Source organism: Cherax quadricarinatus, chromosome 76 (genome assembly GCF_038502225.1).
Source record: "Cherax quadricarinatus isolate ZL_2023a chromosome 76, ASM3850222v1, whole genome shotgun sequence".
In the NCBI taxonomy this organism is placed as follows: Eukaryota; Metazoa; Arthropoda; class Malacostraca; order Decapoda; family Parastacidae; genus Cherax; species Cherax quadricarinatus.
In genome coordinates this window covers 12,604,792-12,676,880 of record NC_091367.1, presented here as the reverse complement: position 1 = coordinate 12,676,880, position 72,089 = coordinate 12,604,792, and the positions used below count along the sequence as shown (strand labels likewise).

Genomic DNA, 72,089 nt, shown 5'->3' with positions numbered 1-72,089 from the left:
TTACCAACAGACCCCTGGCAGTCTTCAAGCTGGCACTGGACAAGCACCTAAAGTCGGTTCCTGACCAGCCAGGCTGTGGCTCGTACGTTGGTTTGCGTGCAGCCAGCAGCAACAGCCTGGTTGATCAGGCTCTGATCCACCAGGAGGCCTGGTCACAGACCGGGCCGCGGGGGCGTTGACCCCCGGAACTCTCTCCAGGTAAACTCCATGTAACTACCGATCCTCTGATGCAGTTGTGTTCTCATTGTTAATCATTATCTTGGACTGTGTTAATATTGTGCCTAAGTAAATTGCTATTGACGTTGTTACTGGCCGGTGTTTATATAGTACAACCGTGTACTGCAGGTTAGTACTAGAAATATCAAAGTTTGTGAAGCCAGTAATACAGCTACACTAACACCGGAATAATAATACCAGTACAGTAATACCAGAATAATTATACCAGTACAGTAATACCCGCACAGTAAATAACACCCCGGTAATACAAGCACACTAATACCGGAACAGTATCAGCACAGTAATACGATAAAAATAACACCAGACTAATGATACCAGCAAGAAAGCAATACCAGATAATAGCAAGAAAGTAATACCAGATAATAGCAAGAAAGTAATACCAGAGCGAGGTACCAATCAGAGCCCTTCATCCCAGTACCCACATCACCAGCATCACCCTCTGCTGTAATGCTGAGGAACTCTACCTTACCCTGCCCCAGCACCCCGCGGGACTGCTGAGGAGTTAAGGGCTGGTAAGGGTTAATAAAGGCTGTTGAGGGTTAATAAAGACTGCTGGTAGATGGCGAAAAGAGATAAAGAAGAGGATATATAGACTGACAGTAAAATATATCACATGTAAGAAGCCCACTAAACTTGTTCTGCCTGGTGTTATCACCTCTGGAAAAGCAGATTCTTTAACAAAAGTGTCCCATGTGACACACTCGAGGACTCGTCAGATCACAGGCACCAGTCTCATTATCCTTCTGCAGCAGAACTATACTGAGTACTGAGGGACTCGTCAGATCACAGGCAGCAGTCTCTGTGTCCTTTTGCAGCAGAACTGCTGAGCACTGAGGGACTCGTCAGATCGCAGGTAGTAGTCTCAGTATACTTCTGCAGCAGACCTATACTGAATACTGCAAAGACTTAGAAGACAGCAGCACAGATATCATATTGGTGTAAGAAAGAAGAAGCGAGATATGGAAGAAAGAAACGAGATATGTCCCAAGTTCCGAGTCTGGTATATCATTCCGGGGTTAGAACTAATCCTAATGATCCATGTGAGAGTGATATAAGAATGATACCTCCAGCTTTATGTGGAGGCCTTGACCAAGATAGTGCCTTGGTTGTTTGCCTTGAAACACACACGGATTTCTGGTAACTTGCGTGATATACTAGTTTCACTGGAAGATTGTCATCCTAACCTCGATGAAGAATTCATAAAAGACAACTTTGCTGTGAAAAACATCACAACATGCATTCTCTGCCATGGTTGTTGACCAGGCACATGAACTGAATGTTGCACGATGAATGCTGATGATGGAGGCTGTAGGGCTGACAGTAAACAGAGTAGCTCAATAGTGCTGGATGGTATGTGGTCCTCAGATGCAGCGTTTAAGTCAAGGATTATAGAATTCAATTGACAATAGATGAGACATGGATGGGCGTCACTATGAACAAACACAGTACATATAGAAGACATTTACAAAACATGTAAATTCACTGCAGTGATGTTATTATCCTGGGCAGTATCAACTGTGTAAAAAAATATTCAACGTTAGGTAGGATTTGTCAGGAAACAGGACAAGTGTTTCCTGACGTGAGTCTTAGTCATATGATGACCCACAGATGGAGCTTTTGGTCATCTGACCGAAGTCTTCCACTGGCTTACCCGTCCACCCATTTAAAAATTATGGGTATAATTATTACTATTTCATATATTTTTATTTTGGTTGTGTCTATATTAACTAGCGGAGTAGGCTCCCAGAGGTACTTGTAGCCTAACCGAAGCCGGGGAGTACTGACAGCCAGGAGTCTGACGATTTTGTTGGATATGACACAGATACGTGGCAACTCTTGCATGATAGAATGATGGTAGATGGACTGATTGGTGTTAATTTCCCTCAGTGTAAGTTAAACAAGTTCATTTGGCGTCTTCTTGCAATATTGTCCTCAACCTACTGACTAAAAAAATAAAGTTGTAACATACTCCTGCCTTACAGTGTACGGCTCTCTCAATTCATCAGTTCTGTCATGCATTTGGAGACAAATGTTGAGAGGGAATCCACAATTCTTATGTTCTGATTCAGCTTACAGTTCCAGCATACTTGTGCCTGGCTACGTACACACCACCACCTGGCTACATACACACCACCACCTCGCTACATACACACCACCACCTGGCTACATACACACCACCACCTCGCTACATACACACCACTACCTGGCTACATACACACCACTACCTGGCTACATACACACCACTACCTGGCTACATACACACCACTACCTGGCTACATACACACCACTACCTGGCTTCATACCACCACCTGGCTACATACACACCACCACCTGGCTACATACACACCATCACCTGGCTACATACACACCACCACCTCGCTACATACACACCACTACCTGGCTACATACACACCACTACCTGGCTACATACACACCACTACCTGGCTACATACACACCACTACCTGGCTACATACACACCACTACCTGGCTACATACACACCACTACCTGGCTACATACACACCACTACCTGGCTACATACACACCACCACCTCGCTACGTACACACCACCACCTGGCTACATACACACCACCACCTGGCTACATACACACCACCACCTCGCTACATACACACCACTACCTGGCTACATACACACCACTACCTGGCTACATACACACCACTACCTGGCTACATACACACCACTACCTGGCTACATACACACCACCACCTCGCTACGTACACACCACCACCTGGCTACATACACACCACCACCTGTCTACATACACACCACCACCTCGCTACATACACACCACTACCTGGCTTCATACACACCACTACCTGACTTCATATCACCACCTGGCTACATACACACCACCTGGCTACATACACACCACCACCTCGCTACATACACACCACTACCTGGCTACATACACACCACTACCTGGCTACATACACACCACTACCTGGCTACATACACACCACCACCTCGCTACGTACACACCACCACCTGGCTACATACACACCACCACCTGGCTACATACACACCACCACCTCGCTACATACACACCACTACCTGGCTTCATACACACCACTACCTGGCTTCATATCACCACCTGGCTACATACACACCACCTGGCTACATACACACCACCACCTCGCTACATACACACCACTACCTGGCTACATACACCACCACCTCGCTACATACACACCACTACCTCGCTACATACACACCACTACCTGGCTACATACACACCACTACCTGGCTTCATACCACCACCTGGCTACATACACACCTGGCTACATACACACCACCTGGCTACATACACACCACCACCTGGCTACATACACACCATCACCTGGTTACATACACACCACCACCTGGCTACATACACACTACCACCTGGTTACATACACATGACTACCTGGCTACATACACACCACCACCTGGCTACATACACACCACCTGGCTACATACACACCACCACCTGGCTACATACACACCATCACCTGGTTACATACACACCACCACCTGGCTACATACACACCACCACCTGGCTACATACTACCACCTGGTTACATACACATGACTACCTGGCTATATACACACCACAACCTGGCTACATGCCACCACCTGTCTACATACCACTACCTGGCTACGTACACACTACCACCTGGCTACATACCACTACCTGGCTACGTACACACCACCACCTGGCTACATACACACTACCACCTGGTTACATAAACACTGCAACAAGCAGAGCCCTCCTGACCCTCGCTACGAATATGGCATGAATTCCTTACGTAGTCACCTGCCTACATCCAGGTGTGTAGTCTACCCTGTGAGGCACCAGCCTGCCTACCCCACCCGGTAGTATTATATACCGCTGGACTTGAATACCAAGTCACAACAAGGCGGTTTGTCGTGGTTACGCAGTGTTAATGCGGGGGTCAGTCCCTCCTCACTCCATCCACCTCTGCCATAGTGTCTTAAACAGCATGGGGGAAGCGCTAAAACCGTAAGGGAAGCCATGCAGCTCCTGGGGAATGGGAGGTAATCGGGTTTGATCCAAAGATGAGAGAAGCTCCAGTTTATCAGATCAAGAGACCTTGAGAGAACTGATTTCTGCACAATCTTTGTTTACGTCCTCGAAATATTTTCTCGGATTGGCCCATACTAGCATTGCGTATTTGTTCATAATGCAAGGTAACCTTAAAAAAAATGCCATGCAAGGTGGCTTATTTCTACTGGAGTCCTTAGGTCCTCCTTGACCACAGCCTGGTTGACCAAGAAAGCACCAGACGAGCCTGACCCATGGCCGGTTCCGGGAGTAGAAAAACTCGGAACTCCTCAAAGGTAAAGATATATGCAACCAACATTAAACCGCCTATGTATGAATTAACTACTAGATAAACAAGGGCAGCATGTGTTAGAACAGGAATAGCTGGTGCTAGGTGAAAAGGGACAGCAGGTCTTAGGTGAACAGGAACAGCAGGTCTTAGGTGAACAGGAACAGCAGGTCTTAGGTGAATACGGACAGCAGGTCTTAGGTGAACACGGACAGCAGGTCTTAGGTGAACACGGAAAGCAGGTCTTAGGTGAACGGAGACAGAAGGTCTTAAGTGAAGAGGGACAGCAGGTCTTAGGTGAACACGGACAGCAGGTCTTAGGTGAACGGAGACAGCAGGTCTAAGTGAAGAGAGACAGAAGGTCTTAGGTGAAAAGGGACAGAAGGTCTTATGTGAACAGGAAGAGCAGGTCTTAGGTGAACAGGGACAGCAGGTCTTAGGTGAAAAGGAACAGTAGGTCTTAGGTGAACGGAGACAGCAGGTCTTAAGTGAAGAGGGACAGCAGGTCTTAAGGTTCATATCCTTGATGCTCATCTTGACAATTTCAAGGAGAATACGGGAACATACTCAGAGGAGCAAGGGGAACACTTCTACTGAGATATAATGGACTTTGAACACAGATATCAGAGATCTTATAATGAAAACATGATGGGAGACAACATTTGGGGGCTTAAGTGAGCAGACAGCAGGTCTTAGGTGAACAGGGACAGCAGGTGCTAGGAAACATGCCCATACGTCTCACACCTGCCCGAAGGTTAGACACTAGTTTTTTCAGTTGTAAGCCCAATGAACTAACACTACGCTACGGGGAAATATTTGTATTCACCAGTGACCAGAGTGATTACACATACTTCTCAGCATTAGTTAGTCTAGGTATAATGTACATTAACAATGTGACAGATCATAGCCAGTTCTGTTTAATCTAGCAATTTCACGAAAGATAAACTATAAAACATATACCAATAAATCTATATACTTATTTCATAATTTAAACGCACACACAATTATCGTAATAACTGTAATCTGCCTTGCAAAACAATCTAACCTCTTCTATTTTTTTTTCTAGCTACTGCACACATTATAGAACAAGAGAGGGCTAGTATTTCTGACCAGTGGTCATCACCAGCCTAGCGGCCTTAGATAAGTTTCACACGCTATATATATATATATATATATATATATATATATATATATATATATATATATACACCTGATGTATGTCTCAGTGTATATACGCTGAGAGTTCACTTTAATCCCCAGTTTAGCGATTAAAGTATTCTTTACTGCTAGTGACCGGTGGTATGCATGCAGCCCTTCGCAGGTAACAGGCTTTAAAAGCAATTAACCAACCTGGCCACAAATATCAAGGGCCAGCACTCTCGTCCATGAAAAATTATAAGTGCTCAAATAATAACCCACAATGAGACAGAAACTCAGAAGATTAATTGATATGGTTATTTCGAGCCCCCTGTTGGGATTATCTTCAGCAGATGAAGAGGATCCCAGAAGGGGGTCGAAATATACAGATCAGTTAATCGGTGCTACTTTAGCCAGCGGTGTACCAGCTCATTTACACTAACCTAACCTAACCTAGATTAGGTTAGGCTAGGTTAGGTTAGCTTAGGTTAGGCTAGGCTAGGTTACGTTAGGTTACGTTACGTTAGGCTAAATTAGGTTAGGTTAGGTTAGGTTAGCTTAGGTTAGGCTAGGCTAGGTTACGTTACGTTACGTTACGTTAGGCTAAATTAGGTTAGGTTAGGTTAGTGCAAATGTGCTGATAGACCACACGCTAAAATAGCACCAATTATCGTTCTGAGTTTCTGTTTCTATGCGGGTTATTACTGAGCATTAACAAGTGTTCAATACACTTTCATTATTCGTTATAATAAGTGTTTAACAAGGTCAAACACATCATACTTCAAGTGATATTAGATGAGCATTCTGTAAAACCACAAATAAAAAAAAAGTAAATAAAATGATCTTCACCTGAAGGCCACAGTAAAGTCAATATAGGAAAATAAACACATAAACTAAGTAAGAAACAAGGTCACACATGATCTGATACTTACAGTTGTCAGGTAAGAGAGGGAAGGCGAAGGTTGCTTGGTTAATTGTGCTTTATACTTGTTACACAAGGCTGCATGTTCACCACCAGTCAAGAATACCTTAATCATCAAAAATAAGAACTGAAGTAAACTCGCAGTATTTATGCACTGATAGACATAAACTTCTTGACGTATATATATCCTAGTGTTGTTGTTGGGGGTTTATAGGGCCACTGACAGCGATATATCCTCGTGGAAGTGAAGTGACCAACCACCTGGACCAGAGGTAAACAGAGATCTAAAATATAAAGAAACGCCTCATAATTACCGCGGTGTGTTGTACCTGCAGGAAGACCAGCTGGTCTACAGGTGGAAGTGACACGCACTCACCCTGGTAGGAACAGGGAACACCAACAAATATACAAAAATAATATATGTGTAATAGTTGTTTATAATTCTAACCATAATTTTTAAAGGGATGGACCGGTAAGTCAGCGGAAGGCCTCGGTCGGCAGACCAAATGCTCCAGCTGTGGGTCATCACATGACTATGACCAGCGGAAGGAAACACTTGTCCTGTTTCCTGACGAATCTTACCTTACCTAACCAAACAAACCTATCTGAAATCATTTGGTGCTTATGTTAAAAGTATCAAGCGTCGTACTGCTATGACCGCGCAAAATACGCTCCATATTATTAGGACATAACCAAATAAAAATACTTTTCTTAAATTGTAAAAAAAAAAAAAATCTTAAACTCCTAGACACTGTACAGTAATAGGCCTGATAGAATTCCTTGGTGGGCTGTATTACGCCTACCATCTATCATGAAAGCACTAATCAGTTAAAAAAAATCGACAAAAATAACCTAAACAGTTAAGGACCAGACTGCGATTAGCAGACGGAGGCTAGAGCCTCCACTACTTGTGTTAAATGACCTGCTCAGGTCACCACATACATAAAAAATGTAATAGAAGGTGGTCAGTTACACAAATATATCCACACGGAGATACAACTAAAAATAGTTTTTGTACAATGTATTTTGCTCACACTGAAGCCTAATTCAGTTGACTAGAAACGTATACATAAGGTAGGTATAAATTAAATATTTCTATCTCTCTCTTCTATATATATATATATATATATATATATATATATATATATATATATATATATATATATATATATATATATATATATATATATATATAAACCCCGTAGGGTCTTATTAGACCAGCATCATTACTGGTCCAGCATCCAGACCACTGGCTGGACCAGCACCATTTCTTGGTGGCAGCATTCAGACCACTGAACCAGCATCACTGCCTGAGGGTAACAACAAGACCGCTGAACCAGTACGTTTTTATCACCAGTTGTGTCGACCAGTCACACACGGTTAATCTCTTATACCGGAAGTCCACAAAAAAGCAGGTTCTAACTGAATACATCGTTCATCTCAGTCATAACTGTGCACGACACACTTGCATCGTGCATTTGAGCCTTAACTGTTCCCAAGACACATACGTCATTCCTCTCAGCCTTAACTGTGCCCTAGACACACGTACATCGTTCCTCTCAGCCTTAACTGTTCCCAAGACACACGTACGTCATTCCTCTCAGTCTTAACTGTGCCCAAGACACGTATATCGTTCCTCTCAGCCTTAAGTCTGCCAGAAAAACATTTCATAACAATGGGCCTTCTCACCTATGACAAAACCAGTAGTATTCAATCTTCTATACAGTGTACCATCTTGAAAAACAAACTCGTTTGTTTCGTTTGCTTAAATCACCTCGAGTTTATCCTCCCACAGTGACGGAGTTGCAATAATTTCAGCGGGAAATAATTCGTCACTATGTGACAGAAATAACTCATATACATATACACGTCTCTTACCACTACTCTATCCTATCTCAATCCTTACCATACATATGGTTAATCAAAAAAATCATGAGCACTTCATATCTGTGGATAACCGGTTCATGTTTCTGTGGTTATCGCCACCGTGGTCCGATCTCAAATTAGGCCTACTAAACTGGAAACTGAGACTTTCTGGAATGTGAACTGCTGTATGGAAGGAGAAATGTGTAGGATTTATGTTATCTTAAATATTCATGAAACAGAAAGAAAAGACTAGCAATCCTACTAGTGTAAAATATTTAACAGGCTTCCGTTTCACACTCGTAAGATTGGTTGGTAGTACCTCCCTGGGTGGTTCCTGTATACCAACTTACCTCTGTTTCACCTTCACATGACAGGTTAGTACCTCCCTGGATGGTCGTTGTTACCAACCTACTACTTCTGTTTCACCCTCGTATGACAGTTAGTACCTCCCTGGGTAGTTGCTGTATACAAGCCTACAACCTGTTTCACTTTTATATGACACGAAGGTAGTACCTCCCTGGATGGTTGCTATCTACCAGCTTACTTTCGTGTGCAGGAGTTCGGTCGGTGCCTTGTATCTGCATCAGCTAAAAGCAAGGTCGTCAGGGTTTTATAGCTAAGTTTATGTTGGTATATTGTGAATGAGGCTGTAGGGACCTGAAGCTCTGGCCTCAACCACACACACACAAGTTTATTTGATCCTATATCAAACCCAGAGTTTTAATGGGTCTATAAAAGAGGATATATTACGTATTTAAGTGTACATCAGTGGGATTTATATGCCTGGGCCCAAGATGGAATGCTACTCTAGGTTTGAATTATCATTTATCATTGCCTATCACACTCTACTGTGTATCTTTGTTACATTATAAACAGTATAATCTTAACTATATATATATATATATATATATATATATATATATATATATATATATATATATATATATATATATATATATATATATATTTATATATTTATTTATTTAACAAGTCGGCCGTCTCCCACCGAGACAGGGTGACTCAAAAAGAAAATCCCCAAAAAGAAAATACTTTCATCATCATTCAACACTTTCACCTCACTCACACATAATCACTGTTTTTGCAGAGGTGCTCAGAACACAACAGTTTACAAGCATATACATATAAAGATACACAACATATCCCTCCAAACTGCTAGTATCCCAAAACCCCTCCTTTAGAGTGCGGGTATTGTACTTCCCATTTCCAGGACTCAAGTCCGGCTATATAAAAATAACCGGTTTCCCTGAATCCCTTCACTAAATATTACCATGCTCACACTCCAACAGATCGTCAGGTCCCAAATACCATTCGTCTCCATTCACTCCTATCCAACACGCTCATGCACGCCTGCTGGAAGTCCAAGCCCCTCGCCCACAAAACCTCCCTTACCCCTTCCTTCCAACCTTTTCGAGGACGACCCCTACCCCGCCTTCCTTCTCCTACAGATTTAAATGCTCTCCATGTCATTCTACTTTGATCCATTCTCTCTAAATGACCAAACCACCTCAACAACCCCTCTTCAGCACTCTGACAAATACTTTTATTATCTCCACACCTTCTCCTAATTTCCACACTCCGAATTTTCTACATAATATTTACACCACACATTGCCCTTAGACAGGACATCTCCACTGCCTCCAACCGTCTCCTCGCTGCTGCATTTACCACCCAAGCTTCACACCCATATAAGAGTGTTGGTACTACTATACTTTCATACTTTCCCTTCTTTGCCTCCATAGATAATATTTTTTGACTCCACATATACCTCAACGCACTACTCACCTTTTTTCCCTCATCAGTTCTATGATTAACCTCATCCTTCATAAATCCATCCATCATATATATATATATATATATATATATATATATATATATATATATATATATATATATATATATATATATATATATATATATATATATATATTTAAGAACACACTGAACCTGTCACTAGAGGATCAGCAATGGGATCAGGCAACCCTCCCAGTGCGACTGGGAGGTATAGGGGTGCGTAAAGCAACGCATGTTGCTTTACCTGCTTTTCTGTCTTCGTATTTGGCTTCCAGTGCATTAGTCAAGAAGATAGTTCCCGAACGCTTGAGAGACGTGGTAGGAGCTCAAGACCCCTGGTTTACTGAAGCAGCGATTCGGTGGGACACCCTTACAGACTCCTTCAGTAGACCAGCTCCTCCCAAACAGCACAAACAGTCCCACTGGGACAAAACGATCATGGAAAAAATCGCCAACACAATGCTCTCCAATGCTTCAGGAAAGGACAAAGCTCGTCTCCTGGCAGTGAAGGCACCACACTCAGGAGATTTCCTGTTAGCTGTTCCCAATTCCTCCCTGGGCACCCGTCTCGACCCACAGGCCATTCGGATTGGTGTTGCTCTTCGCCTAGCTGCCCCCATCCTCACCGAGCATAGGTGTATTTGCGGCAGGGCGACAGCTGATCAATTCGGACTTCATGGTCTTGTGTGTCACACAGCAGAAGGGAAGTATGCCAGACATGAGGAGGTCAATGACAAGCCTCGCCAAAGCCCGTTGCCCAGCTCAACGGGAACCCCAAGTACAGAGGTCTGATGGAAGTCAAAAGCGTCCTGATGGAGCCACTATGCTACCCTGGAAGGATGGAAAGCAGATTGCCTGGGACTACACCTGTGCTGCCACATTGGAAGACACCTACTTGCTATACTCCTAGTGGAAGGGGGTGGAGCTGCCAGCCACAGGGAGACCAAGAAGATGCGAAAATATGAAGACCTTCCCCCTTGCTATAACTTCATTCCAATAGGGTCGGAGACCCTTGGAGCATGGGGCAAGTGTGCTCTGAAGTTCCTCAAAGAGCTGGGTGAAAAGCTCATCATAGAAACCAAGGACCACAGGGCGACCAGCTTTCTCTTTCAGAGACTCAGTGTTGCGATCCAGAGAGGAAATGCCTGCAGCATTATGGGCACGCAGCCCACCGCAGGGGAGCTGGACGAAGTATTCGAGATGTTGCTCTGAGTTACCTATGTTTTACTTTCTGTTGTATTTTTGTGAATGTTTGGCCAATGTATTTTTGTCTTTATATATATATATATATATATATATATATATATATATATATATCTATATCTATATATATATATATATATATATATATATATTATAATAATAACAATAATAATTTTATAGAATCAAGAGTATGAATCCCCGTCCATGTAAAGCTATGAGTTGATTAAATATTTCATTTCTTAAGCTGAGGTTAATCACTTAGGCTTCTCTAAGTTTCTCTTTAAATTAAAAGTATAATTAAAACTCTGGGAGTAGCAAGCGAAATAAAGTACTTCAGAGAGGCTAAGTAAGAAGCAGCTTAATGGGAGCTACGTAGTACAGGAGATATATGAGCACCATTATATAAGATGGGATGGTTAGATCATGATAATAAATTCTATGCTACACACTAGTGTTGTCTACTTTCAGCAAACTTCATTATTATAATAAAAAATGAAGCACTAAACCTGCAAGGGTCATACAGCTCACCAAACTTCAACACTCACTGTTTACTGTCTAGGAATAATAACATAAAAACTTGCTAAGTTTTAAACCAAAAAAAAAAAAAATTTGACGCAATCTTCCATAGGCTTCGTTATTTATAGCTACCAAATAGTAATTCATTTTAAATTAAATCCGTCGCGCCATTTTCAGAGCACAAGCAATATACTGTAACCCAAGAAGATCTTAGGTTTGTTATTACCTTAAGTTATTCTGTCACAGACCTTCACACTGTGTCTCCGAGAACTTCAAACATGTTAATGAGCAACAGAAAAACTGGTCCTAGTGCTTATAATTATTTCAGTAAAGTCTGCGGGAAAACCCCGCCATATTATGTCCCCCTAAACCTCTTGAGTAAGTCTATTCAGGTATACACACAGTTACACTGATTATCATACATCGCAGCATATGTGTAGAGAACCTGGGATAATTCAAGAAAGTCAGAGTGACTTATTTCCATTGGGGTCCACCAGGGTCCCTGGTATATAATGGCCCAGTAACCCTCTTGACCAGGGTCCCTGGTATATAATGGCCCAGTAACCCTCTTGACCAGGGTCCCTGGTATATAATGGCCCAGTAACCCTCTTGACCAGGGTCCCTGGTATATAATGGCCCAGTAACCCTCTTGACCAGGGTCCCTGGTATATAATGGCCCAGTAACCCTCTTGACCAGGGTCCCTGGTATATAATGGCCCAGTAACCCTCTTGACCAGGGTCCCTGGTATATAATGGCCCAGTACCCCTCTTGACCAGGGTCCCTGGTATATAATGGCCCCTAGGACATATTTTTTAGAAATATTTTCGATCCTTGGACCTTGATCACTTCTAAAATACAGAGGTTAGATTAGGTTAGGTTTATCAGGAAACATGACAAGTGTTTCCTGACGCGGGTCTTAGTCATATGATGACCCGCCGTTGGTGCTTTCGGTCATCTGACCGAGGCCCTCGACTGGCTTACCGGTCCACCCTTTAAAAATATGGTCATAGTTATAACAATTTCTTTTCTTATCTACAGAGGTTAAAAAGACAGTATATTTTAGGCGGAGAGTGAGGTGTGAGTGACGCAGTGACCTGAAGAATGACAGTACGGGCAGGGGCGAATCTACTATGAAACTAAGTAGAGCTTAAGCTTCAGGGCCCCTGATCCCGGAGGGGCCCAGAAGCATTTTAGGGCACATTGCTTAAAAATTTTGGGTCTACTGTATGAGAAGGGCTTACGAAGGGGCCCCCATAACAGTTCAAGCTTCAGGGCCCCAAAAGTGTAGGTCTGCCACTGCCTCTAAATTTATATATACTAAGAGATATCTGGATATATATACCCTGTACGGCCTTATCTTAAATTTTCTCAGCATATTAATATTTTGCACCATTTGTCACCCAGGAAAAAAAATTAATTTATTGAACTGAGGCAATCTGAACTTTTTTGAGTACAGTTACTGTTTCAAAGTACGAAGACAATCTTAGTATAAGAAACATCTGAGGTAGTGAACATTTTTCCAGCCACTTGAAGACCCCCACAGCAAATATTATATATTTTATTATTATCACACTGGCCGATTCCCACCAAGGCAGGGTGGCCCGAAAAAGAAAAACTTTCACCATCATTCACTCCATCACTGTCTTGCCAGAAGGGTGCTTTACACTACAGTTTTTAAACTGCAACATTAACACCCCTCCTTCAGAGTGCAGGCACTGTACTTCCCATCTCCAGGACTCAAGTCCGGCCTGCCGGTTTCCCTGAATCCCTTCATAAATGTTACTTTGCTCACACTCCAACAGCACGTCAAGTATTAAAAACCATTTGTCTCCATTCACTCCTATCAAACACGCTCACGCATGCCTGCTGGAAGTCCAAGCCCCTCGCACACAAAACCTCCTTTACCCCCTCCCTCCAACCCTTCCTAGGCCGACCCCTACCCCGCCTTCCTTCCACTACAGACTGATACACTCTTGAAGTTATTCTGTTTCGCTCCATTCTCTCTACATGTCCGAACCACCTCAACAACCCTTCCTCAGCCCTCTGGACAACAGTTTTGGTAATCCCGCACCTCCTCCTAACTTCCAAACTACGAATTCTCTGCATTATATTCACACCACACATTGCCCTTAGACATGACATCTCCACTGCCTCCAGCCTTCTCCTCGCTGCAACATTCATCACCCATGCTTCACACCCATATAAGAGCGTTGGTAAAACTATACTCTCATACATTCCCCTCTTTGCCTCCAAGGACAAAGTTCTCTGTCTCCACAGACTCCTAAGTGCACCACTCACTCTTTTTCCCTCATCAATTCTATGATTCACCTCATCTTTCATAGACCCATCCGCTGACACGTCCACTCCCAAATATCTGAATACGTTCACCTCCTCCATACTCTCTCCCTCCAATCTGATATTCAATCTTTCATCACCTAATCTTTTTGTTATCCTCATAACCTTACTCTTTCCTGTATTCACCTTTAATTTTCTTCTTTTGCACACCCTACCAAATTCATCCACCAATCTCTGCAGCTTCTCTTCTTTTTGGGTATTTTCTTTATTTTTGGGTTACCCTGCCTCGGTGGGAGACGACCGACTTGTTACATATATATATATATATATATATATATATATATATATATATATATATATATATATATATATATATATATATATATATATATATATATATATATATATATATAATATACATTTTAATACTACATCTTGGTCTATTTTTTTTAATAAAAACACATATGAAAATGAAAAATAATATATAACTAAAAAAATCGCGATTGGGAGGATTTTAAATTCCATAATTTATGGGATAAATTTAAACAGAAAGCAAAAGATGTATATACACCGTGAGGTATATACCTCTCAGTGTATATACTCTGGTCTCTGTTTTCAGTATTAAAGTATTCTTGTCTGGTTGTGAACAGGTGATATGAAGCCTTAATGACCCTTATGCAGTTCATAGGTATTAAACCTACTTAGTGAACAGAGCTGTGATCAAATATAATTTTAGAATATCCTTACCTCCAATAAGTCTTCAGATCGTAGACGGAATTTCCAGTCACTGCAGCACAGACGACAATTATTATTACTATTATTAATATTCAGTCTGTTATCATAACAAACTATTAAAAAAATTCTAACAGTATTTGTGTAGGCTTATGCAGTACAGTCCATCACAGGCACCAGTGTTAAGATGGTACCATACTTTGCGGTACTAGATGGTGTTAACAATGGTACTATCCATTATTGGTGCCATACAGTGTTACGGTGGTGCTTTCCATCACTAGTACAATAGTTACAGCTGTGCGATGCTCACTGTAGTACCACTATTCTCGAAGACTGCACCACAGTAACGATACCAGACATTTGTTGGTACTACAATACGTGGTACCACTGTTTACAAAGGCGACTGTTCAACGCGGTACCATCTCAAAAAAAAAATAGTGGTGACGATACTGTTAGGTACTCCATGGGAACCAGAGACAACGAGAGAGAAACATATAGAGCGAGAGACAGAGAGAGCAGTAGCATTAATGAAGGATCAAGAAATACTCTTAACAGTGCTGGTTAAGTAACACTGAGAGCAGGGAACAGTATCAGAGGATAAAAGAAGCCTAAATACGGGAAAAGCTACTTAACACTGTATATTAGTCCACACGGAACACTGGCAAAGAAACACTACGTAACACGGTATAGCTGTCATAAACACGGACAACGATAATCAACGCTAGCGAAACAGCAATGGTTCCATAGTGTGCTCTACGGAACACGGGGTAGACGTAGGTATACTATCCTCTCCACGGAACACTAATACGGAGCAGGACACGTCCCCCTCAAACACATATCGGTGACTACACACACACACACACACACACACACACACACACACACACACACACACACACACACACACACACACACACACACACACACACACATATATATATATATATATATATATATATATATATATATATATATATATATATATATACACTCAAGCACATGCAAACACGAAAGCTTGCATGGAAGCACTAACACATGGATGCATGCTTGCAAGCACGAAAGTATGCACGCGCACACGACCATACACAGATACAGACAGACACAGACACACAGACACAGACACACACACACACACACACACACACACACACACACACACACACACACACACACATACACACCAGAGCAAGCGTGTGTAGGTCGCTCACAACTGCCCGAGACTGGTGGCTGGAGCAGGTGTACCAGCCCCTCACCTGGACGACACCCCCTCCACGACCCCTTTCCCCTCCCTCACTCCCTTCCCCTCCACAACCCCCTCACCTCTCAACCTCCATGATGCCATCTCCCCTCTCTCCACAACTACCTCTCCTCTTAGAGATATGCATGCAATACAGACGATCAAAGCAATGATTACATAATCCACAGGTACACCAAAGGCACCTCATGAACTGAAGAAACGACCAGCTAGTCTTTGCTGAACCTCAACTAAGACATCGGTACTTAGAAACCTCTCTTGTCACAGTTTCTAACATTAATCATAAGACAGATAGTTACAGCATCTCCACACCTACGTTGCAACATAGCTGTCGGGTGACCTCGCTTCACGAAGCTTAAACTTGACCTGAACTCTAAAAAGGCAAAAATTGCAGATGTTTGAGGCAGAACACAAATGTCTTGCATAGGTCACACTCCCATCCAGCCTAGGGGGCTGGTCAAGTGGGAGGGCTGGTCAAGTGGAAGGATGGGTGAGTGGGAAGGATGGAAGAGTGGAAGGGCTGGGCGACTCAGAGGGCTGGTCTAGTAGGAGGGCTGGTCGAGAGGGAGGGATGGTCGAGAGGGAGGGATGGTCGAGAGGGAGGGATGGTCGAGAGGGAGGGATGGTCTAGTGGGAGGGCTGGTCGAGTGTGAGGGCCGGTCTAGTGGGAGGGCTGGTCTAATGGGAGGGCTGGTCTAGTGGGAGGGCTGGTCTAGTGGGAGGGCTGGTCGAGTGGGAGGGCTGGTCGAGTGGGAGGGCTGGTCAAGTGAGAGGACTAGTCGAGTAGTAGGGCTGGTCAAGCGGGAAGGATGGGTGAGTGGGAAGGATGGTAGAGCAGAAGGGCTGGTCGAGTGGGAGGGCTGGTCTAGTAGGAGGGCTGGTTGAGAGGGAGGGCTGGTCAAGAGGGAGGGCTGGTCTAGTGGGAGGGCTGGTCAAGAGGGAGGGCTGGTCAAGAGGGAGGGCTGGTCTAATGGGAGGGCTGGTCGAGAGGGAGGGCTGGTATAGTGGGAGGGCTTGTCGAGAGGGAGGGCTGGTCAAGAGGGAGGGCTGGTCTAATGGGAGGGCTGGTCGAGAGGGAGGGCTGGTCTAGTGGGAGGGCTGGTCTAATGGGAGGGCTGGTCTAATGGGAGGGCTGGTCTAATGGAAGGGCTGGTTGAGCGGGAAGGCTTGTTGAGTAACAACACATCACTAGACTGGGAACACTCCTAAGACTAGCTCGTCCAACTCTTCAGGATCAGTGGCTTGATGCCATAGTAAATAAAAAACATACATCATAAACTGGAGTAAAGGTAAACAAATAACATGGCAGATTGGAGTAAGTAGTAGACAGGTAACAATGAAGATGTAGTCATTGGTATACAAATAACATCATGGAATGTGAAAGTGGTAGATTTACCAGGCAGCATCACAATTTTTTTTTTTTATATATTCCCAAAGGGGTACCTCTAGGTGGTTACCTAAATCTTTTTCCTCCTCCAAACTTTAGTTCATAACTTGAGAAGACCATCTTATCAGCTTCAAAGTTTCAATGCTGGTTTACTACAACTACTGGCATTTGCAGATGCCCTCTAGTCAAGGATTTTTGGAATGGGTCTGATAACTTTAAAAAAATTCTTCTACTTGGCTTGAAACAATCAACAGTGATGAACAATATTGTGCAAATTAATTTGAACAGGAGTAGATTTTGTGATTATCTCATATCTTACTCCCCAGCTTTAATATAGCTTGGGTTATTTTCTTTTCATAAGAGTTTCCTACTGACTTCTGGCATCCATCCAGTGTTACCCTGTGACTCTCGTCAGTACTACAACAACTATTCTTCTACAAGGCTATTCCTGCCAGCGTGCTCTGTGAGTGAATGTGGTTTTGCCAAATTCTCCCCTTCATTTCATGATTACTGCTGAAATTCATGATGGATGTTACACGTAGGAAGCATGCAAGTATTGTAGCTCTTAGAAAACATGTTGATTTGTGTATCAGACAAATCACTGAAAATTTGAACCTAGCAAAGTCAACTGTTGGTTGGATTCTGAATAGAGTTGCCAACACCGGTGATTGTGGAGCACTACGTCAAGGAAGATGTGGAAGAAAACGCATGACAACATCATGATGAGAAGGTTATCATAAGAAATTGTGTGAAGGATCTCAAGAAAACCAGCAAAGATATAAAGAGAGATTCGGCTTCAGTCGGCGTAAATGTTGATTCTTCAACTGTTCGACGAAGATGCATTGAAGTTGGCAGAATTGCCAGAAAGCCAGTAAAGAAACAATTATTGACTGCTCCTATGAAGAAAAAACAGCAGTAGTGGGCACTCGATCATAAGGGATGGATGACAAATGAAAGGAGAAAATGTGGTACATTTTGCAGTATACATGGGTACAGATCAGTGGTAGTGAGACAGAGCAAAGGCAGACCTCTTTGAAATGGACACATTCAATTAGTGCTACAACACCCTCCTAAGAAGATGTTTTGGGGTAGTTTTACTGCTAAAGACCCTGGACTGCTTGGTATTGTTGAGCGAACGATGAATGGTGACAAATACAAGACAATCCTGGCAACTTATTTGCTTCCCATTGTGGATAGAGATCTTCCTGATGGAGAAGGCATTTTCCAGTAGGATCTTGCTTTATGCCACACTTCCAGAAAAATGCTGACATTCTTCAAAGAGAGTGGACTGAGCGTTCTAAATTGGCCTGGAAACTCTTATAACCTCAACCCAATTGAGAATCTATGGGCAATAACCAAATGCAGGATTGTGAAACAGGACTGTTCGACTATGGAGAAGCTAACTGCTGCTGTTATTAGGACCTGGTACCACGACGACGAACTTGCAAAAATGTGTTCAACATTGGTTGACTTTATGCCAAAGAACGCAGCAATGCTTACACAAGCAAATGGTAGTCATATCTCTTATTAAATCAATTATCTGTCATATCACTGCCAGGTATTTTTCAAATAAACATAAAATTTCCAAATAAATGTCTTAGTTCATCACTCCCAATTAATGCACACACTATTTTATGCTACTTAGAGAAACGCTGAATGTGTGTTCTTCTGAATGGCTTCAATATTTAATGCCTGATGCATATTGCATGAAGGATACTGCTCAGTATATTTTGTCTGTGTACATTGCTTTTTCTGGTTGGTTGGCTTCAAACTTTCAACATTAGTGTGTCTTATAGGAAGATTTAGTATCTTAGTGAGCTTTATAGCCTTGGATTTGCTAATACTATTAATATTAAATATTTATGTATATGTACATATGGAATAGGTGGTATGTTACTAAATGCTGTAAAGAGTTTCTATGAGGATAGTGAGGCTCAGGTTAGGGTGTGTAGAAGAGAGGGAGACTTCTTCCCAGTAAAAGTAGGTCTTAGACAGGGATGTGTAATGTCACCATGCTTGTTTAATATATTTATAGATGGGGTTGTAAAAGAAGTAAATGCTAGGGTGTTCGGGCGAGGGGTGGGATTAAATTATGGGGAATCAAATACAAAATGGGAATTGACACAGTTGCTTTCTGCTGATGATACTGTGCTTATGGGAGATTCTAAAGAAAAATTGCAAAGGTTAATGGACGAGTTTGGGAGTGTGTGTAAAGGTAGAAAGTTGAAAGTGAACATAGAAAAGAGTAAGGTGATAAGGGTATCAAATGATTTAGATAAACAAAAATTGGATATCAAATTGGGGAGGAGGAGTATGGAAGAAGTGAATGTTTTCAGATACTTGGGAGTTGACATGTTGGCAGATGGATTTATGAAGGATGAGGTTAATCATAGAATTGATGAGGGAAAAAAGGTGAGTGGTGCATTGAGGTATATGTGGAGACAAAAAATGTTATCTATTGAGGCAAAGAAGGGAATGTATGAAAGTACAGTATAGTAGTACCAACACTCTTATATGGGTGTGAAGCTTGGGTTGTGAATGCAGCAGCGAGGAGGCAGTTGGAGGCAGTGGAAGTGTCCTGTCTAAGGGCAATGTGTGGTGTAAATATTATGTAGAAAATTCGGAGTGTGGAAATTAGGAGAAGGTGTGGAGTTAATAAAAGTATTAGTCAGAGGGCTGAAGAGGGGTTGTTGAGGTGGTTTGGTCATTTAGAGATAATGAATCAAAGTAGAATGACATGGAGAGCATTTAAATCTGTAGGGGAAGAAAGGAGGGGTAGGGGTCGTCCTCGTAAAGGTTGGAAGGAAGGGGTAAGGGAGGTTTTGTGGGCGAGGGGCTTGGACTTCCAGCAGGCGTGCGTGAGCGTGTTCAATAGGAGTGAATGGAGATGAATGGTATTTGGGACTTGACAATCTGTTGGAGTGTGAGCAGGGTAATATTTAGTGAAGGGATTCAGGGAAACCAGTTATTTTTATAGACGGATTTGAGTCCTGGAAATTGGAAGTACAATGCCTGCACTCTAAAGGAGGGGTTCAGGATATTGGCAGTTTGAGGAGATATGTGTATCTTTACACGTATATGCTTCTAAACTGTTGTGTTCTGAGCACCTCTGGAAAAACAGTGATTGTGTGAGTGAGGTGAAAGTGTTGAATGATGATGAAAGTATTTTCTTTTTGGGGATTTTTTGTCTTTTTGGGTCATCCTGCCTCGGTGGGAGACGGCCGCCTTGTTAACCCGTAAACGGTCCAAGCAGATCTACGTTCACATGTGTAGTGCTACAAAAGTAGATCTACGTTTTTTTAACATATTTTCAAATATAACAAAAAAAAAAAGTAGATCAAAGTTTTTTTACACATTTTCAAATGTAAAAAAACAAAAAGAAAATCTACTTTTTTTACATGCTTTCAAATGTTGAAAAAACGTATATATACGTTTGGACCGTTTACGGGTTAAAAAAAAAAATTATGATTTTTAAATGCTATGGTTTACTATATGTCCTTTCACAGTTGAATGCTTTCAGTGATATGAAAGAATAAATTCAACCCCCCCCCCCAAAAAAAAAAAAGTTTTTTGTAGACTCTGAACACTGCTTTTTTTTTAAGTAAAAATCTCTACAAGAATTGTTCACCACGTATTGCTCATTGGGGTTCTCACACACTTCTAAAACTTGTTAAATAAAAAGCTGACAAACATTCAGAAACCCCTCAGGTTGGGAGGACAGTCTAATTGATATGGAAGCTGGCACAGGAGTTTAGGAATTTGCCTGAGCTAAACACTACAAGCATGACAGAACTTGAGATGTTGACATTTATCCAGTGATCTGTTCCAATCTCTGGATCACCCTCAGGGTTGCTGTCATCCTTTCAGTGGCATTGGCTAGACTTACCTGCATTTCACCATGATGTAAGACCACCTCAGTGGTCTTGCTGTCATCATCATTAACCATGTGGTATCAAGGCAGACTTCTGATAATCGCATCATTGATGATTCTGCATCAAGGAAGACTGGGAGGATCAGGTTTTCAAAGAAAACTTATTATTATCAAGGGGAGTGCTAAACTCAGGGATTATACAGCACCTGTGGGGTAAGGGGAGGATGAAAGGCATTTAGGTTAGGAGCACAGATCCAATTCCAAAGATCAACAGCCCCTCACCAGCATTAACGAACGGTGGAAATAAATGGTATAAAATACCGACACAATGGAAATATAAACACATACGCAGTATAATGTGATCCTTTATTGACAAATTTTCGCCCACACAGTGGGCTTTGTGACTTGAAAAAGCCCACTGTGTGGGCGAAACGTTGTCAATAAAGGATCACATTATACTGCATATGTGTTTATATTTCCAGCATTAAGGAACCTTGAGAGGTCGAAGGAAAACTACAAGACCTAAAACTTCCAAACCAACTGTGAAATTCACTTATTTGCTAGCTGGCAATTTTATTCCTTTACGAAGCTACATTGTGTGCACTTTTTAAATTCATTTATTGCTATTGCTCTATTTTGTGCAATATATTTTGGACTCTTTATTGAGTGTATTTATTTATACTTTTTGTTTCAAGACAACTTGTTCTTGCCTCAAACTCAGAACAGTATATGAAAGAAGTGCTTTTATGTTTTAAATACAGAGTGTTTTATTGCTGCAGAAGTCATGCACCTAAGGGAGAAGGTTATCCTGTTGATGGAGGGGGAACATACACACCTGTTGATGGAGGGGGGTGTCCTGTTGGAGGGGGTGTCCTGTTGATGGAGGGGGTGTCCTGTTGATGGAGGGGGTGTCCTGTTGATGGAGAGGGTGCCCTGTTGATGGAAGGGATGTCCTGTTGATGGAGGGGAGTGTCCTGTTGATGAAGGAGGTGTCCTATTGATGGAGGGGGAGTGTCTTATTGATGGAGGGGGATTGTCCTGTTGATGGAAGGGGTGTCCTGTTGATGGAGGGGGTGTCTTGTTGATGGAGAGGATGTCCTGTTGACTGAGGGCACCAACAGTACCAGGACCACCACTGCTTGTATGATCTTGCTGAAAGCATCAACAGTGCCAGGACTATCACTACTTGTACAACCTCGCCGAGGGCACTAAAAATGTCAGGACTACCACTGCTCATAAGAGTTATCCACTGCCTAATAAATGGGAAGCAATCAGACTTGAACCAAGGCATGAAAAGGTAGCTCTAATTCCTCAGATCAGGAGCCCTCCACCAACATCAAGGATATATCACAATAGGATCAAAAGAACAGGCTGCATCATATACAGTGGACCCCCGCATACCGTTGGCCTTACATAACGTTAAATCCGCATAACGCTACATTTTATCGCCAAGATTTTGCCTCGCATACCGCTAAAAAACCCGCTCAACGCTGTTCGTCTGAGACGCGTCTATGTGCGGCCTGAGCCACGCTCACATGTTCCGCCGGTGGCATTGTTTACCAGCCAGCCTCCGCGGTAACATCCAAGCATACAATCAGAATATTTCGTATTATTACAGTGTTTTTGGTGATTTTATCTGCAAAATAAGTGACCATGGGCCCCAAGAAAGCTTCTAGTGCCAACCCTACAGCAATAAGGGTGAGAATTACTATAGAGATGAAGAAAAAGATCATTGATAAGTATGAAAGTGGAGTGCGTGTCTCCGAGCTGGCCAGGTTGTATAATAAACCCCAATCAACCATCGCTACTATTGGTGGTACAGCTGCTGCTGCTGCTGTACCACCGTCAGCTGCTGCTGCTGTAGCACTGTCAGCTGCTGCTGCTGTTGTACCACCATCAGCTGCTGCTGCTGCTGCTGTAGTACCGTCTGCTGCTGCTGTAGTACCGTCTGCTGCTGCTGTAGCATCATCTGCTGCTAGCATCATCATCTGCTACAGCAGCTGCTGCTGCTGTAGCACCGTTGTTGGTGTGGCTTATTGAGAATACCAAGAAACAATTAACCCCAGAGGATTTGCCACCCAGGATAACCCAAAAAAGTCAGTGTCATCGAAGACTGTCTAACTCTAACTTATTTCCATTGGGGTCCTTAATCTTGTCTCCCAGGATGCAACCCACACCAGTCGACTAACACCTAGGTGAACAGGGAAAAATGCCTGGAACTAGTGCTCATATTGGTGAATTTAAAGCCAGCAAAGGTTGGTTTGAGAGATTTAAGAATCGTAGTGGCATACACAGTGTGATAAGGCCTATTCTGGAAGAAAATGCCAAACAGGACCTACAGTACTCAGGAGGAAAAGGCACTCCCAGGACACAGTGTCTCATCAGTCATTGCTGCATCTTCAATAAAGGTGTCATTTATTCTTCATTTAGTAGAGTAGTACATGCACAATATATATTGTGCATGTACTACTCTACTATTGTGCATGTATCCTTCTCTTTGTGTGTAGGAAAATGTATATTTCATGTGGTAAAATTTTTTTTTCATACTTTTGGGTGTCTTGCACGGATTAATTTGATTTCCATTATTTCTTATGGGGAAAATTCATTCGCATAACGATAATTTCGCATAACAATGAGCTCTCTTGCACGGATTAATATCGCTATGCGGGGGTCCACTGTATACAAACAGAACTGCAAGCATCTATTATAATTTTTTTATGATTGCTTCCAGTGAGGTCTGTCCTCTCTGTACACAGATAGCTGACTTATTAAATTCATGGGTAAGCACTAAATCCATATTATGTTTATAGAGGTTATACAGCTCATGGAGTAATGGAAGGCAATCAAACTAGATTCAAGTGGAGGGAGAATAGGTCAAATTCTTTGGATCAAGAGCCCTTTACCAGAATCAAGGCACCTACTTTGACACACTAATATGTTTAATCTCTTAAAGGATAATATTCTTGAATAATTAAAGTATTATATTTTCAGTTAATTTATTCTGGTTCTGTTTTGTACAGTATTTACACATCTACATCATATAAGTATAGCCTGAATTTCAAATGAAAGTTTGAAATATCAGGAATATCACTGATATTGTAGAAACTTGGTTACCAGTGTATTGAATAAGGTATTCTGTGTGTATCACTAGTATAATATATGTACCTACAAATATATTAAAAAGACTATGAAATTCATGGCATTTTATTAAGATGTTTCATCCACTAGGAACTACAAAGTCTTTGGTGGATGAAAATTCTTCTTGAGAAAATCCCAGAAATTGCATAATGTCTTATTAACAAGGTATTGTGTGTACATGTTCCATGGACCACTCTTTAAATACTGATCTATTGGTAACTTATTACACCAGTAAATATGTACCATAAATCCCTTTTTTGCTAATTTTTTCTTCTGCTGACTTTCTCTGGAACACCTGCATATCTTTGTTGTCTACACTGCCAGACATGCTGACCTTGAACTTCAGCTTGTCCTGATTTGCAATTTAATACTGAACAATCTCACTGTAATATGGAGATATACCTTTGATGATTTCTGAGAGTTTTTCAATTCCCACAGGCCGGCTATAGGCCAAATTTGTCTTGTGTTCGTCTGGTCGATAAGGCTGTTGCTCCTGGTAGTCTGCCAACCCACAGATGTATCACAGCCTGGTTATCTGGAACATTATTTGAATTTGTGGTCTTTCAGAGCTTTGCCCAAGGCCTGTAATAAGATATCCTCTACTAGAATTTACATGAGCCTTTCAAGCAATTCAGTTTTAGAAAATTACCTAAAACACAAGTTGAGGATTTTTTTTGTCTCAGTACCACCTCCCTTAGAAGTTTACACTGCATTCTTAGGGTCTTCAGTTGCCTCTTCCATAATGTTAGATACTGGTAGTATGATACCAAGAGTGGTTCATGACCCAGAATACAGACTGCAACATTTTAAAGTATGAAAATGTACTTTTTTGTGGCAGTTTTCATAAACCAAGGTATTTGCCACATTCAAATATCAGCTGTTATTTATCTGGCTACAATGACTGGAATTTGGGGCTTGCACAGACAACAAGGAGGCATAGTGTGTAAAAAAGCAAACAAAAACTAATCACTGTTAGCAAAATGTGATTATAAGAGTGTATATACTGGTGTAATAGGTTTACCAATGGATTGTTATTCGCAAGAATTAGTTTTCCATACTTTAAAACAATATAATACAGGTACTGTAGTCTTAGCCATTATGATCAGACTGTGAAGCAGCTGCCTTGAGTTGAGGGTGCTCCTGAGCCGAGGCTTGTGGATCAGCTGCCTCGGGTTGAGGGTGCTCCTGAGCCAAGGCTTGTGGATCAGCTGCCTCGGGTTGAGGGTGCTCCTGAGCCAAGGCTTGTGGATCAGCTGCCTCGGGTTGAGGGTGCTCCTGAGCCGAGGCTTGTGGATCAGCAACTGGATGAAGAGTAAAGGTTTCCAGAGGAGTCATTTTTCCACCTTCACTCACAATGGTGTAGACACCAGACTAAAAAAGAAATAAGCAAAATGAAAACAAACCATCAAGAAATGAAAAGGAATTAATAAGCAACACTATATTAAGGGAAGGTACTTTGACAAGAAAATTTATAACCTACAAGATGGTGAATTATTATTATTATTATTATATTCAGAGAAAATGTTAAACCTAAAAGGTTGTGGAGCTTCTACAAAGACCCAAAATGCTCTGCATAACTATGGGCTTTCTGCATGCACAACTAAATGTCACTCATCTCTGTACAAATATTGTATCATGCTGAAATAAATTATTATTATTATTATGTTTGGGTTCCTTCAGTTGTCTTAAGCTTCAAGGGCTCACATAAATAATAAGTTAAGGATTACAAGGTTTCACAAAAAGGCTAGCTTGAATGAAGCATTATGAAAGACACTAAAACCTGTTCTAATAATTTCCATGTTTAATAGCTACAGAGAGGATGGAGACACTAACTCTGCAAGGTAGATAGCCAAGTAACTTTTTCCACTCCACATACAGTGTAGGAAGACCCTGCTTTACAGAACTTCACTTTACAGTGTTTCAGTAATGAAGCAGTTTTCAAATACAGTGGACCCCCGGTTAACGAACTTTTTTCATTCCAGTAGTATGTTCAGGTGCCAGTACTGACCGAATTTTTTCCCATAAGGAATATTGTGAAGTAGATTAGTCAATTTCAGACCCCCAAACATACACGTACAAATGCACTTACATAAATACACTTACATAATTGGTCGCATTTGGAGGTGATCGTTATACGGGGGTCCACTGTATACCCATTCTTCATTTATTCAAACTTCCTGCAATAAATATATTCACCACTCACTATAAGCTAAGGGCAAAAATATTTTAAGGTAAGTAATGTGTATACAATATATGCAATTTTAAGGCCTAGTGTGAACAAGTTATCAGGATTTTTATATGCATCTGAAAGTGAAATAAAGTTATGTTTCACTTTACAGTGGTAGCCCAGAACCTAACTTGCTGTACAAGTGGAGCCTGCCTGTACTTTCATCAACTTGTTTCTCATCACTTGTTTTTCACTTTCTCTGATCCTTTGGGTTCAAGATGACATCAATCAGGTCCATGTGAACAAAGGTTTAACATGAATGCTCAACAAAAAGGCCTGACAATGGCTCACCATATGGTTCAACACAAAGGCTCAAAATGACAACCCATAATAAGGAGCTCAACCATGCTATTATGATATCATACCACTGGTAGCACCTTTTACACTTGTATCTTGTTGAAACAAAACTATCACAGGCTTCATGCCAATTAAATATTCACAAAACCAATCCAGAAAATGAACTGTACCCTACTGTATAATACAGTGGACCCCCAGTTATTGGCCAGTTCTGTTATCGGCCTACTTGGTTATCGGCTGGTTTTTCGGTGCCCGGTTAATGGCCGTTAATTCGGTTATTGGCCATTTGGGATGCATCCATCCGCCGGCTGGGGCCGGTTGCACATCAGTTTGGTTTTGTCTCTCGGTGGCTGAGGAAGCTTCTGCTCATGCATCCAAACATTTCGCTTGTTTTCCATTGTTTTTAGTGGATTTTTTTGCAGTGCAACTGTGAAATAAGTAACCATGGCTCCAAAGAAAGCTCCTGTGGTAAAGAAAGTGAGAAACACCATGGAATTTAAGCGTGAAGTGATAGAAAAGTTTGAAAGTAGTATGAAGGTGGTGGAACTTACCAGGATGTACAGCAAGAATAAATCAACAATTACATCCATCCTGGCAAAGAAAAAACATATCAAAGATGCTAATGTTGCAAAAGGAGTAACTTGTCTAACTAAATAAAGGCCACCAATAATGGAAGAGATGGAAAAGTTATTATTATTGTGGATTAAGGAAAAAGAATTAGTGGGAGACAGTGTTGTGGAGTCTATTGTTTGTGAGAAGGCAAGGCAGCTGCATGAGGATCTTGCAAAGAAAATGCCTGGAACACATGCTGCAGTTTGTGAATTTAGGGCCAGCAAAGGATGGTTTGATAGATTTAAGAAGCATAGTGGCATACACAGCATTGTAAGGCATGGTGAGGTTGCAAGTTCTGACAAATGTGTGGCTAAAAAGTATGTTCACAAATTCCAGGACTTTGTAAAGGCTGAAGGATTCAAACCCCAACAAGTGTTCAATTGTGACGAAACAGACCTGTTTTGGAAGAAAATGCCAAACAGGACCAACATTACCCAGGAGGAAAAGGCACTGCCAGGACACAAACCTATGAAAGACAGGCTCACTCTTTTGTTGTGTGGTAATGCTTGTGGGGATTTCAAAGTGAAGTCTTTACTCATGTATCACTCAGAAAATCCTAGAGTGTTCAAGAAAAACAATGTCATGAAGAATAGATTGTGTGATGTGGAAAGCTAATCATAAGGCATGGGTCACAAGGCAAATTTTCAGAGTGGGTTAATGATGTGTTTGGCCCAAGTGTGAAAAAATACATCCCGGAAAAGAAATTGCAACTCAAGTGCCTCCTGTTACTGGACAATGCTCCTGCACATCCTCCAGACTTGGAAGACCAAGTGTTTAGGGACTTCAATTTTATAAAAGTGAAGTTCTTGCCTCCTAACACCATTTCTCTCCTCCAGCCCATGGACCAGCAGGTCATTTCTAACTTCAAAAAACCCTACACAAAAGCAGTGTTTCAAAAGTGCTTTGAAGTGACGTCAGACACTCGGTTGACTCTATGACAGTTCTGGAGGAATCACTTCACTATCCTCCATTGCATAAGCCTTATAGGTAAGGCTTGAGAGGGAATGACTTCTAGGACTTTGAACTCTGCTTGGAGAAAACTGTGGCCAGATTGTGTCCAAGAGAGGGCTTTTGAAGGGTTTGAGGCTGACCCTGACCCTGCCGACCTTGTGGACTTTACTGTGGCACTGAGGAAGTCCCTGGGGTTGGAGGTGAGTGGCGAGGATGTGGAAGAGTTGGTGGAAGACCAAAGGAAAGAGCTAACCAATGAAGAGCTGCAAGAGCTTCATCTCGAACAGCAACAGACTGCAGCTGAAGAACTTGCTTCAGAGGAAGAGGAAGAGGGAGTGAAGGAGGTGGCTTCTTCAGAGACTAAAGAGGTGTGTGCTATGTGGACTAGGGTGCAAGCTTTTGTAGAGAAACACGACCCTGACAAAGCTGAAACAAGCCATATCTGCAACATGTTTAGTGACAAAACCCTGTGCCACTCCAGGGAAATCTTATAGATGCCAGAAACAGAGCACTCTGGACAGTTATTTTGTGAGACAGGGGTCTAGTGACTCTCAAGCTGGTCCTAGTGGCATTAAAAGACAGAGAAGGGAAGTAACCCCAGAGAAGGCTTTGCTACCTAAAGTCTTTATGGAGGGGGATTTCCCTTCCAAACACTAACTCCTCCCTCTTTCCTCCTCCTCATTTTCCAGAAGTCAGCATTAGCCTTCAATAAAGGTATGTAATACTTACATATTGTTAAAAAAAATTTTTTTTTTTTGGAATGGATTAACTGTACTTCCATTAATTCTTATGGGAAATATTAATTCAGTTTTCAGCCATTTCGGTTATCGGCTGACCTTCTGGAACAGATTATGGCCGATAACCGGGGTCCACCATATGTACCAGTGAAGAACCATAATCTAAAAAAAAAAAAACTGAGACAAAACAATGTACATAATTAGATAGAGCCCTTCAGGAAAAATAACATTTTACTCATTATTAACACATTCACATCAGGAAAAATCAGGTTTTATTCAGCGTTTTTTTTTATTTTTCAAGAAACTGACAGTTTCTCACCAACGTAAGGTGACCCAAAAAGAAGAAGCACTTTCACCATTATTCACTTCATCATTGTCTTGCAAGAGAGGCCCCATTACTACAGTTGAAAACTGCAAATATCCCCACCCCTACTTCATAGTGCAGGCACATAAACAATTACATACCACGTTTTATGGTGTCGAAGGCACTATTTTTTTCCCAAAATATCTCAAAAATTTGCCCAGTGTCTTGGAGGCCAAAGGTTACATTGTTCATAGGCCTCAATCTAAGCCTAAAGAAATGTTTCAATACTAGACAGTATCTAAGCTCTGGAACTTAGTACCTGCAGGCTAAGGTAAAGCAGGCGATGGAGTCGGATGGATTGTGGGTAGTATCAGTAGGATAATTCTTCTGTTTACCATGAAACTACCCAGTAATAATATTTTTACTCACATCAAATGATACTGATTTTTTTTTTTTTCAACAAGTCAGCTGTCTCCCACTGAGGCAGGGTGACCCAAAAAGAAAGAAAATCCCCAAAAAGAAAATACACCTACCATCCGACTTACAACCTGCTCAACTTACGACCACTCGCCTTACGACCGTGTTTTTTATGCCAAATTTCTGGGAAATAAACAACTATTTGTGTTGTACACAGTGTTTATCCTAAACCTTACAGTATAAAATACAGTACTAACAGCATAAAAAGTAAAGTAAAACATGAAATACCAAAATAAAACAATAAAATAAAGTCATTACAAAAATGTTTTGTTGATATTCAGTAGTAAAGTTCGACTTACGACCATTTCGACTTACGGCCGGTTTCTCGGAACCAAAATCGGTCGTAAGTCGGATGGTAGGTGTACTTTCATCATCATTCAACACTTTCACCTCACTCACACATAATCACTGTTTTTCCAGAGGTGCTCAGAACACAACAGTTTAGAAGCATATACGTATACACAACATATCTCTCCAAACTGCTAATATCCCGAACCCCTCCTTTAGAGTGCAGGCATTGTACTTCCTATTTCCAGGATACAAGTCTGGCTATATAAATATAACCAGTTTCCCTGAATTTTATTTTTTTTATTATCATCACACTGGCCGATTCCCACCAAGGCAGGGTGGCCCGAAAAATAAAAACTTTCACCATCATTCACTCCATCACTGTCTTGCCAGAAGGGTGCCTTACACTACAGTTTTTAAACTGCAATATTAACACCCCTCCTTCAGAGTGCAGGCACTGTACTTCCCATCTCCAGGACTCAAGTCCGGCCTGCCGGTTTCCCTGAACCCCTTCATAAATGTTACTTTGCTCACACTCCAACAGCACTTCAAGTATTAAAAACCATTTGTCTCCATTCACTCCTATCAAACACGCTCACACATGCCTGCTGGAAGTCCAAGCCCCTCGCACACAAAACCTCCTTTACCCCCTCCCTCCAACCTTTCCTAGGCTGACCCCCTACCCCGCCTTCCTTCCACTACAGACTGATACACTCTTGAAGTCACTCTGTTTCGCTCCATTCTCTCTACATGTCTGAACCACCTCAACAACCCTTCCTCAGCCCTCTGGACAACAGTTTTGGTAATCCCGCACCTCCTCCTAACTTCCAAACTACGAATTCTCTGCATTATATTCACACCACACATTGCCCTCAGACATGACATCTCCACTACCTCCAGCCTTCTCCTCGCTGCAACATTCATCACCCATGCTTCACACCCATATAAGAGCGTTGGTAAAACTATACTCACTAAATATTACCCTGCTCACACTCCAACAGATCGTCAGGTCCCAAATACCATTCGTCTCCATTAACTCCTATCGAACACGCTCATGCATGCCTGCTGCATATTAAGGGTATATTATCAGATATAAAAAGCAAAAGTAAAATTGTGGTATACAGTAGTAATACACAAAAGCTGACATTTGTACACTGTACATTTGTTTTGGTCATTTTCAGTTGCGTAACAAAGAAATGTTTTACATTCACTCAGCAGTGTTAACATGCTAAAGTGGCAGGTGTTTTTCATCATTTTATACACAAAATATTTTTAAACATGAGATATATTCTTAAAACGCATGGAAAAAAATCACAAATCAATATATAGTCCTAGCTGTGGACACATCCACTTGCACAGATCAAGACAGTGAGTAGAAAGAGAAAACGGCCATAAGTTCTGCAGCCTTATTTTTGTGTTTTAACTTTTTTTCCAAAATTTATCCAGTCAGAACTGGGGGGAGTAGGGCGTCCTCGACACCAGAGCATCTCGTTCACCGTAAAATATGGTAGGTTTTATTCAAATTCGTATATTTACACCAGAACAAGTAAGTCAGCTTGCTTCCACATTACTATATGAAGTTCATACTACAGTCATATAACAAACTTTTACAGTATTACCTTTTCTGGAATAATTAGAGCTGAATCTGAGAGAAGTGTGGAGGGACTTGAGAGAACTGAGCTTGAGACCCCAGTGCTGGAATTATGGTGACTCCCATCCAATGACATACGAGCACTAGCCCCTATTGTTTCATTGATGCTCTCTGCTGAGCCTTGTGCTATGGAGGAACCTAGTGAATTCAAAGCTGTGCTAATGTTTGTACTTGTGCTTGATGATATCGATGACCCCAGTGAATCAAGCTGTAAGAAAATATGTAGCTCATAAACTCAAAGATCCCAGGAGAGCAAAATGTCCTTTAACATGAGACAATCAATAAAATAAAATTAAGTCAAATTTTAAATACAAGCACACTTTGCCAATACAGTGCTTCACTTTAGAGCACTTCTCTAATACAGTGCTTTTCAATTATGTCTGTATTTATTATTTTCGGCAGTGATGCACACATCAGGTGACTGGTGCCATTTGTTTTGCTATTTTTACTTTTGCATCATTTTTTAGGTCTAGTACTATTGTGCACTTAATAGATGACAATATAAATATGTTTTTAGGCTTTTATATGCACTGGCAAGTAAAAAAAAAAAAGGCTGTGATTCGCTTTATGGTGGTGGTCTGGAACCTAACCTGCCATATTAGTGTGGTATGCCTGTATAAGGAACATCAAGAACTGCAACTTTTAAGTTTTAAGGTGATTTTACAGTGAATATGAGTTGTTAACTTAGTCACTTCTTTCATTTACAACCTTGTTTAAACTGATAATAATTTTTGAAAACTGTGATGGCTGTATCCTACTAGGAAGTGTTCATGAAAGATGGAAACCTTTACCATCACCATCTATTAGATAAAAAGGGCCCAATGACACCCAACCTCAACCATGTACAGTGCTTTCCAATTTCCAAAACTAGTCTGACTAGTTGGTCCCTGTGCCCCTTGACAGGCATGATCTTGCCCAAACTCAAACAATACAAAAATATAAACAGCTAATTTCCACTCTGCAGCTTATTAATACTGAATTAATATTAATGGGAAAGCAGTATTCCCTAAGAGTCATAAGGTATCCCCAAAGCAAGGATGAAAAAGAAGACAGAGCAGGAGTGGCAAAGATGCTGAGAAGATATCTAGCAAAAGCTCTTTAGAGGCCAAGCAATAACTATTTCTGCATCATCTAGCAAATAATTCTTTTGTGTGTCTGTACCACCTAATAACATTTCATACCTGAGTATACTGAGGAGAATTATCAGTGTGATGTGTAGAAACAATAGGCACTGGATTCAGTACTCCAGTAGTAAGAACAACTTGCTCTGGCTGAAATGACGTGCATACCACCTGCGTTCGGCTTGCCTGTGACATTAAAATTGATGCTGAAGATGATGGATGAGGAGACAGAGAAAGAACTGATGAGGGCACAGAGGATGAAGGGAGCACAGAAGAAATTTTGGATGCCTGATGCTGTGATGAAGCAATGACATGAGAGTGAAGACCATACACCTGTCGACCAGCCCGACTGCCAGAGGACAAAGCCGGGGTTGTGTTGACAATCACATTGTTGGAAGACGTTGGAGAGCTAGACAAAACTGTTTCAGTAGAAGGCGATGTATTTCCAAGTGATATACTGGCATTGCTGGAATTGGTATGCGAATGGCAAAGAGCCATATTGTTGGAAGAAGAATGTGTATTGGAGAAATCAAGGCTGCAGGGTGTTGGGATACCCGAGAAAACTACAGCAGTGGAGGCAACGGATGCATTAGACATGCCTGTTGATGAGATTGGGACACTGGATAAAATAATACTGTCTGCAGAAGATACAATATTAGACAGAACATTTGTGGATGATATTGATATATTAGGCAATGCAAGACTGTTAGATGATATTGCAGAATCAGATATTGTAGTAATGTTTGAGGTTGTAGATACATTAGTGATGGGGTTTGCCAAGGCAGGCATGCTGGGTATCACAATACTACTGGAAGGAGTTATGTTAGAAATATCAATATCTGTAGAGGAAACAGGAATATTTGAAAGAACTGTGCTTTTAGAAGAAACAGGTATATTTGGCAGAGATATGTTGCTTGAGGAAGAAACAACTGATGGAAGGCCAAGTATATGGGAAATGCCTTGAGGTGTTTGTTGGGAAACACCAGATGTTGCCAAGTCAGTTTTGTGCTTAAATGTTGTCACAGGCTGATCTGTGGTGTGTGTACGCAGATGGGCTGCCATATTGTCCTTCCGCGAGAAGCAGCGGCAACACTTGGGACACGAATAATCTTTGACTCCTGTATGAACCTGTAAAGTATAAAAATTAAAGGCAATGAATTCATCTTGTGAAATACCATTTTAATTATAAATATATGGGACTGAGTGTGAACAAGGTAACATTTATGAACAGATTCAGGGAAACCAGCAGGCTGGACCTGAGTCCTGGAGATGGGAAGTACAGTGCCTGCACTCTGAACGAGGGGTGTTAATGCTGCAGTTTTATAACGGTAGTGTAAGGGAGCTTCTGGCAAGGTAGTGATGGAGTGAATGATGATGAAAGTTTTTTTCTTTTTCAGGCCACCCTGGCTTGGTGGAAAACAGACGTTATGTTAATAAAATAAAAAATGGGGTGGGAATCGCTAAACCTTAGAGGTCATACAGCGCCTGGGGAAATGGAAGGCAATCACGTTCATTTCAAGGAAGGAGAGGACAAGTTCAAATCCCTGCATCAAGAGCTCCTCAATATCATCATGGAACATCCTTTGAAGGAAATACCATTTTAAAATACCATTTGAAAACTGGTGATGGGTGAAAATGAAAATGAAAACTTTTATGGAATATCAAAAACTACCAATTGCTTTATAAAGTAAAGGCATTGAACAGCATAACAAATTAATTTAATATAATTATATTGGATTTAAGGCAAAGCACTAAATCTTTAGAGGTCATACAGTACCTAGAAAATAGGAAGCAATTAGGTTTTATCCAAATAAAGGAAAGACAGGTACAATTCCTTAGATCAAGAGCATCTCACTGACACCAAGACATCTCCCATGAGGGAAAGCTAGCTCGATAAGTTAATTATTATTGGCTGGAAGGCAAAATTCAGACACTTACAGCAGTCAGACTTTATTACACAAATAAATCTTTGTTTGCTATAAGTCTCTTTGTATTACCCAACACTTTATATTCGCAGGAAAGTGCTAATCCTTCTTGTCTATTTTCAAAACATGGGTTTGCCGAGAAGCTTACAAGTGTGACACTATTAATTTTTATGTCAGCAATAAATATTAATTACCTTTGAGTGCCTGGCAAGATCTTTAGGTGCCAAGAACATTTTACTGCAGGTCTTGCAAGTGTATTTAGGACTGCGGAGCTTGTGTACAACTTTGATGTGACTTCGTAAATTGGACTCCGTCTTGAAGTCATGTCCACAGTGCCTATTGGAAAGAAGAAAGTAACAATGAAAGCAAGCATATATTCAGTAGGAAACACTAAAGCCATAGGAGTCATGAAGCACCTGGGGAAGGTATCTCTAATTCTCTGGGTATGATAGAGCCCTTCACTACCATCAAGGTATCTTGACAGGAAAAAGTTTACATACTAAGCCATCCTGAGACTGATATAGTTTTCTTGTTATGGCCATAAAACTTTCACCCAGTGAGTGCTTGGTGGTAACACAGAAGACATCAGTACTCACAACACTATGTGAGTGCTTGAAGATAACAGAAGACATCAGTACTCACATGCAACACTATGTGAGTGCTTGGAGATAACAGAAGACATCAGTACTCAAATGCAACACTATGTGAGTGCTTGGAGATAACAGAAGACATCAGTACTCACATGCAACACTATGTGAGTGCTTGGAGATAACAGAAGGCATCAGTACTCACATGCAACACTATGTGAGTGCTTGGAGATAACAGAAGACATCAGTACTCACATGCAACACTATGTGAGTGCTTGGAGATACCAGAAGGCATCAGTACTCACATGCAACACTATGTGAGTGCTTGGAGATAACAGAAGACATCAGTACTCAGAACATTATGTGAGTGCTTGGAGATAAGAGAAGACATCAGTACTCACAACATTATGTGAGTGCTTGAAGATAACAAAGAAGAAATCAGTACTTACATACAACACTATGTGAGTGCTTGGAGGTAATATAAAACAACAGTACAGTGGAACCTTGGTACTCGAACAGCTCCCTACTTGAACAATTCAGAATTCAAACGCTTTGTTTGGTAAAAAAAATCACTCGGTAGTTGACCATTTGCTTAGCACTTGACTAAACAAACATGACCTGCCGGAACTTCGCTGTAAACTATTTCGTGTTTCTTCACATTTTTTGGTGTTTTTTATATTATTTCTATAAATAAATCACCATGGAGCCTAAGAAGATTAGTGATAACAGCCGACCAAAGAGAAAGTTGGTTGGGAAAAATTTGTTTGGTACTTGAACAGATCTACACCTGAACAGCCTTCTGGTACAAATTAAGTTCAAATACCAAGGTTCCACTGTACTTACACACAACACTGAGTGAAGGCTACAAGGTAAGACTAGAAGGCAACAGTACTTACATGCATTTGACTCTCTCCTTGGTGGTGTGCACATGGGCCAGGTGCTGGTCCAGGTATGCCTTGGCCTTGAAGAGTGCACCACACTGTGGACACATGTGTTCTCTGTCCTCCTGGTGAACTGTCTTGATATGTTTATCACGAGTGTATTCATGCTTGAATGCATTTCCTGCCATATTGAAAATGATTATCAATGAACAAAAAATCTTCATAATCTAGCCAGTCATCCAATACAAAAGTAATAAATTCAAATAAATAAACTGTATGTATCATACACAGAATATAATAAATATCAAAAAATGTATAAATTAAATACATGTGCAATGTTTAGACTTTTATTAAGATACACTTTACTCACCAGAAACTTTATCATTTCAAGAGAGTAAAGAAAATATGGATGAATATAACAGAGAAGGACAAGTGTAATGTAGACTGTGCATGGAATACATTCTCACCTGTCACCCAAGTATTAGTTACCCAGGATCAGTTTAGTTACAACTTTTAAAAAGTTAAAGTTCCAGGTGTTCTTTAAAACTGTATTGCTTAAATTAATTTCTACTGATTCAAGACAGTGATCTCTAAGTACATTCTTTTCTTTGTAGATGAGTCTGACTTTGCCTATTCCTATGTATCACACTTGCAGAATCACCACAAAGATGGTCATTCAACTGATGTTGATAATCTTCCAGTACTGTCAAAAATCAATAATAATTGAGGATTTAATACACAAGCAACTGTACACCTACCTGACCAAGCACAATATATTCACTCCAGGTCCAGACCTCTTGTCAATAAACATCATAGTTAACCCTTTGAAGGTCCAGAGGCCAAATCTCAGAGTGACAGCCAAGGTCCAAGAATTTAAAAAAAAAAAAAAAAATTCTTACAGAATTAAAGACAATATTTTTCTATAGGTAATAAAACAAACAAAAAAAAAATCCAATCAGTACTTTCCAAGATACAGAAGTGTGAAGTTGACCTTCAATGAATGGGTGGCGGCAACATCAGCAACTTCCATGAAGCCTCATTTTTTATTTATTTTTTTGTTACTTTTTTCTTTTCATTTCTAATTTTTTTCCAGTAACATTTGTGGCCTGTGAGACCAATATAATGCATAATGTATATATGTACACACGTTGTATTCATCTCAATAACTGCACTAATATTTTCATCATTTCATTGTTTACAAAACTTGTTTACAACAAAAAACATGCAAAAATGATGTACAGTATATTAGTAATGTTCTATTATATATTTACATATGTACAGTCACTGGACATGTTCCTAGAACTGCTGCAGTCTGTGAAAGTCTTTGAAACAAGGTGTCATGCACAGCAGTGTCTTACTTATCTGTGGACCAGTATGATTTTATATTATGCTTATAAACATGAGGCATAAGCATTATTGTTGCAAAAAATAAATACATCTCAGCCACAGTTATCTCCTTCCACCGGTGTAGTCTTGACTGTGGTCATATCACTGTTTTTGCCATGGTGTAATCAAAATACTTGTTACTTTCCCTTACAATATTTTCCATCGAGGGCTGGTCAAAGAATAGTTCAAAGAACTGCAGTTCACCTGCAGTGTTTCCAAGGGAACAAGATGGCTGGAATCCACTTTGAGTGTCATCAAACTGATGGGGAGTGGGAACAAAATTTGGATTTTGCTGCCAATCCCAGATGCAGTTTGTGGTGGATACTAGATATCATAAGCTGGTTGTGGTTGTAGTTGTGGTTGTGCAGGTTGTGGTGTGGGGCTGAATGATGATGCACTTTGTCCTGGACCTGCTGAGTCAGCGGCTTGGGTCCCAGCCTGGGCTGGTGCCGCATGCCCGTGGCACCACCACCACCTGACACATGTGGTCCATCCATCCCAATTGTAGCCACATCAATGTTACTTTCACTGTCTATTCCAGGTGTAGGGCCACGGGATGTACTCTGTCCCCTTGGAATTGCATGTGGTACATTACCCGAGCGCATGTGGATTTGCAAGTATGTTTATTCAGGTATATACAAATACAGTTTCATATAGCAGCATATGTGTAGAGAACCTAGGATAACCCAAAAAAGTCAGATGTATCACTGGTGAATATGATTCCTCACTGTCGCTACTCGAATGGTCATCCAGAGCAATAAAATCAAAGTCCACATCACTATCATCACTATTACTCAGATCTGACACCTGGCCGCGCGAAAATATTAGTTCCCTCTTGTGACGAAGTGCAACTGAATGTGAGTGAGATGCACTGGCACCAGAGGTGGAAGGTTGAGGGTCATCAGGATTTTCGGCACTATTTTCGATATCTTGAGCATTGCTTTCATTCACAAATTGTTCAAAACCATAAAATTCCTCTTCAGATCCACTTCCATCAGTGTTAGAACTATCATTTGGGAAGAGGAGAATCCCAATTCACCGGGGAGTGAGAGCTTCCTTGCCACGAGGCATGATGAACAAAGCGTACTGAAATGGCATTCCCACAATGCAATGCTGGTGCCCCGATTTTTTATTTACTGTGCACACTGACCACACAGATCTATTCTCTTAGATGTAAGCCTACCAGCCTTCTCATGCTAAATTTGAAGCCTCTAGAATTATGGTGTAGTTCTACAGCTTAGACCCTGGCTTCAAAGCTGCAGAACTATGGGACGGACCCTCAAAGTGTTAATAATGAGCTTAAAAAGGTTCATACATAGATGGTTACCAACAACCTATATTTGAGACACTCTATATTTATCTTTTGATAATAAACCATGTCTACATTTAGATATCAGAATCAATGGTACTCAAATAGCACAATAAGAAGAGGGAAGATTCCTAGGTCTTACAGTAGACAACAAACTTAAATTTAATACCCATATCCAACACATATCAACGAAAGTCTCTAAGATAGTAGGGATACTCTTCTAAATTTACTATTGTGTTCCACAAACCACACTTCTAACACTAATTTTCTCTCATCTATCATAACTCACTTATGGAATCTCTGCCTGGGGATCCACTCTTACTATACACCTCAAATCATTATAACTCAACAGAAGGCAGCTCTCACAATAATCACAAACTCTACAAATAAATAGCACTATGCCTTATTCAAATCCCTTAACCTACTAAATATCAGTGCAACTGATACTGCTGTTCAATCCACATGTTCAAAAGATTACACTGTAATGCTGATGCTGAACTCAAAGAATTCCTAGAAAACTGTAACAGAAAACACTGGAACCACACCAGAAAAAATGCTATACCTCTCTAATATCCCTCATATTTGAACATCTACCAAAATTCTTAACAATTTTAAGGACCAAAGATGTGGAATAACTTACCAGCCAAACTGAAAAATTGCAAAAATCTCACTAAATTCAAAATTAGGCAAAAGCAGGAACTGTGTACCTAGGAACTACAGTCAAATTATTTACCCCATCTCTATTGGTAATTACCCTTTACTGCTTCTTGGTTTCTCCACATGAATACTGTTGCTACAATATACATAGTATATATACTTGGAATAGTTATTCCAACTAGAATCTGAGTTATTGTACTGATTGTCACTTAATGTTGCAAAAAACTGCACAAGAGAACTTATGGTATTTGACTGAAAATATTTTTACCACAGTGGTTATCTCCCACCGAGGCAAGGTGACCTTAAAAGAAAAATGAAGTTTTTCTTTCTTACATTTAGGAGGTTGTACAGGAGAAGGGGTTACTAGCCCCTTGCTCCCGGTATTTTAGTCACCTCTTACAACACACTTGGTTTACAGAGGAAGGATTCTTTTCCACTTCCCCATGGAGAACCATGAAGGATTGGCATTAACAGAGTCAGCACTGCCTGGTGCTCTACCACTTCCCTATCCCCTCTGCCTCCAAAGTACCCAAAGGACAGTATTATATACAATACTGTACTATTAAGCACTCTACATCTCTATAAATGTACTACTGAATACTGTGGATGACTGAGACAAACCAGTCAGCTGATACACTACATGTAAAGGCCTGCAACTTACCACATACGTCGCACAAGTACTTCCTTTCATTAGTGTGAACCACTTGGTGGAGCTTTAGTTCTGAAGGTGTCAAGAAATGTCGAGGACACATCGGACACTTGAATTTCATATCTGCATGAGAAATCTTATCTTAAAAAACTTTATCTATGAAACATAAAAGTGTTCAGAAAAAGTTAAATTATCAGGTTTCATACTGTTGCAATAAATGGAAGCATACATATATGCATAGTTTATTTATGGTAAATACTCAACTAACTGATTCTAATTCAGACTGAAAGATCTAGTGCAGTTAGCATATTTATCATAAATATTTTTAAATGGAAATGGGAAGTACAATGCCTGCACTCTAAAGGAGGGGTTCAGGATATTGGCAGTTTGGAGGGATATGTTGTGTATCTTTATACATATATGCTTCTAAACTGTTGTGTTCTGAGCACCTCTGCAAAAACAGTGATTATGTGTGAGTGAGGTGAAAGTGTTGAATGATGATGAAAGTATTTTCTTTTTGGGGATTTTCTTTCTTTTTGGGTCACCCTGCCTCGGTGGGAGACGGCTGACTTGTTAAAAAAAAAAAAATTAAATACTGCTAGGGAAATATTTATCATCTATTAAAACATAAAAATAAAATGCTATAAGATAATTATTTACATTCTCCCTGTCTTATACAATAAGATAGGTTTTTCTGTATTAAAACAACTGAGCCCTCTTGCAAAAAGAAAAAGTTTCTTATAAATTTCAACACCATAGTGCAGGCATGTGTGAGAGTGTCAGATAGGAGTGAATGGAGACAAATGGTTTCCGGGACTTGATGAGCTGTTGGAGTGTGCAGGGTAATATTTTGTTAAGGGATTCGGGGAAACTGGTCAGCTGGAGTCGAGTCCTGTAGGTGGAATGTACAATGCCTGCACTTTAAAGGCGGGGTTTGGGATATTGCTGTTTGGAGTGACATTTGAACTGTCATACCTGAGCACCTCTGCAAAGACAATGATTATGTGTGGATAATGGTAAAAGTGTTTCTTTTTTTTGGGTCATCCTGCCTCAGTGGGAGACAGCTGACTTGTTGAAAAAATCACTATCATCACCCCTATCTATCACTTTGCGTACCACTAACACCATCATCTGCCATCACCTATGGCCAGTATTACATACTATAACTGCTACCACTATCACCTCCACCTACTAGCCCCATCACCTACCAGGACTATCACTACTTAACACCATCTATCACCATTATCACCACCTTAACTCATCACCAATGACCAGTATTACATCTTGTAGATGCTACCACCACCACTACCACAACCTTCCAGCCCTATCCTCCATCCTCTATCACCATCTAACACTATCTATCACTACCTTCCACCATTGCCTATGGCCAGTATTACGTATTGCAGCTGCTACTACTACCACTACCACCTACCAGCCCCATCCCCCTATCACAACCTAGCAGTACTATCACCAGCTAAGACCACCATCTATGTCGGTTTATGTGCAGCCAGAAGTAATAGCCTGGTTGATCAGACCCTGATCCACCATGAGGCCTGATCTCAGACCGGGCCACAGAGTATACTCCTAGTATACCTAAGATTCCCTTCCCCAGAAGCTTAGTGGTTAACACAGTTTAGACCCTCCCACACAAAATAGGAATCATATACTTCCAGAGAAAATGGGCACAATTTTCTAATCTTCATAGATTACATAAGCTTACTTAAAGATCACCTTAAATTATGGTTTCTGATGCATAATGACCTGTGGCCCTACTGGGCTGAGGTGGATGGCTGTGCATGGTGGGACATGGGAATAGGTGGAAGGCTGTGGGTGGTGGGACAAAGTAAATAATTGTGGGTAGGGGGGACAAGATGGATGGCTGTGGGATGTGTGATGAAGTGCATGGCTGTGGGTCATGGGATGAGGTCAATGCAGTTATTATTTATTGGAGTTCTCAGAAATTCTGTCATTCTTCACTGCTGTGTTTTTCCCAGCATTTTAAAACTGTAATTAACACAACTCTTTTAAGGTCCTTTCTTCCTGCTCGCACACTACATTATAGTATATTAAGACTTTCTCCCATTTCATAAGGGCACTAAGTGGGATACCTTTTCTGTTCTCTGCTTGATTGCATCATTCACTAATTTTTCAATCAACATTCTTTTTAGCATGTTAGAAGCAGGGTCACTCAAAGCATATGCTCTTATTTTCATCTCACTGTCTTGAATTGTATGAATTTTAGATTCTCTAAACACCAAGAGCATGGGCTACCTTCATGACATGAACACCCTCAGCATCACTGGTACCCCTTTCAATGCCATTTTTAATATTCAGAAATGAGTTCAGGGCGAAGAAAATATTTAAAATACGGAGTGATAAACATACAAGAGAATGGTACAAGACACATCCATAAACTGACTGTGTGGGTCAGTGTAAACAGAGAGAAGGAAGGACAGGCGTGAAGCTAGGCCTCCCTAAAATGATGGAGACATCTAAGGTGCAAAGGGGAATTTTTCACATGAAAACCAGCACAGTTTTAAAAAATTCCAGCTTTACAGTGACTTAGCATATGAAAAGACTGCACACTATAATTTTTTTTTGGATATAAACATGAATAACAGTCTATTAAACATGCACTACATAGGCATGGGCTATGAGAAGTCCTACTGTATTTTCCCTCATAAAAGGTTCTCAAGATTTGAACCCTGAAATCTGGCTTCAGGAATATATGCACCAAATTTGGGAGGAAAACTTTGAAGTTGCAGAATAATGATGATAAAAAATGCAGTACTTGATTAATTATGAGAAACGGGATGTATTGTCTAAAGCGGTGTTTGTCAACTTTATGATGATCCCATAACACTGGAACCATTAAGTCCATCAATGGTAAGGCAGGGGTTGCAACTGTTGTGGCCTGCCACAGAGCCAATGACTGACAGACTCATCTTCATGTCCCAAAAACCATCTTGCTGCATTCCTGCCATAGGGCTATCTCCACTGAACAGGTAATATTACAAAAAAGACCTGTCACAATTTTTGCCTAACAAATAACCCAACAACAATGACTCTCTAGCCACTGAAGATTTACCCTACTCATGACTCCAGTGAGGGCTGTGCCCACTGTCTGAGAAATACTGGTCGAAGGAATTTATGCTTTTCAAAAAACATGTACAGTACTGGGACAGTACATTTAAGAGGGTAAATAAGTCAAAATACCAAAGCATTCTGCATGGTCTTAGAATATTAAAACAAGATCTAATTTTTGCAGGAGTCATCTTACAGAAATGAAAAATAACAAAATTAATGTGTGGTTTTTTAACTGCTGAAAATCTACAATTTAGTCCCATAAACTTTGCACCGTGATTAAAAAAACAAATAATTAATCCATTAAATTATTCCATATTCTTACCATACTTCATAATTACCTGCTACACACACTGAAAGGAATGTTGTAAAGAAATAATAATGCACAAGAAAAAAGAAAAAAGAATATATCAAAGAAAAAAAAGGAGTACGAATGGAGAAAAAACATCGAGTAAAGGCAGTGAATTGGAGGAAGTAGCAAAGGAAACTAGAAAAAATTACAAGAGCAAGAAAGTTACTGGGCATATATGAGGTATTTCTGATAGTAAGGACAAACTCAACACATGAAATTTTGTATAAAATCTGTCAAACCACTATTTATATGTGAGAAAATGAAGATCAATTCAAAAGAAAAAATTAGAATGCAGTAATTTCTTTTTAGTACTTTCAGGCATTTTTTTTTTAAATTTAAGAATTTGAGTTCACTCCTGCAATGAAAAACACATTTTAGGTACATTATAACAATACTATAATATAAAGTAATACATACAAGTGTCCTCATGATGGACAGCTTTGTGTTTGCGATAACTCTGCTTCCACTTGAAGGATCGGTTACACTGAAGACAGACAAACTTCGCTGCTTCATGTTTGGTGCTCATGTGTAACTGAAGGTAATATGGTGTTTTGCAGTCCTTCTCACACACTTTACAAACATTGCCACTGCCTGAAAAATAAAACACATTTCATTCATATATTCACATGCATTGCCTAAAATGCTACTTAATGATGCATTCTGCTAAGACAAACTAGATGGTAAAATACACCCTATCATGGAAAGGAAGTACAGGTGCTCCTCGACTTAATGATATTTCAACTTTATGATGGTGCAAAAACAATTACTTTGGAGATGAAACTTAAGATAATTACCCAGCATAAATGTGGCAAGTCTGTAACTTTTTTTTTTTTTTTTTTTTTCAACAAGTCGGCCGTCTCGTTGAAAAAAAAAAAAAAAAAAAAAAAAAAGTTACAGACTTGCCACATTTATGCTGGGTAATTATCTTAAGTTTCATCTCCAAAGTAATTGTTTTTGCACCATCATAAAGTTGAAATATCATTAAGTCGAGGAGCACCTGTACTTCCTTACTTACTTACTTATATTCATTTATTTAATTTTCAATACTGATATTTGGTTAGTTACAGTAATTATTTGTTTATTTATTCACTGACAGCAATTATTTATTTACTTATTTATCACATCATTCATACTCAACTTACAATATTTTCAACTTACAATGAGTTTCTTAGAACATAACCCCATCATAAGTCGAGGAGCACTTTTACTGTAGTTGCTTATTAAAGTATGTTAACCAAGAGTGAGGGTGTGTACACGCAATCAACTATTCAGTTACTGGCTAAGCACAAGTGCTTAGCCTGACTGAGAAATGGGAATATAGTCTGTGTTATGGTAATGCCATAATATCAGTATTTATTAACAAATAAAACTTGCAAACAGATATGATCAGACCCTCAGTTAGAGGTGAGGTCAGGAGCTATGACCTGACTCCTGCAAACACAACCACGTTCACTGGAATTTTCAATGCACATAAATAATCTTCTATATACTACTATACTTCTAATAAATGCACTACATAAACAAAGGTAATTTTTCATAAACATAACACACCTGTACATAATATTTTGCTTTACAGTAACAGGTGGAATATCAGAAAAATTGGAAAGCAACTGACCTCCTTCTTTATGAATAGATTTGTGGACCCTAAGAGATTCCTCATGCCGAAATTCTTTGCCACAAAAGTCACAAGTATATATTTTATTTTGATGAGTCCTGAGGTGACGCCTCATAGTGCGCTGAGTCTTGAAGATTTTCCCACACTGAGGGCATGGTTGATTAATAGGGCAGTGAGTTACACGATGAGCCTCTAGTCCACTCTTCTCTACAAAGCATTTGTTGCAGAAAGTACACTGGAATGTTTAAGAATACAGTTCAGTGATTATCATTAGTAGTAGTAGTAGTAGTAGTGGTAGTAGTAGTAGTAGTAGTAGTAGTAGTAGTAGTAGTAGTAGTAGTAGTAGTAGTAGTAGTGGTAGTAGTAGTGGTAGTAGTGGTAGTAGTGGTAGTAGTGGTAGTAGTGGTAGTAGTGGTAGTAGCGGTAGCGGCGGCGGCGGCGGCGGCGGCGGCGGCGGTGGTGGTGGCGGTGGTGGCAGTGGTGGCGGTGGTGGCGGTGGTGGCGGTGGTGGCGGTGATAGTGGTAGTAGTAGTGGTGGCAGCAGCAGTATCAGCAGAAATAGAAGTACTGTAGTAAAGCTATGAGGGTCATACGGTGATTAGAAAGGGTTGAGTGTGATTTAAAAAGTAGGGCAACATCAATTCTTTGGCTCAAGAGCCTTCTACTAGTATCAAGGCATTTTACCCCTTTAAATGTCACTACAGTAATTTAACTATAAACACTGTATATGGGACAAAATTCTATACTTATGACTATGTCAAGAAAACTCAAATTACAGTATTAACACATGAATACTAATGGTAAGACATGAACACTGATGGTAAGACATGAACACTGATGGTTAGACATGAACACTGATGTTAAGACATGAACACTGATGGTAAGACATAAACACTGATGTTAAGACATGAACACTGATGGTAAGACATAAACACTGATGTTAAGACATGAACACTGATGGTAAGACATAAACACTGATGTTAAGACATGAACACTGATGGTAAGACATAAACACTGATGTTAAGACATGAACACTGATGGTAAGACAAGAACACTGATGGTAAGACATGAACACTGATGGTAAGACAAGAACAATGATGGTAAGACATGAACACTGATGGTAAGACATAAACACTGATGTTAAAACATGAACACTGATGGTAAGACATGAACACTGATGGTAAGACATGAACACTGATGGTAAAACATGAATAACAATGGCAAGACATGAACAATGATGATAAGACATGAACAATGATGGTAAGACATGAACAATGATAGTAAGACATGGGTAAGATGATGTAATTTTTTTTATTTTAGTTGGGGAAGGGCTATACCAATAAAGGCCACACAGCACCTGGGGAATGAAAAGAAATCAGGTTCAATCCAATGGGTAGATAAATCCAGTTCCTTGAATCAAGAACCACCTCACTGGTATCAAGAGAGTTTGATGCAGTACTGTATTGTCATTAATGGTCACATGTTGGTGTCTGTCACTAAATTTGGACTTTATGTATGCAAGAGCATGGCTTCATATTCCACTTCTGGCTTGAAACCAACCTGGCAAGATTTAAGAATATTATGTTTAGTACGAGGTATACACTCCATGACTAATGCAGTACTCTATATTGCTTGGTATACAGTACACTCCATGACTAATACAGTACTGTATAATGTTAGGTATACAGTACACTCCATGACTAATACAGTACTGTATATTGCTAATACACTCTGTGGCTAACTAATATCAAAATGAATAAAAAATAGAAAAATGTAATATGCTAGTACATACATATATTATTTTTTTTCAACAAGTCGGCCGTCTCCCACCGAGGCAGGGTGACCCAAAAAGAAAGAAAATCCCCAAAAAGAAAATACTTTCATCATCATTCAACACTTTCACCTCACTTGACATAATCGCTGTCTTTGCAGAGGCGCTCAGATACGACAGTTTAGAAGTCCCTCCAAACTGTCAATATCCCAAACCCCTCGTTGAAAGTGCGGGCACTGTACTTCCCATTTCCAGGACGCAAGTCCGGCTAACTGGTATATTAATTATGTTTACACTAAAAAGTAAAAATACTCACCATGAATGGTTTGTTACCAATATGGTAATTTAGATGCCTGAGAAAACGACTGCGACGAAGGAATATTTTTCCACAGTAGGTACATCTATTTCCTCTGTAACCATGAGAGCCATCATCTTTCCCTAGCACAGCTTTTGAGTCTCTGAAATTATACATACCAAAATAAATCTGAACTTGAAGTACAGTTACGAGATGTGTATAGTACAGTGGTACCTCGGGATACGAACTTCATTCGTTCCAGAAGGCTGTTCAAGTGCAGATACCAAACAAATTTGTTCCCATAAGGAATAATGTGAATTAGATTAATCCGTTTCAGACCCCCAAAAATACACTTACAAAAGCACTTACATAAATACACTTACATAACTGTTCGAGTTTTGAGCTGTTCATATCCCAAGGTACCACTGTACTACCTGAGTGTAGGTTTGGGTTTTAAGACCAAATTTTTAAGCAAAAAATAGACAGTCCAGTCAACCTATTAAATGAATAATACCTTTAAGAAGTTGAAATCCTTACATACTGAGGCCTACTGCATGCTAAATTTTACTTCTTTGGTGCATCAAGGGCAAAACCAGATATGGTGACCATACATTACGGAAGTATCACTTGCTGTTGGAGTGTGAGCAAGGTAATATTTATAATGGAAGTCAGGAAAATCCATTAACCAGACTTGAATTTTGGAGTTGGCAAGTACAGTGTTGGCACTCTATAGGAAGGGTGAGGATGTTGCAGCTCAGTGTCAGCTGAACTGTGATGTCTGCATACTTCTGGCAAGAAAATGATTTAATGAATAATTTTTTTTTTTTTTTTTTTTTTTGGGGGGGTGGGGTGGAGTAATCCTGTGGGAGACAGCCAGTGTATTCAGAAAATCTCAAATGCCTTACTTGAAATCTGGATCATCAGGATCATCTTCATCCCCTTTATATCTTGCCTCTTCTTGATGTTCTTGCTCTCTCTCTGTTTCCTCATGTCTGGGTTCACATTCAGTCTCTGTCTTCACAGTAACAGACATATGTTCAGTGTGTGCAGATTTCATGTGTTGCTTATATGCTTCATAGCTTGCAAAATCTTTCCTGTTGTGAAAGATAAGCAAAAATGGAATGTACATTAAAAAGCAGCTCATATATTCAATATAGTGGACAATACTATGTGTTATGGAAGTATATTGCCTCAAATTATAAACCTATGGAACTCTATCCACCAAAATTATTGACAATAAGACAGAACCACAGTATAAAATCCCCCTGGAAAACTTTTCAAGCAAACTAAGGTGATTTTTCATAAGCCAAGGCTTTCCTGTACCCTGCCCCACATACACACTCAGAGCCTAAAGCTACTGAAGTCACTGCCAACAATACACACAGTAAACAGTAATATGTATATTTACCATTTTCTCACTTGCTACTCTTTTACCAATATCACATATCACACTGACCTTTATTATAAACACTTCAGGTGCATCCATATACTACATGAATCTATGATTTCCAAACTTAGGTCTTGGTATAATGTAATATATTTTTTGTGCAATACAAGTGCCAGGTAATTTATATTATTACATTTGTAATGAAGAGCTAAACTTGTATGGGTCATACAGAGCTCATGAAATGGGAGGTAATCAGGTTTGATCCAATGGGAAGGCAGCTCATATTCCATGGATTAAAGTCCTTCATCATCATCAATGACTCCAATGAAAATAAGTCACTTTGTGTGACTTTTTGGGGGTTTTCCTAGGTAATTTACACTATGTATGATAATTGTACTTATGTATACCTGTGCCTAAATAAACTTACTAATCAAGGCACCTCCTTTGAAGGGTCCAGTTTGTTAATATATCTGAGTGCTTTGTGTAAAGCCATTTACAATCCACTAAACGAGAAACAGAAATAAACTTGCCATTACCTGCATGCCAAACAGCGAGCCTGCTGATTACAATGAACTGTTGATATGTGAACCTCATACTTGGTCTTGCTTCTTCCTTTCCAGCCACAGATATAACAAGTGAACATGTGTCCTTCTTGCATGTGGCGGTCACGACTCACCTTGGTCCTGTAGCAGTATATCAAAAGGGGTTTTGGGATATTAGCAGTTTGGAGGGATATGTTGTGTATCTTTATACGTATATGCTTCTAAACTGTTGTGTTCTGAGCACCTCTGCAAAAACAGTGATTATGTGTGAATGAGGTGAAAGTGTTGAATGATGATGAAAGTATTTTCTTTTTGGGGATTTTCTTTCTTTTTGGGTCACCCTGCCTCAGTGGGAGACTGCCGACTTGTTAAAAAAAAAAAAAAAATATGCTAAGAATATGAAATACTAATAACATGCAATGTTAAATGATAACAGTAACCTGCCTTGGTAATAAATGGGCAAACTGTTAAAGAAATAACAATAATGTGAATAGAATAAGAGAATATGTCATACATTATTGTCTACAAATATATATAAGTTATTAACAGGTCCCAGTAATGTTTTTAGAAGTACTGGATTGTATGATACTGTACTCCATGAAGCATGGAGTCATACACAGTGCCTCCCTACACTGCTGACACATGAAGTGTGTCCTTCTGCTGTTGGGGTTGCCTTGTGGTGTGAGAATACAAAATACACTTTTTCTGAGAATACTTCCTTTTCTGGGTATACCTGGACCTGAAGCATACCTGGAGAGGGTTTCGGGGGTCAACACCCCCCACAGCCAGGTCTGAGACCAGGCCTCGTGGTAGATCAGGGTCTGATCAACCAGGCTGTTACTGCTGGCCGCACGCAAACTGATGTACAGTGGACCCTCGCCTAACAAACGCATCGCATGACGTTAAATTCACCTAACGATACATTTTAACGCTAACTTTTGCCTCGGCTAACACTAAAAAACTCGCCTAACGATATTTGTTCTCGGGTACCAATTAATATCGTTAGGTGAGGGTCCACTGTACGTCCGCCATATTTGGGTAGATGGTACTGTGTCAGGAAATGACAGTTAGTGAGTATTCGCTCTGGTACTTCCCCCTCTGGTTGTGGTCGAGGGACAGGTCACTGTTGAGGGGCAGGTACAGGTGTGTCATTATACTTTTGTATACTGAGGATGAATTCTGCATATTGAAGTTGTTTCTGGGTATTTATCTGGTCCATATTGAAAGCATTGAGCACTGCAATGTCACAAGGTGGAAAAATACTTTCATGTACCAACTGCAACTCCTACACACGCAATCAGCGAACTCTATTTGCATGTCACACTTGTAGACTAGTCACATGTTGTTCATAAAGTCAATGACAGCAGCTGGCTTTACAATGAGTTCTTTGGTGTTCCCATTCACTTTGTTTGTACCATCTCATTTCTGTGGATGGTTGACAGTAACATCATGTCCCATTTGTCATGCTACATCAGTGCCATGGTATCACTGGCTTGAAACGCCTGCACTGCACCATCGCCACTGCTTCCAGTGAACCTTAGTACATATATGCCTTCTATTTCTTCTCACTGTTCCACATATATCAGTATTGTTCACAGGGAGGAAATTAGCGAGCACAGGGCTTGTATACCAATTGTCTCCGAATGATGCATGACCCTTGCAAAGATATGGTTCCATCATCTTGCAAACAACATTACTGGAAATGCCCAACATCCACTTGGTATCATCAAATGTGTTTCTCCCAGTGTAGACAGTGACATCCAACATCATGCCAGTCTCATAATCACACATAACAAAAAGTTTTATTCCAAAGCAATTATGTTTGCTTGGTATAAATTATTTGAACGACAATTGTCCCATGAACAGAATCAAGGACTCATCAACAACAATGTTCTTGAAGGGATAAAAGTAGGCAATGAATTTTTGTTTCAGATACATAAGCACTTCCCTGATTTTGTGTAGTAGGTCGTTTCTGTTGGGCCTATTCCTGTCTGAGAAGTGCAGTATTCGTAGCAATAGTGTGAATGTGTTGCAGGGGAGGTCACAGAAGACTGGAGTACTGAGGAAGTAGTCTGTGGACCAGTACTGTGCTATACAGTGCCTAGAAATAAGATTTCACTCACAATTGTATCTTTCCATCTGCACAGCCATGACGATTCTGTAACTTCTGTGTTGTCCAATATATAGAGGCATTAATTGTTTGTTTGGGTAACAATCAGGTTCATGATAGGCTCATCAAAGTATAGTTGAAAATACTCTAACTCTGTGGACTCATTCATGATAAGACATTCTGAGAGGATGCCACTTCCACTAGCATCAAGACTGAAAGGATGTGGCACAAATGTTGTACATTCTTTCCAATACCATTCAAGGTCTGATGGCGCATTGTGGACCTGTGGCATGAAGCATGGTGGAGGGACAGGAGTGGAGGTAGCCATGGTGGAGTGAGTGCCAGGTGGTCCTTTGTCTGGCTGACCAGCATGCCATGTGGCCCAGGCACCATGCCACCACCATCCTCCTCCTCCATCCCAGCATTATTCCCCTTCATGACCAGTATCACTATCAGTGGCCAGGGTTTTCGATCGTGACCTCTCACGACTCTTGGGGATTGCATATGACACACTGCCTGAGTGTAGGCAAGGACACCTAAAGGTACACTTTACTGAGAAATAATGCATATCTCTGTCACTGGTAGAGTCCTCTAAGGGCATAAAATCAATCTCATTGTCACTGCTATCACTTTCACTATCATCATCACCGAAACTGTGGTAAAATGTTAATTTCTGCTTGCGCTGTAGCCTCCAAGTGGTAACGCTGGTCACCCCAGAGGTGCTTGGCTGTGGGTCTGGTGTGGCCACACTAGCCACCCCAGAGGTGCTGGCATGAGGGTCTGGTGTGGCCACATTGGCCATGCTGGCCACCCCAGATGTGATGGGCTGAGGGTCATCTGCGTTATCATCGATACTAACACTATCTCCTCGATCATTTGTGGCCACATCTGTCTCAAATCCACTAAACATGGGTTCTATATCATTTCCTTTAATAAGAGTGTGTTGATACAACAAGGCATGACTGAATCCTGGTGGTCTGCCATGATGCTACCCAAGCTGGTGCTGAAACTAACTGGTACCCCCACAAGGTACTGCGGGGCTCCAGATTTTTTAATACAGAGCACACTGAGTGCATAGACCCATTTTTCTCATGTCTAAGCCTCTCAGGCCTATCGAGCCAAATTTGAAGGCAGGAAAAATAAAATGTTGAGTTATGTTTGGAGTGCCAGCAGTAAAAATGTAGATCGACGTTTGGACAGTTAAAGAGTTAAAGTTGCTGTTTCCAAGAAAATATCAACGACGTTAAGTGAGAACTTACTGTAAATGCATGAGAATGAGGAAGAGGTTGTGAACAGTGAAAATATAGTTATACAGTGTATTTGAAGGTGAAGATTTTTCTTTTAAAAGAGGACCTTTTATTAAATATAAATAAAATACCTATACAGTGGACCCCCGACATTCGATATTAATCCGTTCCTGAGAGCTCATCGAATGTCGAAAATATCGAAAGTCGAATTAATTTTCCCCATAAGAAATAATAGAAATCAAATCAATCCGTGCAAGACACCCAAAAGTATGAAAAAAAAAATTTTACCACATGAAATATTAAGTTTAATGCAATAGAATAATTACAATAACAACAATAACAATAGATTAATAATAATAGAATAATTGACACTTACCTTTAATGAAGATCTGGTGATGATTGATGGGATGGGAGGAGGGGAGAGTGTGGATGGTGTTAATGTTTAGAAGGGGAATCCCCTTCCATTAGGACTTGAGGTATTAAGTCTTTTTTCTCGAAGGGTTGGCACTAGAAGCTTTCTTGGGGCCCATGGTTACTTATTTTGCAGAAACAAGCACCAAAAACAGTGATAATATGGAATGTACCAAATGTATCCTTAGATGCGCGCACACTGGCTGGCTTGTAAACACTGACACACACGGGGCAGTTCAGGTCACACGTGGACATGTCTCGTACGAATCGTATCGAATAGAGGGTTTTAGATCGAATGTCGAGGCAAAATTTTTGCGTTAAAATGCATCGAATGTCGATGCCATCAAATGTCGGGGGTCCACTGTACTGTATATCAGTGAAAAAAAATATGTTTTTGCTAATTTAATGAGCAATTAAAATATGTTTAATAATAACATGATTTTTTTCCTCTATTCAACAAACCAAAATAGAATTAACAATAATATAGCAATAATTACATTTTAGATTTTTATGTATACAAGTTTCCCTCGCTTTATGCTGGTTTACTTTAAGCAAATCTGCTATTATGTGATGTTCCATTTCTAATGCTGTATGCAATATGGAGCTTGCAAAATGTACTAAAGACTCCTTTTATGTGGAATTAAACACTGTGGCCTGATTGAGCTTAGTATCACTGCCATAGGTCTGAAACACATCTGCTGCATAAAAAGAGGGACACATCCTTCTGTGTGTTTTGTGAGATAATTCTATTAAATAGCAAATTTTGGGAAAGGATATAAAGTACACTATTTTTTTTATAAGATCCATGGGTAAAAATTATGGATGTACAGTCAGGCCCCACTTCATAGTGCTTTGCTTTACAGTGCTTGGCTAATGCAGCAGTTTTCAATTAAACCCATTCTTCAAACTTCCTACAATAAATATATTCACCACTCACTATATGCTAAGGACAAAAATATTTTAAGGTAAGTAATGTGTGTACTATACAGTAGACCATTATATTACATGGATTTATTTGCCACATTTTGGTTATTACACTATTGAAAAATTGTGGCATAATTTTATACAACACTTCATAAAATTAACTTAACACAGTTCCCATTGTAAGTGGGGAAAAAATTTCCCCAGCTCAGGCTGCTGCCTGGCTGTGGGTCAAACCACTGCGTCAGTTGGGGAAACCTACCGCCATCCCTTGCCATCCCCGATACCCCCATCCCAGCCTTCGTGCATGTGTGTCTAGTGCAATTCTCTCCTGGGAGCTAGCTGTGCTTGTGAATTGTGTTTTTATATTTTAATTGCCATATCTTGTATCTGCCAAGCAATCATGGCACCTAGTAGGTATACAAGTTTTGCTGAAAGTGGCAAGAAAAGGTAATAAGAATAATAATAATATCTTTATTTCTACAAGTACATGTACAAGGTATACAGGTGTGCAGAGCATTTCGGGCAAATTAGGTCAGTTTTGTCCCAGGATGCGACCCACACCAGTCGACTAACATCCAGGTATCCATTTTACCGATGGGGAACATAGACTCCCAATGTTTTTACCCTTGCCAGGAATCCAACCTGAACCCTTGTCGTGTGAAGTGAGAGCTTTAGCCACCAAGCCACAGGGCACCATGGCCACCAGGCCATGGTAAGTTCAAGTCTTGGAGTTACAAAAGAAATAGAGATATTATGGCCTTAATGAAGCATGTTTGCAGAGTTTAAAAAAATGAGGTAAATATATGAGTTTGTGTAATGAATATCCCAGGATGTCATTTCACTGAATGACTTACTTCACAATCATCGACAATCATCGACTTCACAATCATCGACAAACACCAGCACCCACAATTTAAAATAAGGAATACTATCATTTCTGCTATATCTGTAGTCTTAAGCAGCAAAAACAACATAATACTTCACGACAATGAACAATAATTACATATTCACTTTTATTTTTGTAAGATCTGGATGTCTAAAAAAAAAATTTTTTTTTCCTTTTTTTGGGGCTACCAGGAACATAACCCTATTTTCCCCATAAGTTCTTCAGTTTATGTTACACAGATTTTATCTAACATGGCATTTTCAGGAACATAACTATGGTGTAACATAACAGTCCACTGTATATGCATTTTTTAGGCTTAGTTCTATTACTCACTTAATATATGATAGTGTAAACAAGTTATCAGGCTTTTATATGCATTTGAAAGTGAAAAAATTAAATATTTCACTTTACAGTAATTTTCACTTTACAGCAGTAGCCTAGAACCTAACCTGCTGTATAAACAGGGCCCTCCTGAGCTACACTGTAATAATAAAGCATCTCTGAAGAATTAGAACTTTATAACACATCACAAAACTAACCTGAACATAGCATCACAACTTTCACACTCCCACAGCATATTGCTTGTATCCCCCTTTATGAGTTTCCGTCGTTTTCTGTTGCTTGGTTCTCCTAAATTCTTGTCCTGATCCTGAAGACATGTAAGAGAAGTGGTAAGTCATAACAAAATATAATTCATTTTTTTGCAGGATACACTATAGTTTATCTGCTTCTGGTGACTTAGGTGAGATTAGTGTATGTATGCTGTGCAGATGATTACCAGCTCCTGTGCCAGACAGCACACCCCACCACTTTTCATAAGCCTGAACCTACTAAATATACAAGGCATACACTCATATTATTATTCTTATAAACCTCCACCCTGACTACCTCGCATTAGTATTAAGATTAAATAAAGATTTATTAAAAAGTTCACCACTCTTATCTTGTCTAGATTTAAGTACATAGTTATTATGCATTAGGGTTAGCCTGCCCAAAATGCCCCAGCATAATAGTGGTTTTCTTTGTAATTAACAAACCAAAATAAAAATAAAATCTTTATTCTTTATTTTTTTAAGTACAGACTTGTATGCAACATTGGTTTTGTAGTAATCTCACAAGAACCAACATAGCATTGGAATATAGTTAGTAGAGCAACTGTGTATTGGATATTAAAAGACTCAAAACTGTGAGACATGCAGAGTCTGCAAGCTTATTGTAGCTAGGGACCCAGCAAAAGATGACTTTACGTGATGAAGGTGCCGCCCAGAGTTTAACATGAGTAATCAAACTTACCAAATTTAGGGTACTGCAGATTTCTAGGGTTAACAGTAACAGTGTACTGTAATGTCTTACAGTATCTGATTTTCTATAGGCTTCACTTGAAACACTGTACCGTAACAAGGTAGACTACAATTTGGTTTAGAAAGACACGTAAGCAAACACTATAACATATTTATTAGAAAACGTTTCGGTCCTGGGACCTTGATCACTTCTAACATACAGAGGTAGAAAGACATTATATATATAGGCGGAGAGTGAGATGTGACGCACGTGACCTGAGGAATGTCATAAGAACATAAGAATGGAGGAACACTGTAGAAGGCCTACTGGCCCATGCGAGGCGGGTCCTTATCAAAACAACCCCTGCCTATGATGAGGACGGGTAGACGATGAAATCATGTGACTCCTGTGTTGTTGGGTTGGTGCTGCTTAAGCATCATGTATGCCATTGTTTTTGAAATTTTGTAGTTTCCAGTGTTGCGTTCTATAGTGTCGGTGACGGCGATTAGTGAGGCTTCTAGGCACCGTCGGCGTCTGAGGTCTGGTTCGGTGAGAACGAGTTGTGCCTCATTCCAGTTCATCAAATGCCCCGTGGAGTCTCTGTGGAGGACACAGGCGTACCTTACATCGTCTCTGTTAGAGGCATTTCGATGCTCATTCAGGCGGACTGCAAGATCTCTGCCTGTCTCGCCTACATATTTCTTGGGACAGAACCCACAGGGGATAGTGTAGACGCCTGCTGTAGAAGTTAGAGGTGTGGGGCTGCGTTTCGTAGTGAGGTCTTTGATAGAGTATGTGTTTATGGTGGAAACGTTGATGTTACTCATAGCAAGTGCCCGGCGAGTATTCGTGGCAACATCGCCACATGGGAGTACTATGAACAGCCCCCTAAACAGTTCATAGTACTCCCATGTGGCGATGTTGCCACGAATACTCGCCGGGCACTTGCTATGAGTAACATCAACGTTTCCACCATAAACACATCCTCTATCAAAGACCTCACTACGAAAAGCAGCCCCACACCTCTAACTTCTACAGCAGGCGTCTACACTATCCCCTGTGGGTTCTGTCCCAAGAAATATGTAGGCGAGACAGGCAGAGATCTTGCAGTCCGCCTGAATGAGCATCGAAATGCCTCTAACAGAGACGATGTAAGGTACGCCTGTGTCCTCCACAGAGACTCCACGGGGCATTTGATGAACTGGAATGAGGCACAACTCGTTCTCACCGAACCAGACCTCAGACGCCGACGGTGCCTAGAAGCCTCACTAATCGCCGTCACCGACACTATAGAACGCAACACTGGAAACTACAAAATTTCAAAAACAATGGCATACATGATACTTAAGCAGCACCAACCCAACAACACAGGAGTCACATGATTTCATCGTCTACCCGTCCTCATCATAGGCAGGGGTTGTTTTGATAAGGACCTGCCTCGCATGGGCCAGTAGGCCTTCTACAGTGTTCCTCCATTCTTATGTTCTTATGACATTCCTCAGGTCACGTGCGTCACATCTCACTCTCCGCCTATATATATAATGTCTTTCTACCTCTGTATGTTAGAAGTGATCAAGGTCCCAGGACCGAAACGTTTTCTAATAAATATGTTATAGTGTTTGCTTACGTGTCTTTCTAAACCAACTTGTCGGTATTTATTACCAAGGTTTATACCAGACTACAATTTACTCTTGCTCTTATCTAATATACATGTATTGTACTATATTTTTTATAAATTATTATTGCACACTATTATGATTAATATTTAAAAATTCAACAAACCTACTTCATTTGGAATTTTCTTTGTATTTTGTATTCTAGATGATCGGCGCAATTTTTCTTGATTTGTAGCTTGGTCCCAGGTGCCTTCATCCTCATCCCATTGTGTGTTTGGAGACTGATTGGATTCTATCGAAGTTTTGTGTAAATTTTCCTGATCCTTTTCTTGGTTCTTATTTTCTCTCTTAGTCTTATTTTCATTTACTTCTCCCCTATTATTTGCTTTTTCAGTTTCCTGCACAATTACCTTTTCTGAAGTGCAGGTATTTATCTTAATGCTGCGTGCATAATCTTTTGGAATGCCTTTATAAACTTCACACCATTTAGAGTAAACTGAGGAGTAACTGCTTGTCTCGGTATCATCAACACACTTTTCATCATTCTCTGAAGCCCTTGATGTTCCTTCTTTATTGCTCATAACCACCGGATCTTTTTCCTCTTTATTTTTACCTGCATAGGCTCGGTCATCATTACCTTCTTTATTAATTTCAGTTTTGGCAAAACCTGGGGGCATACTATAGTCTTTCACATTCTTTTCCAACCAAGAATTTTTTACTCTGGCACATGGAGCATGAATTGTTATAATACTGCAGTCTGAATAGGATTCGGTTTCCCTGTGACTTTCGATTCTTGGATGCATATATTCTTTATTTATTGCTGAAGAAATCTGGGAGTTATTTCCTTCTGCTTTAAATTGAAAGGATTTGGCTCTATCAGTCAACACACTCTGTGGCTCTAAGGGAAGAGTCATATAATCTTCATTAAAAACTTCACTGGTGGCAATGGCTAAGGCATCCGGAGGTCTTGAAACTGAGGAGAACTCTAAAGATGACTGTGGGGAGGATATGGTTAGTACTTGCTCATCATGAAGTATCTCACTAGAATGTAGAACTTCCTCAGCATTCAGCACTTCTTCAGTAATCAGGTATCCACCACCTGTGCCATCTTCAGAGTTCAGAGGCTGTGGTAGAATATACGTTTTTCCATCACTCGTAAGGATCGTTACAGCGCTCCCTGTAGATAGTTCACTTCCAATTGAGCCACACTGTCCCCCTCTCCTCTCTTCTATTTCACCTTCTTTTCTTCTTGCTCCTTGCCTTCTACTTTCTGAATTGACTAATGATGCAGTTGTGATCTGAATAACCTGGCCATCAAAGAGTTGGACATGAATATGATCAGTTGGTGCTAAAGTCTCAGCAGATGCTGGTAAAGCTGCTAGCATTGTATGTGATTTAACACCGCCATGAACAGTATCTAGTTGTTCACGTCTTAGTGTCGGTAATTCCTCTTTCTTTTGAAATTCTTCTGAAGTTACTTTAGGGTCTCCTGAAGTGTAAGCTGAAACAGAATGCTCCTCCTTTTTTTCATCCATCCTTCAAATGTACTGGGCAGCCCTATCTCTTCTTAACGTGCCATCTCAATGACATTCTGCAAGAAAGAAATTGTCAAACTTGCAGTACAAGAAAAATGCATATTTAAACTGTGCATCCACACATTTAATAAATTTGAGTTCATTTAAAATTTTATACATTACAGAATTTTTATTCATAGTAAAAACCTATATTTTATACACACACCTGACACATTATACACAGTTTTGAGTAGTTTCTGCATTATATTTCCTCCTGAGCTTCTAAAATTATTATGCTTTGCATAATAATTTTAGATGTTGCAATCCTAGAGCTGTATCAAATATGTAGAAAAGTGAACTATTAACTCTCTCAGTATAATATCCATGTATAGTAGTAGTTTTTTTTTTTTTTTTTTTTCTTATTGCTATTATTATTCTCAGGGAATTTCCTTTAAATTCCTCACACAGCATTACATTGCTTCTGACGAAACATTACACAGTTTGAAAGGCCTCAAGCAACCTAATTCCTTCCCCCTGAATAAGCCACAAATTTACCCAAATTATTGAGCGTGATTATTTTTATCATCAAAGGCATTCATAAACTTATCAGAACATGTCCTAGAGGCAAAAATATTAGATAAAGGTTTTGTAGCAAGCTTAGGATTCCAAAAGAAATGACACTGCTTGGCTTTTATCAGTTATCCTGAGTTAATAACCTTCCAAGCTAAATAATCTTTACCTGTGAATTAAAACCTACAGTAATTCTTTCAGTTTTTAAAATAAGAATCACAACAAATACATTATTTTCATTAACCTAAACCAGTGAAAAACACATAGCATACTACTTTTATCACTATTATTATAAGTAAGCTTATTTAGGTACAGGTACACATAAGTACATTATTATTATAATCAAAAAGAAGTGCTAAACCACAAGGACACATAAGTACAATTATCAAACCTAATAAGTGTAAATTACCTAGGACTGCCCCATAAAAGTCAGACAAAGTGACTTAGTTCCATTGGGGTCCTTATTATATTATTATAATCAAAAAGAAGCGCTAAGCCACAAGGGCTATACAGCAGGTCCTTATTATAGAGAACTAAACCCATGTGGGTCATACAATGCTAGCCATACTTCCATTGCTTAACCTAAATTGTCTTACCTAATCTAACCCCCAATGGAAATAAGACAGACAGTTCTCAATGGAACTGACTCTCTTAGGTTATCCTTGGCTAAAACTCCAGGTTAAAAATTCAAACAAATCTTAATTTAATCTTGTATTAACCTTTTATCTAACCTAACTAGCCTAGCCTAACTTAGAGTGTGTAACCTATCAACTTGTTAAGTATCTGCAGTTTCAGTTATCCAGTTTACTGTGTCCCAAAAATGCCTCTTAATTTTACATAATAATGGCCCCCAAAGTGCAAAAGTAGAAAAGATGGCAGTTCTTCAAGGCCTAAGAGAAGCCACGAAGTGCTTCCCATCACTGAAAAAATGATAATTCTCCATTTATCGTGTATAATTTATCAATTAAACCTTATAATGGGCACGTATAGGACTTACATATATAGAGTTTGCTACTATCCGCAGTTCCGGCATTCACGGCAGGTCCTTGGAACATATCCCCCACAGATATGGGGGTTTTACTGTATGTATTTGAATTAAATAGTTACATACTGTATATCCATTACTCGCAAAATCGTAATGACATGATTGCAAACAAACCACAGTACGGGCAGGGATTGAACTCGTGGCTAGCGAGTCTCACTCACTAGCCGTGAGTTCAATCCCAACCCCTACCTTGGTTTGCATATTCAACAGTGGTACCTGCCAAAAGTAAAATTTTTTTATGACTTAACTTACAATACCAATACAATAGCTCAAAAAAAATTAAATTCCTCAAATGTACACCCTTTACTGTAGCCCTTCTCAGTTCAGATCTTAGATCCTATCACCCCCTTCATTACTATGTAGTTAAAAAAATACTGTATCAAACTTAAGTCAAATCCTATTGTACCACTGTATCACATTCATGAGAATGTGCTAAACTTGTAAAGATAGTATAGCACTATAGGAAGATTATTAGTATATTCATGGGAAGCACTAAACTTGTAGGGTTATATTTTTTTATAACGCTCATGATGGGTGCACTAAACCTGTAGGAGTTATACATTATTATTATTAGTTATTATTTTACGTTATATTATTGTTAGTTATTATTATTTTTAGTTATATTGTTAGTTTTTATTTTTACTTATTATTATTGTTAGTTATTATATTATGATTTACATTCATGGGGAAGCACTAAACCTATAAGGGGTCACATAGCACTTGGAGGCATTCAGGTTCGATCCAAGGAAGGGGAAGACAGGTCCAATTTCTTGGACTAAGATTACCTCCCAGCATCAAGAACCACCTTCAAGGGATAATGGTCATACAGGTCCTGGAGAATGGAAAGCCACCATGTTTGACCCGAGAAAGGGAAGAATGAACCCAATTCCTCGGCTCTTCACCATCATCAAAGAGGTCCCCATAATGGAGAATGGGGAGGTATTCAGGCCCTATTCAAGGGGAGGGCATGCCCATAATTATTATAGTCATCGAGGGAGTGCCAAACCCATAGGGGTTCTACAGCACCTAGGGAACAGGAGGCATTCAGGTTCATTCCAAAGAACTAAGACTAAATGGGTTACACAGTGCTGCAGCCCAAATGGAGGATTTATACCATTCCTTGGATCAAGAGCACTTCACAGGCATCCAGACACCCTGTAAGGTCCCAAACCATTTCTGGTCTTCGCCATAAACACCTTCACAAGCACTGAATTAATTAGTATTATTATAATCAAAACTAAGAGCTAAACACCACAAGGGTCATTATTATTAATAACAAGGGGGAAGTGCTAAACCCATAGGACTATACAGCACCTGTGGGGGGATGTGGAAGGTATTCTGGTTTAATTCGGGGAACTGGAGCACAGATCCAATTCCCTAGATCAAGAGCCCCTCACCAGCATCAAAGAACCTTCTCTGAGGGGCCATAAGGGTGCTACAGCAATAAATAAAGAGGCTCAGAATTGCATGGGATTCCAGGTAGAAAAAAGTCATAACTAATTCATTTATCATTAATGACAGGAGACGAGTTGATTGATGAGGGATAATAGAGGTAATAAGACAGGTGGTGTAGCTTCAGTGCCTCAGCAGCAGCTGGTGCTTAGGCTATGTTGTGAACCAGCAGCTGGTGGTGAGGCTGTGTTATGCCCCAGTAACTGGTGTTGAGGGTGTGTTGTACCCCAGCAGTTGGTACTGAGGTTGTGTTGTGCCCCAGCAACTGGTGCTGAGGCTGTGTTGTGCCCCAGCAACTGGTGCTGAGGCTGTTGTGCCCCAGCAGTTGGTGCTGAGGTTGTGTTGTGCCCCAGCAGCTGAGGCTGTGTTGTTCCCCAGCAACTGGTGTTGAGGTTGTGTTGTACCTCAACAGCTGGTGCTGTGGTTATGTTGTGCCCCAGGAACAGGTGTTCAGGCTATGTTGAGACCCAGCAGCTGGTGCTGAGGTTGTGTTGTGCCCCAGCAGCTGGTGCTGAGGCTGTTGTGCCCCAGCAGCTGGTGTTGAGGTTGTGTTGTATCCAGCAGCTGGTGCTGAGGCTGTGTTGTGCCCCAGCAACTGGTGATGAGGCTGTTGTGCCCCAGCAGCTGGTGCTGAGGTTGTGTTGTGCCCCAGCAGCTGAGGCTGTGTTGTGCCCCAGCAACTGGTGTTGAGGTTGTGTTGTGTCCCAGCAGCTGGTGCTGAGGTTGTGTTGTGCCTCAGCAACTGTTGAGGTTGTGTTGTACCCCAGCAGCTGGTGCTGAGGCTGTGTTGTGCCCCAGCAGTTGGTGCTGAGGCTGTGTTGTGCCCCAGCAGCTGGTGCTGAGGCTGTGTTGTGCCCCAGCAACTGGTGTTGAGGTTGTGTTGTATCCAGCAGCTGGTGCTGAGGCTGTCTTGTGCCCCAGCAACTGTTGAGGTTGTGTTGTACCCCAGAAACTGGTGCTGAGGTTGTGTTGCACCCCAGCAGCTGGTGTTGAGGTTCTGTTGTGCCCCAGCAATTGTTGAGGTTGTGTTGCACCCCAGCAGCTGGAGCTGAGGCTGTGTTGTTCCCCAGCAGCTGGTGCTGAGGCCTGTGTTGTGCCCCAGCAGCTGGTGCTAAGGTTGCACTGTGCCTGAGCAGCTGGTGCTGAGTGTGTTGTGCCTCAGCAGCTGGTGCTGAGGTTGTGTTGTGCCCCAGCAACTGGTGCTGAGGTTGTGTTGTGCCTCAGCAACTAGTGTTGAGGTTATGTTGTGCCTCAGCAGCTGATGCTGAAGCTGTATTGTACCCCAGCAACTGGTGCTGAGGTTGTGTTGTACCGCAGCAACTAGTGTTGTGGTTGTGTTGTGCCTCAGCATCTGCTGCTGAGGCTGTGTTGTGCCCCAGAAGCTGCTGAGGCTGTGCTGTATCCCAGGAGCTGGTGCTGAGGTTGTGCCCAGCAGTTGGTGCCGAGGTTGTGCCCCAGCAGCTGGTGCCGAGGTTTTGCCCAAGCAGCTGGTGCCGAGGGTATGTTGTGCCTCAGCAGCTGGTGCTGCTTTTGTACCCCAGCGGCTGGTGCTGAGGTTGTGTTGTGCCTCAGCAGCTGGTGCTTAGGTTGTGTTGTGCCTCAGCAGCTGGTGCTGGTTTTGTACCCCAGCAGCTGGTGCTGAGGTGCTGTGCCCCAGCAGCTGGTGCTGAGGCTGTGCTGTGCCCCAGTAGCTGGTGTGCTGAGGCTGTGCCTTGCCCCACCAGCTTGTGCTGAGGCTGTACTGTGCCCCAGCAGCTGGTGCTGAGGCTGTGTTGTGCCCCAGCAGCTGGCACTGAGGCTGTGTTGTGCCCCAGCAGCTGGTGCTGAGGCTGTGCCCCAGCAGCTGGTGCTGAAGCTGTGCTGTGCCCCAGCAGCTGGTGCTGAGGCTGTGCTGTGCCCCAGTAGCTGGTGTGCTGAGGCTGTGCCTTGCCCCACCAGCTTGTGCTGAGGCTGTACTGTGCCCCAGCAGCTGGTGCCGAGGCTGTGTTGCGCCCCAGCAGCTGGTGCTGAGGCTGTGTTGTACCCCAGCAGCTGGTGCTGAGGCTGTGTTGTACCCCAGCAGCTGGTGCTGAGGCTGTGTTGTACCCCAGCAGCTGGTGCTGAGGCTGTGTTGTACCCCAGCAGCTGGTGCTGAGGCTGTGCCCCAGCAGCTGGTGCTGAAGCTGTGCTGCGCCCCAGCAGCTGGTGCTGAAGCTGTGCTGCGCCCCAGCAGCTGGTGCTGAGGCTGTGCCCTAGCAGCTGGTGCTGAGGCTGTGCTGTGCCCCAGCAGCTGGTGCTGAGGCTGTGCTGTGCCCCAGCAGCTGGTGCTGAGGCTGTGCTGTGCCCCAGCAGCTGGCGCTGAGGCTGTGTTGCGCCCCAGCAGCTGGTGCTGAGGCTGTGTTGTACCCCAGCAGCTGGTGCTGAGGCTGTGTTGTACCCCAGCAGCTGGTGCTAAGGCTGTTGTACCCCATTATTATTATAATCAAAGGGGAAACGCTAAACCCGGAGGATTATACAGCGCCTGGGGGGGGGATGTGGAAGGCATTCAGTCTTAATTCGGGGAACTGGAGCACAGATCCAATTCCCTAAATCAAGAGCCCCTCACCAACATCAATTAACCTTCCTTGAGGGGTGTTGTACCCCAGCAGCTGGTGCTGAGGCTGTGCCCCAGCAGCTGGTACTGTGCCCCAGCAGCTGGTGCTGTGCTCCAGCAGCTGGTGCTGTGCCCCAGCAGCTGGTGCTGTGCTCCAGCAGCTGGTGCTGAAGCTGTGCTGCGCCCCAGCAGCTGGTTCTGAGCCATAGCAGCTGGTGCTGAGGCTGTGCTGTGCCCCAGCAGCTGGTGCTGAGGCTGTGCTGTGCCCCAGCAGCTGGTGCTGAGGCTGTGTTGCGCCCCAGCAGCTGGTGCTGAGGCTGTGTTGTACCCCAGCAGCTGGTGCTGAGGCTGTGCCCCAGCAGCTGGTGCTGTGCTCCAGCAGGTGCTGAAGCTGTGCTGCGCCCCGGCAGCTGGTGCTGAGGCTGTGCCCTAGCAGCTGGTGCTGAGGCTGTGCTGTGCCCCAGCAGCTGGTGCTGTGCTGTGCCCCAGCAGCTGGTGCTGAGGCTGTGCAGTGCCCCAGCAGCTGGCGCTGAGGCTGTGCAGTGCCCCAGCAGCTGGCGCTGAGGCTGTGTTGCGCCCCAGCAGCTGGTGCTGAGGCTGTGTTGTACCCCAGCAGCTGGTGCTGAGGCTGTGTTGTACCCCAGCAGCTAGTGCTGAGGCTGTGTTGTACCCCAGCAGCTGGTGCTGAGGCTGTGTTGTACCCCAGCAGCTGGTGCTGAGGCTGTGCCCCAGCAGCTGGTACTGTGCTCCAGCAGCTGGTGCTGAAGCTGTTCTACGCCCCAGCAGCTGGTTCTGAGCCCTAGCAGCTGGTGCTGAGGCTGTGCTGTGCCCCAGCAGCTGGTGCTGAGGCTGTGCAGTGCCCCAGCAGCTGGTGCTGAGGCTGTGCAGTGCCCCAGCAGCTGGTGCTGAGGCTGTGCCCCAGCAGCTGGTGCTGAGGCTGTGCCCCAGCAGCTGGTGCTGAGGCTGTGCCCCAGCAGCTGGTGCTGAGGCTGTGTTGTGCCCCAGCAGCTGGTGCTGAAGCTGTGCTATGCCCCAGCAGCTGGTGCTGAGGTTGTACTGTGCTCCAGCAGCTGGTGCTGAGGCTGTGCTTGCCCCAGCAGCTGGTGCTGAGGCTGTGCTGTGCCCCAGCAACTGGTGCTGAGGCTGTACTGTGCCCCAGCAGCTAGTGCTTAGACTGTGCTGTGCCCCAGCAGCTGGTGCTGAGGCTGTGCTGTGCCCCAGCAGCTGGTGCTGAGGCTGTGCTGTGCCCCAGCAGCTGGTGCTGAAGCTGTGCTATGCCCCAGCAGCTGGTGCTGAGGTTGTACTGTGCTCCAGCAGCTGGTGCTGAGGCTGTGCTTGCCCCAGCAGCTGGTGCTGAGGCTGTGCTGTGCCCCAGCAACTGGTGCTGAGGCTGTACTGTGCCCCAGCAGCTAGTGCTTAGACTGTGCTGTGCCCCAGCAGCTGGTGCTGAGGCTGTGCTGTGCCCCAGCAGCTGGTGCTGAGGCTGTGCTGTGCCCCAGCAGCTGGTGCTGAGGCTGTGCTGTGCCCCAGCAGCTGGTGCTGAGGCTGTGCTGTGCCCCAGCAGCTGGTGCTGAGGCTGTGCAGTGCCCCAGCAGCTGGTGCTGAGGCTGTGCAGTGCCCCAGCAGCTGGTGCTGAGGCTGTGCCCCAGCAGCTGGTGCTGAGGCTGTGCCCCAGCAGCTGGTGCTGAGGCTGTGCCCCAGCAGCTGGTGCTGAGGCTGTGTTGTGCCCCAGCAGTTGGTACTGAGGCTGTGTTGCGCCCCAGCAGCTGGTGCTGAGGCTGTGTTGTACCCTAGGCAGCTGGTGCTGAGGCTGTGCCCCAGCAGCTGGTGCTGTGCTCCAGCAGCTGGTGCTGTGCTCCAGCAGCTGGTGCTGTGCTCCAGCAGCTGGTGCTGTGCTCCAGCAGCTGGTGCTGAAGCTGTGCTGCGCCCCAGCAGCTGGTGCTGAGGCTGTGCCCTAGCAGCTGGCGCTGAGGCTGTGCTGTGCCCCAGCAGCTGGTGCTGAGGCTGTGCCCCAGCAGCTGGTGCTGAGGCTGTGCCCCAGCAGCTGGTGCTGTGCTCCAGCAGCTGGTGCTGTGCTCCAGCAGCTGGTGCTGTGCTCCAGCAGCTGGTGCTGAAGCTGTGCTGCGCCCCAGCAGCTGGTGCTGAGGCTGTGCCCTAGCAGCTGGTGCTGAGGCTGTGTTGTGCCCCAGCAGCTGGTGCTGAGGCTGTGCTGTGCCCCAGCAGCTGGCGCTGAGGCTGTGCAGTGCCCCAGCAGCTGGCGCTGAGTCTGTGCAGTGCCCCAGCAGCTGGCGCTGAGGCTGTGTTGCGCCCCAGCAGCTGGTGCTGAGGCTGTGTTGTACCCCAGCAGCTGGTGCTGAGGCTGTGTTGTACCCCAGCAGCTGGTGCTGAGGCTGTGTTGTACCCCAGCAGCTGGTGCTGAGGCTGTTGTACCCCAGCAGCTGGTGCTGAAGCTGTGCTGCGCCCCAGCAGCTGGTTCTGAGCCCTAGCAGCTGGTGCTGAGGCTGTGCTCCAGCAGCTGGTGCTGAGGCTGTGCCCCAGCAGCTGGTGCTGAGGCTGTGCCCCAGCAGCTGGTGCTGAGGCTGTGCCCCAGCAGCTGGTGCTGAGGCTGTGCCCCAGCAGCTTGTGCTGAAGCTGTGCCCCAGCAGCTGGTGCTGAGGCTGTGCCCCAGCAGCTGGTGCTGAGGCTGTGCCCCAGCAGCTGGTGCTGAGGCTGTGTTGTGCCCCAGCAGCTGGTGCTGAGGTTGTACTGTGCTCCAGCAGCTGGTGCTGAGGCTGTGCTTGCCCCAGCAGCTGGTGCTGAGGCTGTGCTGTGCCCCAGCAACTGGTGCTGAGGCTGTGCTGTGCCCCAGCAACTGGTGCTGAGGCTGTGCTGTGCCCCAGCAGCTAGTGCTTAGGCTGTGCTGTGCCCCAGCAGCTGGTGCTGAGGTTGTGCTGTGCCCCAGCAGCTGGTGCTGAGGCTGTGTTGTGCCCCAGCAGCTGGTGCTGAGGCTGTGTTGTGCCCCAGCAGCTGGTGCTGAAGCTGTGCTATGCCCCAGCAGCTGGTGCTGAGGCTGTACTGTGCCCCAGCAGCTAGTCCTGAGGCTGTACTGTGCCCCAACAGCTGGTGCCGAGGCTGTGTTGTGCCCCTGCAGCTGGTGCCGAGGCTGTGTTGTGCCCCAGCAGCTGGTGCCGAGGCTGTGTTGTGCCCCAGCAGCTGGTGCCGAGGCTGTGTTGTGCCCCAGCAGCTGGTGCCGAGGCTGTGTTGTGCCCCAGCAGCTGGTGCCGAGGCTGTGTTGTGCCCCAGCAGCTGGTGCCGAGGCTGTGTTGTGCCCCAGCAGCTGGTGCAGAGGCTGTGTTTACACTAACATGGCGACCACAGTCACAATACACGGGCCGCGGACACTACACCACCTGCATTATTACCTGTTATCACTTCTAAGAATATCTTAGCTAACAGAAAACATTAGCAAACTAAGGTTTATGTTAGTAACTATAATGTCTATGTTCTACACTGGGTTCTGTAGTCGCTAAACTGGTTAAAAACGCAGAGGAAGTTGTGCTCTTACTGGCCTTGATGTTCAGCGAAAGTTCATTGTCCAATGAAATTACTTTCACTTAGTATTTAAAATGTTAAAAAGTATTTTATTGTAATAGGATTCATATTACAGAGCATATAATATTACAATATAGTGTTCTGTTGTAAGATATTTAGTTGTTTATTATAATATGGTTTGTGAGTGGAATTTAGGGCGGGTGATTCAAAACTTGGTGAACTAAATTAATGGATTAATTCACTTTTTTCTCTACTCATTGTGTGCATCTAAGACTATATTATTATTATGTTTACATTAACTAACAAGTCTTGTAAATAACTCACTGTTACTACACCTTGCTTAGTTAAAACAACTTTCTGGTCCGAATTTTTTCTTTTAAACAAAATTAAAACAACTTTCTGGTCCGAATTTTTTCTTTTAAACAAAATCAACAAAACACATAGCATGACTAAGATAAGAAAATTTATTCGGATTTTTAACTCCGAGGGTTAGTCACCTAGGATAACCTAAGGAAGTCAGTGCGTCTTCGAGGACTGTCTGTTTCACTGCGCGACATGCTCTACATAACTATGTGGGTTTTCAATATGCTATCAAGTGATCCTTCAGTTTTGTCCACCAGGATGCGACCCACAACAGTTGACTAACACCCAGGTACCTACTTACTGGTAGTTGAACAGGGACAGCAGGTGTAAGATGACTAACATCCAGGTACCTACTTACTGCTAGTTGAACAGGGGCAGCAGGTGTAGGGAAACATGCCCAACGTTTCCACCCGTGCCGGGGATTGAACCACGGACATTCAGTTTATGAGGAATGAGCGTTGCCAACCGAGTCACAGACTATAACATTTTGAACCTCAATCACAACACCTACATCAAATTTCACAAGAGCTACATTAGCTCGACTGCTAGTGCACTCAGCACACATACTTTTGGTCTGGTGGTCTGGTGGCCCGGTGGCCTGGTGGCTAGAGCTCTCGCTTCACACACGGAGGGCCCGGGTTCGATTCCCGGCGGGTGGAAACATTCGACGTTTCCTTACACCTGTTGTCCTGTTCACCTAGCAGCAAATAGGTACCTGGGTGTTAGTCGACTGGTGTGGGTCGCATCCTGGGGGACAAGATTAAGGACCCCAATGGAAATAAGTTAGACAGTCCTCGATGACGCACTGACTTTCTTGGGTTATCCTGGGTGGCTAACCCTCCGGGGTTAAAAATCTGAACGAAATCTTATCTTATCTTATCTCTTACTTTTGTCCGTGGTTCGGTCCCCGGTACGGATGGAACCATTACGGCGTGTTCCCTTAAGACACCTGCTGTCCCTGTTCATCTAACAGTAAAATAGGTACCTGGGTGTTAGTCGACTGGCGTGGGTCGCATCCTGGGACAAAATTGACCCAATTTGCGGGAAATGTTCTGCATAACAAGCGACTTTCTATATGGAATATGTACATGTATACCTTGTACATGTACTTGGAAAAATAAATATGTTATTATTATTATTATTATTATTATTATCCTTCCAGCAGATCTGAAATTTCCACAAATGGGCACCACCTTCATCGCACAGATATCATATAATACTACATATATCAACATAATAATTTCTCCATTGCAATCATTAAATAAACGCCATGTGTAGCTTATCGTATCTTATCTTAATGGGTATGATCTTTTTTTTTTAATTGAATTCTTCAAGAAAGAGACGCAACCTGGCACCTTGGATCAAATCTGATTACCTACAAATCTTCAATCTGCGTGACCCCTACGAGTTTAGTGCTTTCCTTTGATCAACAAAAACAATAACAACAAAAATAATAATAATAATAATAAGTTCAACAGACAAAGAAAAGCAAACGATAATCAAACTAAAAAAGTATTAAGAATAGTAGATCTGACGAAAGACTGAAGGGAAGGAGCATTGTAGGAAGTGAATATATTTAAAAACTTAGGAGTTACATGGGTCGAATCTCAGCTCCTGGCCCCTCCTTTCCGTTGGCTACTACTAGGTTTCTCCCTCCCCTTGATGCGTGACCTTCATTATACGTACAGGAGGGCTCCGCTTTATAGCGTATTGCCAATGCAGTGGTTTTCAGTTATACCCATTCTTCATTTTTTAAGATAAGTATTGTGTGTACTGTATACGCTTGTTATAGGCCTAGGTCTATTGCTAACTTAATATGTGACAGTGTGAACATGTTATCAGGCTTTTATATGCATTTGAAAGTGAAGAGACAATGTTTCACTTCATGGCTATTTTCACTTAGTGTTAGCCCAGACCCTAACCTGCTGTATAAGCGGGGCCTGACTATTTTTTAAAACTATGTATGAAACTTATCTATGTATATATAACTCTTGCGTATGTGTTAGACCACGAGTGTATGTAGGATTGGACGTGACACATAACAGATGAAGAGAAAGATAGTAGGAGTGTAGAGGAGTTCGTAGAAAGAAAGTTTATCAATGGATTATTAGCATGGGGGTAGTGCTGACCCGTGTGGAGGGAATGAAGGCATTCAGGTTCAATTAAGGGAAATGTACCACAGATCCAGTGCCCTAGATCAAGAGCCTCCCTTGAGATGTTATCAGTGGAAGCAAAAAAGGATACAGTATGAGAGTATAGTGGTGCTAACACTCTTGTGTGGATGTGAGATATTGACTTTGAACGTTGCAGCCAGGAAGATGCAGGTCATGCAGGAGTGTCATGTCTGATGTCAATATTATGCAGAAAATACAAGCATAAAAAATAGATGGTGTGGTGATATAAAAGGTAAAATTCAAAGGGTAGAAGTTAGGTTGCTCAGATAGTTTAGTCATTTAGGAAGGAAAAAAAAATGTAGGATGTCTGAGAGGATGTATAAGCCTGAATAGATAACGTCTCAGAAAGAGTTTTTAGAAGAGTATGAAGCAGTTTTTTAAAATTTAACCAAGTAGTTTTTAGTATTTGATGTATTATTGGGAGAAGAGCAGTGTAGATTTTATGATGGGAGTCAAGGAAATTGATTAGACTTAAATTCTGGAGGTGGAAAGTACAGTGCCTACACTATAAAGGCTGGATGGAAAGACTGCAGTCCAGGTGCCTGTGTACTTCTGACAGAGCAG

General features: G+C 41.9%; 1 protein-coding gene across 6 annotated transcripts; it reads right to left on the bottom strand.

The window, feature by feature from the left end:
• Nucleotides 1-24,557: 24,557 nt before the first annotated feature.
• Nucleotides 24,558-69,026, bottom strand: LOC128703594 (uncharacterized). 6 transcript variants are annotated; one of them, XM_053798300.2, is made up of 14 exons: nucleotides 69,002-69,026; nucleotides 58,475-59,895; nucleotides 55,947-56,056; nucleotides 49,824-49,970; nucleotides 48,806-48,994; nucleotides 47,922-48,063; nucleotides 45,835-46,069; nucleotides 44,637-44,810; nucleotides 40,796-40,906; nucleotides 36,798-36,963; nucleotides 35,509-35,650; nucleotides 33,450-34,517; nucleotides 32,237-32,476; nucleotides 24,558-26,095 (listed from the first exon to the last, which is right to left on the bottom strand). In XM_053798300.2, exons 2-14 carry the CDS (start codon nucleotides 59,837-59,839, stop codon nucleotides 25,814-25,816), a joined length of 4,371 nt encoding a protein of 1,456 aa, XP_053654275.2. In that variant the 5' UTR covers nucleotides 59,840-59,895; nucleotides 69,002-69,026; the 3' UTR covers nucleotides 24,558-25,813. The 6 variants fall into 6 exon arrangements, 3 of the variants coding, with proteins under 3 accessions (XP_053654275.2, XP_069957403.1, XP_069957401.1); XM_070101302.1 differs by lacking the exon at nucleotides 69,002-69,026 and adding an exon at nucleotides 61,386-61,528; XR_011394144.1 differs by lacking the exon at nucleotides 69,002-69,026 and adding an exon at nucleotides 26,828-26,901 and having other exon boundaries at nucleotides 25,964-26,095; nucleotides 58,475-61,369.
• Nucleotides 69,027-72,089: the final 3,063 nt, after the last annotated feature.

What these genes read in the sequence shown, in the direction of transcription:
- LOC128703594 (XM_053798300.2), bottom strand. Translation starts at nt 59,839, where the DNA reads ATGGATGAAAAAAAGGAGGAGCATTCTGTTTCAGCTTACACTTCAGGA. An exon ending in GCTCGCTGTTTGGCATGCAG is followed by an intron (nt 48,995 to 49,823) that starts GTAATGGCAAGT and finishes CTTTCACAACAG; the next exon opens with GAAAGATTTTGCAAGCTATG. An exon ending in TTGGTAACAAACCATTCATG is followed by an intron (nt 46,070 to 47,921) that starts GTGAGTATTTTT and finishes TAAACATTCCAG; the next exon opens with TGTACTTTCTGCAACAAATG.